Here is a 66191-nt window from a genome sequence, read left to right on the forward strand (position 1 = left end):
AAATTTAAAATGGACTCTGAAACAAAAACGAAACAGAGATGATGGAGATCTATACAATGTATGACAACAAATATCCACAATGAAAAGAATAAAATCATACTGATTTCAGACATCAGTAGTAAAGCAAATGAACATTTTAACATATGCATTTCCGTTACAAAGCTGGAGCTATCCCCATAGTCACAGAGTGCCTTTCCCCCATTCACGTCAGTGTGCTATTCTTAGCCTCTGTCTCTGACACCGAACCCTCCACTCTTGCCATGAAAACAGGAATGCCAGATGCAGCACAGTTCTACACTTTATTTGATTAAATTAACAGAATACATGTGGCTAGAAAGCGTGGCCAAGGCCTTCTAATTAAGCTATGGCAACTACCAAGACAACAGTTTAGCAGTACAACAATGCACAGATGGAGGAAACCATGTTTTCAGGACCAAGTACTTTTTTGAGCAATTTGTTGGCCTGCAAGTAAAACAGTATTTATGCTTGACATTAGTTTGTCTGATTATATTTTCCCTCAGCACTACTGAAATCACTAAACTCAGAAAACGCAGCCCTAAATACTGAACCAAAGTCATATAATCATCAACTATATTTAGCACGAAAATGCAAATCATGTGAGACTAGCGAAATATGTATGACTCTTTTTTTTTTCTAATGAACCTAAAGAAGGACAGCCATAAACACACAAATAAATTCACGTGCCCAAAATTCATGTATCCACAAACACACACAGAAGTCCCTCCGAGTAAACATGAAAAACATCGCGCAGATCCAAGACCTACGCTGGAGGCGTTCAATCCAGGCTCCACTTATTCCAGACAACACTGGACAGCCTGTAGGGAAAATTCACTTACATGGCCCAAAGTGAATAACCATATTTTTGAGATATTTCCTCCGGACATTCAAGGTCAAAAGGGGCCTCTCAGGAAGGTCTTGTGAGTCTCATTGAAGAGAGGGTCTGTTGTGCGCCGTGCTGATGAACAAACAGAGTCTCCGCAGAGATGAATAATGGGACAGGTGAGAGGGTACTGGACAGGACCACACGCAAACAGTCCCACTTGGGGAAAAAAAACCCATTTATGAGACCAATTTACTCAACATTTTTTATACAGTATGTACATTGCATTTAATACATTTACCATGCATCACACAGCTGGAATTATCACTATATTCATTTAGATATTAATTCATATATATACTGCAAGCAATGCAGGTTAAGTACCTAGCGCTCAAGGGTACAACGGCAGCTTGCGGGAATCAAACCAGTGACCTTTAGGTTACAAAACCAGTTCCTTACCCGTTATACTACACTGCCGCTCTACTCAAACAGCGCACTCTGCAAAAAGGAACAGATCAGTAATGACCGACAGCATCAAGACATGTCATTAGCCCCACTCATGCATTAAATAGACTAACGATAGGAGAAACATGAAACTTTGTTTCTTTTAAATTAAGTATTTAAAATCCCTGGGTGTGTGGCCAGGAAACAGATTGACTTTTTACAAAGGGCTCCAGTACACAACAGTATTGTGTATATGTTTAAGTGCTTTTATTTCTGTGGAGACAAGCCGAAATAATTTTTTTTTTTTTTTTTTAAATCCTTGATCTTGTATCATCATAGCTCTTAAAGGGATAGTTTATTATTTGAGGGGAATATTTTATGTAATATTTCAGTTTTCATGCATGTGTTCCATTCTACAGACATCCGATATCCTACATCATTTTATGTCCAATTAAGGATATTTTAGATACTTCCAGAAGGTTCTTTACAATGTAAATGAGCTTTCTGGGATTCATGGTCTACATCAAGAAAATACACTTCAAGTAACATAAATGCACATACGAACAGATTCATTTAGCATTGTTTATGCATGATTATAAATGTAAACTTAAGTTTTTATATGATGCCTGTACGTCTTTCATTGAATGCAACCGCCTCAGACTGCATGTGTCAAAGGAAATAGTTCCAACTGAAAATAAGATTAAATGCATTAAATGCTATTTGTCTGAAGAATAATTTGGTAATATGCACAGATAAAACTGGAGGTATAATATTTCTGCACAAGCAGCTTTCAGAGCACACAAAAACTGAGCGGATCAAAAAATATACTGAAACAATATTAAAATCACCAAAAAGTGACATAGACCTTTGAGTAATTAATTTATGCCCCTGGTTGTTTCCTTTGTCATCCAGGAGATGAAGATGACCCTGGACTTTGGATCTTAAAACTCATGATTGGCCACAACCTTTCCACAAACTGGAAAACACTAAAAATATGGAGATGGATTTATAAATAACTTTAAAAACTGATACGATTCATTAGAGTGGTGTTTTCTGGGCCATGCAGAGTTCCATTTTTATTTGAACCAAACATGTTAATATGATGAAAGCGTACATCCTCACTCTTGTACCTCACTAGTCACAGCCAGGCTTTGTTATTGCCCCGCCTGAACAAATTGGGTAAGAAACAAGAAGGATCCTCCCATGCTCCCTTTAAGCGAAGGAAACTCGTATTAAATCCCCCGTGAAGGCCTTCAAAACAAAAACTGTTTGTTCATATCAAAGGCTTCGGTTGTTCTATTAATTCCAGGGACACGATCCTCCAAAAATATGTTTTCCTGCCCCGGGGGGCGGGCGGGGGGGGGCGGGGGGGGGTTTCGAGAGGCCACGTGAACGAGCGGGCAGCGCTTCCAGCGCTGATGGTGTGAGGTTGGGAGAGGATGGGTTCACATGGCTGACTGGCAACGCTTCCCATGCACTTGCACCGGGAACAGGGAAATGGGGCAGAGCGTCTTTTACACTGAAAAGATCATTACATTACAGGCATTTAGCTGACGCTCTTATCCAGAGCGACTTACACAACTTTTGTACATTGTATCCATTTATACAGCTGGGTATATACTGAAGCAATTCAAGTTCAGTACCTTGCTCAAGGGTACAGTGGCAGTGTCCTACCTAGGCATCGAACTTATGACCTATCGGTTACAAGCATAGTTCCATACCCACTGTGCTACACTGCCGCATTACACATCACACACTACTGTGCACCTCTTGGCCCGGTCACCATACGAAAGTGCACATGAATACATAACACACACGCAAAATATATATTTTTGGGCATTTCTTCAAATGACGCATTCAAAGGAGCTTTATGCTGCAAATGAGCAGGCAGACTTGAGACGGGAAATTAATTTGGCTGAGCAGAGCTCCCAAATAGCCAAATCTGCCAAAAACTTGGGTCACTACATTCAATACTGAAGATATCTTGTTAGCACATTTAACTGTAAAGGAGGGGTTTGTGGGGGAGGCAAAATAATTTTGTTTGACAAAAATAACTTGTCTAATTGGTCATTATTTGTTTTTAATCACCAACTTCTGTTGGGGGAGCACGAGGCATTTGAATTTTTGAAGACTTAAGATGTTTCTTGATCATTACACTGTGTTAATGTGTTTACTGTTAGTTGCATAACCCAAAAGCACGTGGCTCTTGAGCGAAGCAGTCATCCTGAATGACCTGAAAAAATAATTTGATAAAGTACTTTCTCTCCATAATCAGGCTTAAATTTGTGTCCCTTTTTTCTCTCTTTTTTCAAATTTATAGAATCATATCAATGTACAACATAGCACATGTATGAAACACAAACACAACTCAAAGACAACTCAAAACCTTGGGCAAAAAAGTCTGTCATATCAAGCTTTGATTTAAATATAAGAATCCAAGATAGAGACACTTTGCAATAAGGTTCCATTAATTAACATGAGTTTATGCATTAACTAATCTGAACAAAGAATGAACTAATCTATTAACATTTATTCATGTTAAATAACCCATTAGCAAAAATGGAATAGGAGCAACAGGTTGAGAAAGTACGTTTCTTAAGTGTAAATAAGGTGGTATTCAGGCACGTGTTATATTAGCAAACAATTTGTTCTAGTCAGGAAATGGGGGAGAGTAGGGAAATTTTGTAATTGGCTCAATTCTGAAAATATCACTAGAGATAGACTAATCATTTTTTAAATACAAAAAACCTACATCCATTGGCTATGATTACACACCACAATTAAATTTCTGGGACATATCATTCAACAGTAACCTGACCGAAAGTACTGGGTGTGAAATATTACATTTAACCCCCTGGTTGTGGTAAAAACTAATGTGACAAGGGGTACACCCAGCAGCCTTAACAGCTGTAAAAGTTAACACAAAGTAAGATAATTCAATGCAATTACATGCTACATCTATTTTTTGATTACATCTGTATGTTTTTCATGGCCTACCTATATTGATGAGAATATATCACAAGACTGACCATTATTCCTCGATTCCTGTGTAATGTTTCCTTTTTTTTAAAAATCCAAACAGCTGTATCAGTCAATGTCACATGTCACCACGTAGCCTAAAGTTAAAATTGAGTTAAATATATTTACGAAAATCAGGTCTGAGTTGAACAAATCCAATCAATTGGTTAATCAATAGTCTACTGACAACAGGCTGTTAATTACAATTTTTTTATTTCCAACATATCAGAAACCTCCCTGGGGATCCCTGTGAGTGGTTCCCTTTTTATTTTTCATTTTCTGCAAACAAATACAGACGACTGTTTGAGCTATCTATTCTGTTTGTGTGTCTCGTCTTTACATTTTGTTATTGTAGGCTATTTTGTGCATTGCATTGTATGTAGACGCTTGTGAAATGTCACGATGGAGTCCATTAAATCTTAGGCCTACTATGTCCTGTCATATATTTCTCCCACATAGTTCATGTTAGAATATTCTAACCAGTAGTAAATGTAAAGTTATGATATAATAAAGATATAAATAAATACATTTTAATGTCCACAAATGTTTTCTAAAATTAGGTCACCAATGATTAAAGTCAAGTTGTGCCAATCAGCCCGAACATGGGGTTGGTTGGCACACATTATGGGGTTGGTTGGTAAAATATTAAAATGCTACAGTTACAAAGAATGAAGCAACCAATAGAAACGATGCTTCAAATATTCAAATAAGAATGATAAAATATGATTTTTCAATGGAATACATATAAATATAATAAATACATAAAATGGATAATAAATATAACATAGAATAAAGTTGAAACCCGAGTTGATTTGCACAATTATTTTGGGGTTGCGCAAGCCACCCAATAGGCATGCAGTTAAAAATGTGATAACGCATGCAGGATACATATGTTCAATACATGTTACCACATTAACTACATGCCTATACAAGGATTGGTAGGCAAAACCCCCAAATCACTGTTCCAAACACCCCCGCTCCAGGAGGGCTCTCAATAGAGACTGCCTTAGTCATCATAGGTTATAACTGGTGGCCGAGGATAGAAGTATAGAAGCTGGATGAATCTGCTTTCCAAGCATTTATTCTCGGCACAGAGGCGACATTTACTCTGTATGTTGACAAACTTTATAGTGCCTAATTTCATCTTCTCGGTTTCTTTTTTCCTTGGGGCTTCTTTGGTCTTCTACTACTCCGGTTAGTTTATTACATCAACTGTAACTGGCTCAACCCATTTTATTTGCCGTGATAGATCCCTTATTACATTTCTGTTACATCCATTCTACCATTGGTTTACATCAGGCCGGCCAGTGGAGGATAGGATTCCCCTCTATAGCTGGATTCCTCCCAAGATTTCTAGGAAGAGTCTAGGAATTACATACATTTGGATTCTTTGACATACACACACAAGACAGTAGATAAAAAACATTTTCGGTTAAAAAATGTAGTTTTATATAGCCAAAACATTATTTTGGCAATATCTCCAGAAATATTTATTTAAATCTCCCGCCGTTCGTTGGAGACAAAGAAAGTGTAATCCTGCGTGTTTAACCTGAAATATTTCCCCTTAGAAAGAATCTCCTTACACCTGTGTTTAATATACGCAGATAGATTGACTATAATTTCATAATTTTGCTGTAATCAGCTATTTTGTATCAAAGATGAATCATTTTCAGATTTGACTGAATACGACAATAATTGCCTCCATTTAATCAGATAATTGCTTTTTCCAGAAAAAGGGACGCAAATGGTATGCAAATCAGTAGAGATTGTACTAGAGGCATGTATTAACTATTTTAATCCTACAAAGTAATTCTGGATATGGGGATTAATTAGCAAAGGTTATAGGCCTACATTTCCTTGTTGCGATGGTTAATTTGTTTATACGATGCAATAAGGTTATCGCTTTTGTTCATATGGACACTTCTGCAGGAATAAAATATATACAGCCCGGACTAGTTCAAGAACCCAACGTTCTATATATTGGTTGAAGAAACACATTTATTATACAGCAATAACATTCACATACATTGTAAATATCAAATCGAACTCAGCAAAAACAAAACTGCTAAATGAGCAATATATGGAAAATAACACAATTAATAGGATTTCATAACGTACTCTTTTGACCAGTTTTTTTGTTCATAAATTCTAAGTTATGGTGACTTCCTCGCAGAAACATTTTTTTCACCAAAGTTTATCTTGTGTACCAGTCTCCAAATTACCATTTAATCTGTCGTTCAATTTTGCCAGTAAGCGTATTCCAGTTTACGTTAGCCTTCTGGTAAAGGCAAAAATAATTGCTGGAACAGCATAATGCACCCTGCTGCAGCCAGGCGATATAGCTATAAAAATGTTTATCTTCGGATTGCCTTGCGTTAGAAGCACCAGGAACAGAGCACGAGCTCCTTCAATGTCTTGCGCAGCTCCTGACTCCTGTACGCGTAAATCAGAGGGTCTATGAGCGAGTTGCAGATGATCAAAATTAAAAACAAGTTGAAATGGCTAAAAAAGCAGGTGCAGTACGGACTTTTGGGACAGGTGAGGATGAGGATGAGATGGAGGAAGAAGGGACCCCAGCAGATGATGAAAACGCCGAGTAGGATGGTCAGAGTGATCGCTCCTTTCATGCTGGTGGCCTGGCGGCGGCTCTTGTTGAATGCGATTATGCGCCTGGAGTGGACGTGGGCAAGAACGAACATGTGCAGATAAAGGACTGCAGTGAAAACCAAAGTGATGCAGAAGAACGTCACGAGACATACGATAACGGCATTGTCCGTGTAGTAGACAATGAAAAGAGTGCTGGAGATGGTACTGGCCAACCAAATAATCACAATGACGGTCACCGCTCGCTGGGTTGTCATGATGCTGTGGTAGCGTAATGCGTAAAAAATGGTGATGTAGCGATCAGCGGCGATGGTGCTAAGGAAGGACAGGGAAGACACCACCGAACTGCAGATCATGATGTCAATGACATTATCCAGGTGCTTCATCATATGCGGCGTGACAACCAGCAATCCGTGCTCTGTCAGCAACATGAACATCGTTTCCACCACGTTGCTGACGCTCACTAACATGTCAGAGACTGCCAGGCAACATATGAAATAGTACATTGGGGAATGCAGATTCCGGTTTTTGATGATTGCAAGCACAACTAAAATGTTCTCAACCAGGCTTATTAAACCCAACGTCAGAAAGACCTCGTGCGGGATCATAACTTGGGCGCATTCCGTAATGTTCTGGTCACCCAGGGAGACGTTGGTGATGTTATCCAAGCTATACATCAAAGGATTGTGCTCCAGGTGTTTCATCATGAGATTATGATACGAGGTGTCATTCATGTCCTTATCTTCCAGCATGGAAAAGTGCGTTTTGACTATTTGGACCCTTCTTCACTTGATTTCCCGGCAATAGTTGTGCGCTGTAAAAACAATGAATCATAAATTAGTTTCGTATTTGCGCATCAAGAAAGGACACTGTAAAGCAAAAACTTCAACGGGGATTCTGAAGCAATAGTGAATGTAATGTAAAATAGTAAAATTCAAATTAAATATTTATCAAATACAATATTTGCCATTGCTAATGTACTTCTATATGATTCATTATCCGCACCACGTTTATCATTTTACACGCATTTTAAGAATAATAGGTGATAGTGCCGACTGAATCAAATGTAAACAGGATAAAGTTATCATTTTAATGTATGACTTCAATATAATGTTTTTGTTTTTTTTTTACCTGCAAGGCGCAATTTTCAACTGGCACACGGGCACACGAGACAGTGGGATCAGTAGTTCTTTTTCAAAAATATTCAAGACTTGACATAACGAGTCCTCCACGACTCTGCTGTCTCCTTTCAGATTATTTTCCTCAACCACTGACAAATTCTCCTGTGGCGTTTCAGTGCATTTGCTATAGACCCTTAGCGAATTCATGAACATACTTCAAATCAAAATCCGACCGCAGTGTCGCCTTCGGTTTTTCTGTGAGCCTCGAATAAAGTTGGTTTAGCTTCCATTAATCATTCGAGTACCGGTTTTTTGTTCATGAAGTTCAGATAACAATGTAATATTAAAATATTTCATTACGCAGAATCCAAATATGCAAATCGTAGCATCTTCAATTGAAACACACACGGTGACACTCGTTGTTCTATAAAGGGTCGAAACCCGTAACTCCTCCCATTAGCCATGCAAACGAAAAGACAGACACGTGATTTGGACACTAGAATTTGCGCATCCCTTTGCCGCTACATTTGAAAAGAAAATTTTAGAAAATATTCTAAAAATATTTTATCTAAAAAATTCCTAAACAAGCCCTGTTATTCCAGTAGTAAGGGGAAGTAAGTAATACATTTGATTACCATTAATCGATAGTTACTTCAGTTGCATGAGTATTTAGACTGTGCTCAGTAAAAAATAAAAATTACGCCTCATTCCGTCATTGCTTTCATCTATTAAGTCTCGTTTTGAGAATGCCAAAAGTGGTCTTATTTTTATTACTTCATATCTTAGTTTCGCAAAACAACAATTGTGTAAGCATAAACATGTATTTTGTCCTCCGTTATACTGTATAGGCGCTTTGTGTAATTGCAACTCAAAGTGCGGGTGGGTCAGTGTGTTCAATAGACCCCACAAGACTTCAGCTTCCAGAAATGAGTACAAAAGCAGCAACTGTTTAGACTGAAAAACAAGCCACCAAATTAGCCTCAGATCAGGCCATTTATAGCAAGTGCAAGCAGGGAAGATAAGAGCTTACTAAGATCCCCTATGATCTGACTGTTCCTGAGAAACATCCAATATTATTGACCACCTTCAGAGCAGGCTAATATCTAATACACACACACACACACACACACACATATATATATATATATATATATATATATATATATAAAGCTGTTGCATGGCGACTTGGGAATTTTAATATACTTATTAACCATGTTGCAAACCAGGAGAACTCTAAAGCTGCTTGAAATATTAGATTTACAGCACAATATAGTTATCTATGCCCGTGTGAGCAGTCATCCATCCGGGATGAAATCCATGATCCACGCTTGATTAGCAACAATCACAGAAAAGTTACATTGTTCATTCTACACAAAGTCATCTGAAAGGTAACAAAATTTGTATACAATTCTAGATTCACCCTGAAGCTGAATCAGTGGACAGCACCTGGGACTGTATCTCTGAATCAGTGGGTTTTCATAAACTGACCTGCAAATTTGATCAATTTAATGAAGCAATTTTAAGTTTATTTATCAAGTTTATTTGCATAATTCAGATTTTGGTTGTTAGTATTAATTGGGAGTATTAATACTGTTGATCCATCATTAATTCTGTGCTTTATACTTTGCTGAAAAGTCTGTACTTTCCTCTACTAATGATCTGTATGTCACCGTAGATAAAGGCATTTTTCAAATAAATACTAATGACAGCTATAAAAATAGTAATAATAAATAATAATAAACTTTATTTGTACAGCACTTTCCATACATGAAATGCTGCCTAAAGTGCTTCACATTGTAGCAGATCGAAATTAAAAACATAGATAAATTAAGATAGTAATAAATGCAGAGATAGAGGCATTTAAGGTACATGAAAAGAGAACACATGTACTGTAGTGAGACATACTACAAATTATTCAAGATTAATTCAACTCTGATGCTAGTACAAAAATATATCTTTTTTACGAAGCTCAGAGGACACCAATGTAAATGTGTGTGTGCTATTGACCTAGTGTAAACTTATACTGTGTAATCTGAAAATTTCACCCAGCCCAGTCTACAGCAGATATCGTGTAAGGGACGATAAAGAGAACTCTGTGCTTAGAGATGGGTGTTCTGTCACAGCCTGGAACTTAATGTACCCTAAAGATATAATGCAAGACAGCAGTGATAAGGAAGCCAAACAGCACCTTATATGAGTAGAGCTGAATGAAGCATTCCATGTGCGAAGCTACACTATACGAGAGCACACACCTGCCCCAGATTATCAGAGAATGGCATCAGAGGACCCAGTCCTCAGGCGACAATCATTTAATTTATATTTTATTTATAAACCTAACTTTGTTTAGGTCTGTCCTATAGCGGCGAACGAACCTTATTTACCCACCAATTAGGCCACGATCTCTGTATAGTCCCATTTACAGTGTGCACAGTCTACAGCAACAGCAGTAACGTACAGAGCACCCTGTTCAGCCCTTCTGAAAACTGGTCACATACAGCCTTTTATTCACTCACAAGACAGCAAAAGACTAATAATATAGATTTTTATTCGTTAATAATGTAAATTATAGGTTTACCTTATTTTTGCCTTTATTTTAAAATGATTTTGTACTGAACGGAAGAAGGGCATCTATGGAGACCTCAATCACTCGCCTTAAATATTATTTGTTGGATGATCACATTTCTCCAGTCACATGGTGTCCTAGCAGCGCTTAGCTTCATGGGATGACTAGTGGCAGGAAATGGAAGTGCTTCTACAAACTGCACCTCATCAGTAGTAGCACCGTTCCCAGAAACGTCCAGATTATAAGCGATCACCGTAAACAAAAGAATACATCCCAATATGCCCCTCTAATAATATTACTTCCCTAAATGTAATCCCCCCTCTAGAGAACAGACCAGTTGCTGGGCTCAAGAGTTGAAATTTGCTACGTCGAGACACAGAATTTGGAGTCTGTGCACATCCCTAATCAAACTCGTCTCAACCATCTTGTCCACTTGTAGACACGGCACTGAAACTGAAGCAACACAGAGCCGTGATGCAATACACATCCCTCTCTTCCAAACAGCTCATTGCGTAAAACACACTGTTTTCAGAGAAAGCGGAGTGACCCCACGCTGTCTTACAAAACATCCCGCGACAGAGAGGACTTCTAAGATTCGTTATGGTCTCCTCTATCGGGCCCATCGAGGCGACGCCCCACATGAAAGCCCGCCGTGACGCAGTCTGTAGCTTTAGGTGAACTACGGAACAAGGCCTGTGTTTCAGCACCACGTATGACCGTGTCTGCCTCACTATTATGCTCATCATGTGGTTGTTCTGAAAGAAAACAGAAGGCTCTGCAGTGAAGACCATGAATTATTCAACTTTTCTTGCAGCTCCCAAAGTTATTACAGGAGTGAGCAGGGGCCCAGTGCACAACAATACACATTACACTTCAGAGGTTTAAATAGTTAAAAATAGCTATCAGAAGGATGGTAATTTTATGGGTTTAAATGTTTAATGGTCATAGTTTAAGCCCACTATGACCACATTAGAGGGTTTTCCCAATACAAGTTTAGAAGAGGGTGTAATAGGCCATTTTAACAAGGTCGGCAGTTCAGCCACCATAAAGAAAGCCATTACATTCGTTTTCATTCCCTGAAAGCTCCATTTCATTTTTGCTTAGGTATATCGGGTCAATTTACACACTTCCATCCTGCAGATGAGTCATGGCATTCCCTTTCACACTGCCAGGGTTAAGTGTGTCAACTTCCCATTAGTTCTTCTTTCTAAAATGGGAGATATACTTACAGTGCTGTGAAGGGTGTGTGTGCACGTGTTATCCCTTACCTGGAGCATCACTTCCTATCCAAAGAAATGAAATCCTGACATACAGGCTGGTCTGCAGGGAGGTGGGGGGGGGGCATGCTAGAGAAAATGCACACGATAGTGTTACCAAATTGTTTTTGCACCAAACATGAACAACATCCATGTTCTTTTTCAACAAACATTTGTGCCCTGTAGTTACCTTCCAATTTGGCCCGTTTGTGTGGTACGTGCATCCCAGGGCTGCAAGTTCCTCGGCCTGTTGGCGAGTGCGCAGATGACCATGTGACCTCCAGGGTGCCTCCTGCCAGTCGCCAACGCCTTTTACCTGCGCAGTCACTGCACTTGTTGCGCAGCTGGTGCAGGCAGACTGTACGTGCCAACAGAGCCCGCAGCCCTGCACAATGAGATGGGGAGAACCCCTGCCAACTGCTTGGCCAAACCGTGCTGTAACCACGAGGCACTGCTGGCCAGTTGGAACAGAAATGGTCCAGATTAGATTAGAGACCATGTGACACATCACCAGTGAGAGCCAGTGCCTTAGGAGACCCTGCTGCCCAACAGCCTGTTATTCTTGTGAAAAACATTTCAAAGGGGCAGACCCCTGACCAGACCAGGCTGGTGATACAGTAGCCAATCAGAGCCCAACTAACATGTACCATCATCTCACAGGACAGTAAGCAAGCCATATATAAAAGCCATGAAATATAAATAAGACATAAAAATATTTCTATAACAATTCAATACCATTCATAAGTGGAAAATATCTGCATTCCAATTCCAGAAAGTTACTCTTTTTCAAAATATTTCAATACACATTCCTGAAAAGAAGTCACATGCAAGTACCATGAAATAAAAATGGACTGTCTGTACTTTTGTCTCATATTCATCTCTTGATCTCAAATCAAAATGCCTTAAGTAAAAAACAAATTTCACTCTACTTTCCCCTGCATGTGAAAGCAAATATCTAAATATTTATACAATAGAACCATTGGACTACTATGAACTGCATTTTTAGACAGCTTCTTAAATTATTATCCTGAATCCAAATTTCCAACTTTCCTGCTTCTCATTTGGAACCACCACCAACCATCATGTAGTAATTGCGCTGACTGTTTAGGAACAACTGAATCGATGTAAATCTGTTCAAATACATTTTTACATTTCTGCGCATCCATGATCACTTTGCAATACAATTTTCAAAGTTTAGGAGGGATTTTTGCAATACTTACAAATAACATTTGTTTTGTAGGATCAATCCCAGAATATTAAAACAAATGGGGCAACCTATTTTGCTCACCAATTTCATGTTATGTTTTTTTTAAACTTTCATTTGTAAACATTTCACATACATGATTAAGAAATATTACAAAATATGTTTGGGAATTCAGGACTGGGCTTAATAGGTACCTTCTATCTATATGAACAAATCAGACACACAACTGGGATGTACAATGTCCTTTCCATTTTTGCAGTTTTATAGAGAACAAACTTGCAGATCCAACGTTCATTTACATTTCATTTAAGCAGATTCAGATTATTCACACAGAAAATTATTAGGGATTCGGCTGGATCTTGTTATTTAACCAAGAGATAAGTTTCCGGTCATAAAATCGCAAGACTTAAAGGAATAGTTCATGGGCTGGTGCATGACTTTGATTGGCTCAGAGAGTTCCTGTGTGCCATTAAGGATATTTTAGAAATCTGTAGACGTTTCTGATGACCAGACAGCTTTACAGTGGCATATATTTAGGATACAGGGGTTTGTGGTGTGAAGCAAGAAAATACTCTTCAAGCAACTTCCATGTAGCAGATACAGTGATTTCATGCCTCCAGAAGTTGTGCGTGTATACACTCAACTATTATTTTAAAAAATGATATACCCAACTATTATTCAAAAAACTATTATTCAAAAAATGTTTAATATTTTTTTTTGTTTGAACCATTTCCTATGCTGCATCAACCTGAGACCACTGTGTTCAAGGTAAGATGTTCTGGCAAAAAAATACGGAGAATTCAGGATTTATGATCATAATAAACGCAATAGAATGAATACATTCATGTACAGCCTCTCGAAACATAACACTGTTGTACAAGCTGCTGTGGAGGTCCTTAGAGCACACGCCCTTGCCTGAGACCACAGACCCCTAAATGCCCGATACCTGCCCCCGCACATCCAGCAAGCCATCAGAAACATCTCTCAAATACAGGAAATATCCTTCAACACACACACAAACTGGGCCAATGGAAAACATGCATGAAACCTGAATAATATCAACCAATCAAAACCCAGAATGCAAACCATCTCTTCAACAGTTTCACATCAGTACACAGAATTGGATTTGGGCAGCATGTACCAGCAATCTCACCTTATTACGCCCCTTTTCACACACTGCAATAAAAAAAGCCTCTTTGAAAGTCAAGCTCTACAAAAAAAAAGTACTAATTATCATGATGTTTTCTTCAGATAAAATAGTCAAATAAAACTACACAATTTAGTTTTGGATTTAAAACTTCACAGCAAATATACTTTTAGAACTACAACAGATTTGTGGCTGAGGAAGATGTTTCTATCAGCAATATGATTTAATATCCAGAATAATTTTTGGCTTTTTATTCAACAAAAATAACTTAATCATCAAAGGGTCTGCAAGATCGCAGGTGAAATACTCTGGATTTTATAACAGGCTGTTAATTATGAACTGTAAAGATTTGGGAATCTGAATTTGGGAATTCAATACTTTCCTTCAGCAAGGCGGGAGTTTCATTCGCAAGTTTGCCTTGTAGTGTAGCGACCGTTTGTTGGGGAGACGAGAACGTTTTCTTTTTCTTTATTTTTTACACACAACGCTCCCCTTCGATACTTTAAACAAGCTATCGGGAGGAAAAGGGCTTTGCTGCTCCCTCTGGACACAAAGTGGCTGATCAGGGACTGAGCGTGGCCAACCAGAGGACTCCACAGCACGCGAGACTGCTGCAAGCCTGAGCAGCTGCTTAATGAGGACCTGGTGCAAAGCAACCGGTAATAAACGCATCGGGTTCAAAGCACAGGGTTTTCCCATGACCGTGCTTGTGTTGCCCCAAGTCATCAGCCAAGCATTCCCCCCCTCCTCCTCCTCCTCCCCCTCCTTCTTCCTCTCCTCCTCCCATCACTCAGTCCCACTCCTCTTCATCCCTCTTCCTCCTCCTCCCATCGGTCAGTCCCAATCCTCTTCATCCCTCTTCCTCCTCCTCCTCCCATCGGTCAGTCCCACTCCCCTTTGTCCCTCCTCCTCCCCCTCTGCCTCCTCCTCCTCCCATCACCCAGTCCCACACTCCTCTTTGCTCCTCCTCCTCCCCCTCCCCCTCCCTCTCCTCCCATCGCTCAGTCCCACTCCTCCTCGTCCCTCTCCGGGTTGTCCTCTCTGGGCGGCTCCTGGAACTGAATGTTGGCCAGCATGTCCCTCATGGCCACCATTAGCCGGTTGACCTCCTGGTTGAGCTCTCGCCCGGCCCGGGCCACCTCGCGGTCCTCCTCCGGCCGTGGGCCAGCCTATGGGATCAGGCGACCAGAACAAATCAGCCAATCCAGACCCAGAACATCAACAGAGTCCCCTCAGTCCACATCCTCCACTTATTCACTGCACTTCTTACATCATTTATCACTCACATAAGCACACAGCACTATTCTTCCCTGAAGAAGGTCAATACTGCACACTTTATAAGAAAGGACATTACTCTTAACCAAGCACATAACGAATACTTCCATACTACTGATAATCAGCCAAAGAAAACAAAGAAGGAGACTTTAGGCTGAGATTTTTAATATAGTATTAATGAAGAAATAGGTTCGAAAAAAATCTAGGGCAAAAAAAGCATCATAAAGCACAGGTCATTTTCATAAATTTCTTCTTTCATCTACAATTTTGACAGTTACACAATTACATAAGCTACGGTAGTAATAAATAGAAATGATACAAGATCTGGCCTCTTGATTTCTAAATAATAGTGCTATTCTTACTGAAATGTTAAGCCCAACAATCACTCTAAAAACAGCGCTATTCACTTAGATATAGTCAGACAAGCCAGGATCTGTTCTTATGCGGAGAGCAGCAACCGTGATCATTTCGAAAATCTCCTGAGCGCACGCATAATGCTTTCCTTTTTTACCCTGAGAGGATTATCTGATGGAATGATTGCATAAAGGAAAGATGAGGGATTCATTATCGGTGCTCATCGTCCTGATTTCATTCTCCTCCTCTAATCTGTTTAGAGGAAAAATCCTGTCAGATAAGTATATATTTAGATATATCTTGCCAGTCATAAATGCTGATTTTAGTTTTTCTGTTGTTGTTCTATTTTTGGATTCTTTTTTTTTTTAAACCAAGCCAAGGCTTGGAACACATTAACTCCAGACTGGTCCTTTCTTTATCACGAAAATGCAGAGCATGAAAACTGGAGCGGTCCTCTGCTTCAAGATTTGATTTCATTACCAGTTAGTGGGGGTTCCTTCAGAGATTATACGGCTTTATTTTTAAAACCTGGCCTCAGAGCTTCTTTCAGGAAACACACGGTGTTTTGCCAAACAGTGCTACTCAGTCCCCTAGCGTCTCGATACCTCACACGCAACAAGGCTGCGCACCAAGGACCGAGCAGAACAATCAGTCCTACTCCTGTGAAAACATTCAAACTGGCCAGCGAAAAAAAAAAAAACTGACACTTGCCAAAGTTAATACAGCTACAACGGAATTTAATTAGATTTTCTATAACCGCGTAAAATGTTTGAAGGACATCTGCCCCGAACAATCGCTGCCGAGCTCAGAACTGAAAACACGCGGAGACGGTAAGCAGAGAAGTGGACGAGACGCTGGGCTGTTGGTGGCGTCATCGGTACTGAGCGGCCATGTTCCAGCACAGATGAGAACATGTTGTGTAACGGTAGGGCAGTCAGAGACTCAGCCCAGAGACAGGCGCACTCTCCACCCTTCGGCCTGCGAACCCATCTCACCCCGCCAGTACCCACCACCCATACAGTCCCATCTCACCCCCCCCCCCCCCCCCCAGCACACACCAGCCATACGCATAGAGCTTGCAAGAGGCTGCCGATGAAGACACATAGTCCTCCTCGTTGCAGGTTGCCAAGACGACCTCAGTTGATTGTTCACAGCGTTCAGCGCACGCAGATGGCACAAAAACGCTTTACTGCACTTACACTGGCACTAACGGTTTCATTAGAGTATGGAGCGATTTCCACTCTGCACATCTACACACTGTTAGGAAGCATAGTAGCAGAATTACAGTATGTATCCCAGATGAAATAAAATCAAGGTTCTTACAAAGACAATGCTCACTATTCATTTAAGGCAGTAGTTACACAAATATCTATTGAGATACTATATGTGTGATGTTGGGAAGTCCATAAAAGGTAATAGTTTCTTGCGTCTGACACATGGGACTTTTTCAAAATGGGGATGAATGCATTCATCCAGAAGATTGTGCTTGTGTCCTTACAAGAAACAGCCTCATGTGCCCTGGGGCCCGACTGCTCTATATATAAAATAACAAAATACTGAAATAATAAAAAGCATTAAGCACTAAATAAGTACCGATATCTGCCGGAAACAAACTTTACCCCCCGAGCATCTGAACTTTCCCACTGCGCGTTTTTTTTTGCTTCCCCCAGATCATAACAGAAATCTCTGCTGCAAACCCTCCTTATCTGAACTTTCCATGGCAATGAAACAAGGGTGCCAACAGCCCACAGTGCATATGCTTGTGGTGGGTGGGGGTGGTGGTGGTGGGTGGCGGTGGGGGGTGGTGGATGGTGGTGATGTCGGGTGGTGGTTGGTGGTAGGTGTTGGGTGGAGGTGGGTGGTGGCAGGTGGTGGGTGGCGGTGGGGGGTTGTGGTGGTGGGTGGCGGTGGGGGGTGATGGTGGGTTGGGTGTGTGGTGTGGCGGTGGCATGTGGTGGGTGGTGGATGGTGGTGAGGTCGGGTGGTGGTTGATGGTAGGTGTTGGGTGGAGGTGGGTGGTGGCAGGTGATGGTGGGGGGGGGGGGGGGTTAGTTCTGGGGGCACTCACCTGCAGGTTGAAGTTTGGCAGCAGGGACCGGAAGAAGAGAGACAAGGTGCTCTCATTTGAGGCTGCCCCATTCTGCCTAAAAAACACGACACAGGGGAGTGAACAGACTGAGCTCCCTATCATTACACTCTATTCCAGCCCATTCACTCTGTATTACAGGACACAGGAGAGTGAACAGACTGTGCTCCCTATCATTACACCCTATTCCAGCCCATTCACTCTGTATTACAGGACACAGGAGAGTGAACAGACTGTGCTCCCTATCATTGCACCCTATTCCAGCCCATTCACTCTGTATTACAGGACACAGGAGAGTGAACAGACTGTGCTCCCTATCATTGCACCCTATTCCAGCCCATTCACTCTGTATTACAGGCACAACAAAAACAACCCAGTGAGATCAATTCAGTGTCAGTGTCACTGACAGGATAAGAAAAAACAAGTTAATTCAAGTCAAACACAATAAACTAAGTTGCTTAACAAAAAAGAACTTACTATAAAGAATTACTTCCAAAAGTGCCCATTTAAAACCCTTTTTTTTTTTTTAGGAAATCAGAAGGAAATGAGAAACAGACGGGATGCTGATCACAGTGCCGCCAGCGCTTCTGATTGCAGTAAGACTCGGGGAGGCAGGGATCCTCAGCCAGCCGTACGTCTGTGTCTGATTAAAAACCACCTGATATTGCCTCCTACTGAGGCATACCCACCAACATGCGCAACCACGTAAGGACCAGATACACTATAAACCCCTCTGAGAGAGAGGGAGACGACATATTGAAAGCCTTGTTTTTTAAACCAGGTCCTCCTGCAGAAGTTCACTCTCGCTGTCGTCAACTTCCAGATCCACTTTCCGCTCTGGTTCGGTTTAACAGCAATCACAAGACCGGAGGAAAAAGGACTCGAAGTGCCAAGATACTCTTGTCACACCCGCGTGACTCATATTTCGGGGCGAATGAAGCGGAAAGCACGTACTGCATTCAATAAAGGAGAGGGTGCCCTCGCTCGCTCCCTGCGTGCCCACCCGCCTGAAGGGACGGGCGAGTGGCGGGAGAGATCAGCGTCTGAGGGCAGCTTCGCCCCGAGCCCACGCCAGGGCTGCCCGACCCTGCTCCTGGAGATCTATACCAACCATCCACTAGGTTTTCATTCCAACCCTAATTTGCGCCCGATTCCACTCGTTAGCAGGTCAACGAGATCTCTGGCTGTCGAATGAGGTGGGCTTTGTTAGGGTTGGAGTGAAAACCTTCAGGACGGTAGATCTCCAGGAACAGGGTTGGCCAGCCCTGGATCACGCTCACGGTCAAATACCCCAACGCCACCCCACAACCATTACAGTTCCTCAAAATCAACGATGGACACAAATACCAACTACTACTGCCTTATGGTGTTCTCGCATTCTACCATCACTGCTCGACTACTTCCAGACTTCTCTAGCCTTTCAACTGTGCAGGCCAAGCCCATGGAGGAAGCACTACTGTTTAAGCGTGTGCAGCACACAGCATCCCTACTGAGCACTGCCTTCTCTCACTTGCTAACCTGGTGAGTCGCTACAGGCACAGATGCAATGCAAGAAACCCCGGGCAACCCCAGCCAATCTGCTATTTTAAACTCTTGGTCAGGGTACTCACAGAAGCAGTGCCCAGTCCTTAGGGCACAGCCTGGCCTGGGTTGCGAGAGCATTTACCAATTAAGCCGCCATTTTGAATTCAGACAAATGACTGGATGAGAAGAGGCGAAAAAGCAACGGCACTGCTTTAGAGCCAAGCCCGCAGAGCACAGGGTGGAATTTCACGGGCTGCGTTTACCTTTCAGGCCTGGTGTATGACGTCACAGAGTCCAGAGGGGGCAGAGGGTCAAATCCCATTAATGGCTGAGTGGTCACGTCCTGAACAGAAACCAGATGGCAGGTTACCTCTCAAATGCACATACAGTACTAAATAATGTAATGATCTGAATGTCCTTAAATATACGTATACAATGTAAGTGTTTATTGCTATGCTTCCTACCAATGATGGGCTTCCACTAATTAATAAAATGAATCTGGCTTCAGACCAAGGAACGGTAACGTGTTAAAAAAATTAAAAGATGGGGTACTGTCTGTAATCCTGACAGACAAGGACAGCCTTGTCATGGTACACATGAAGGCTGATACAACACAAACACTTTGTAAAGTACAATGTTCAGTTGAGCACACAGACACTACAGACACTGAAAAATTAAGAGTCTGTCAACCATGCTAAAGAAAGCTCAAGATTATAACTGCTAGTCACCCATCTGAACCTAATCTGCAATTTCCTCTTCAAACTCACAAAATGCAAAGTGGTACATGGCAAAGCTAAAGCCCGAACACATCACTCAAACAGAGAAAGCTATAAGGGGGACTGGCGGAGGCTGCAATAACACAGTCACTGTAAATATGAACTTCAGCGTTCTATAACTGCGTTCTATAACGTGTCACAGGGTTCCATGTGCCCTTGTTGACAGGCATGTGTGTGAATCGGCCTCTTTCATCAAAGGGCTCCACCTTCCGCGGTGTATATTCAACGGGAAAGCACAGCACCAAACACAACAAGGCGATCCAGGATTTTAACAGCGTGAATACCCCCCTTCAGAACCACCACAACAGGACGCCCCCCTCCCCCTCCCCCTCCCTCACCAGAGGCAGGGTAGCGGTGGCTTCCTTTATTTCGGAAAGGATGACGTGACGATGGATGTTCCTCGGCGCACTCTGATACCTCTGCTTTCTCCTAATGGTCAGCAGGAAACAAAATGGAGTCATTACTGCGCCATTTTACAAACGAGGCTCAAGTCACAGAAAAAAGCAGATGAATGCAGCTTAACACAGTTTCACCAAACACTGGCCTGAGTGAACATTAATCACAAACAAGGGGAATTCCCCATCGTACAACGACTTCTGAAGACCACAAAACCATTAAGACAAATAAAATTCCGGCTCCTCGGTTCCTCATTCCCCGCATAAGGACGGCAGTTATTTCATTAAAATGGCTGCTGACTCCATTTCTAAGAAAAGTCACCTTCCAGCTTGAGACCAGCAGTCAGGGCTGCACTCAAGACATAAAGAAAACGTTTACTGTATCCTGAAGAAAGGGGGGGTTGGGGGGTGATTTTTATTGTTTTTTCTCTTCCATACTTTGTGTGACCATGTGGCCAAAGAGGCGCACAGAGAGCACACTATGCAGGGCTGTCAGAGACCCACGCTCGATGGGGTCAGCTGCCTCTCATTTACTCTCGTTAACTGTGTGAGAGAGCATGTCGCTTTCCATCAGCCGCTGCAGGGATGGGCAGGGGGGGGTGGGGGGGGGGGGGGGGGTGGGGGTGGGGGTGGGGATGGTGGTGGGGGTGAGGCAGCCGGTCCTCACTTGTTCGCGCAGTCTTCCACGGCAGGGTCGCTGGAGTCCACCCTGCGCAGGACCTCCCGCACGTTGCCTTCCAGCCACACCATGACCCCGCCCTCCTTCCAGAGCGGGAAGCTGCGGCCCACGTACAGGGAGAGCAGCTCACTGAGAGCGGGAGGCTGCCTGCAGGGGAGAGGGGGGAGAGGGGGGGGGGGGCGCACATGGGAACAGTAAGGTATGCACAAGTAAAGTTTTGGGTATTGGGTACGGTAAGTTTTTATAGTAAGAGTTTTACCCCAGTTGGCTTTTGGGTCCGAAGAACACATGCGAGGACACGGCGGCATCAGGCTGCACTGTGCACAGCTCCAGCAGGGGCAGCAGCACTGCAGACACACACAGGAACACACACATGAACATACACACACACACACACACACGTATAAACACACATGGACATGAACATACACACATACACACACACACACACACACACACACACACACACACACACACACACACACACACACACACGTATAAACACACATGGACATGAACATACACACACACACACACACACACATGCATAAATACACATGGACATGAACATACACACACACACACGCATATATATATACATATACAAACACATGCATGTATGAACATGCATGTATGAACATGCATGTACATGAACACACACACACACACAAAACTGTGTGCCCTTCCCTGGCTAACACAGTCAGACATTAATAGTTAAGCCTGGAACATGGATGACCAATACCCCTCTTTCTCTATGATGTGACCAGTAAGAATGCCCTTTAGATACCGATGAACATGGTCTGCAAGTCTCTCAGAAAAAGCCATGTCATCTCCCTCTCTAAGTACACAGGAAGTGAGTCACGCTGCTCTAAATACAGAAGCAGAGTGTTAGCAGTTCTTTTCAGACCGAGTCACACTCTTGACGGCCTGTGTCTAAGAGAAAATCGAGGTTGCGCATTCACTCTCCGATGTTCCGGACCTGAAATTTAACGGATCACAAAGCGCTATTTCAGTCTCTCGGTACAGAGCGCCAATTTCCAGCCAGCGCCAGTGAAGCTTATGCTTCACCGGTGGGTAATGATGCTGATCTCATTAGCAGTCATCCTCATCCAGATCAGGGATTTCTCTGAAGTAACCAACATAAAGTACCTGATACAAGGTTACATCAGCAATTTAAACACCTGACCCTCGCTTAATAATAATAATAATAATAATAATAATAATAATAATAATAACACATTTATAGATTGCTCGGGGTCAGACCCAAGGTTGCTTTAGATTTCAGAGCTCTGATGAAAATACAGCACACTGCACCATAAAACTCATTCAATAGTTAGATCCAATTTCACAGAGATTTCCCCAACAACTGAAGCGAAAGGAAAATAACAAATGGCTGACAAACAAAGCAACGCTGTGTGTCTCCCGCCTCAGTTCATCAGTGCCACAGTTCACACTACAACAGGAGAGCAGCCCATGGACCAGCAGGGAGCCACAGAGGGGCTCTGCTCACAGAGCGCAGCCCCCCCCCCGCTTTAGGGAAGGGGGCGTCTGGATCGGCCGGGCTGCGTGGGCCGGACTCACCCCCGGGGAACATGAGCAGGGCGTTCTGCAGCAGCCGGTCGGACCGCTGCTTGGTGAGCGCGCTCTCCGACTCGGGCAGCTCCTCCTGCAGGCTCAGGTGGTAGTGCGCCAGCGCCACCGAGAAGGCGAAGTTGGGCAGCTGGGACAGGTTCCGATGCACCTGGAGCGGGACGGCGAGGGAGATTTCAGCACGTGGCATCGGGGTGGACGATTAGTGAAAACGTGTGGTAGTCCCCCTGGGCTATTAAGCAGAAAAGTCTGGTAGGCCTGCGCAGGTATACTGCTATATAATATAAACACGCGTGTATGTTCATATATTCATAACTTGTCTTGTCTTTGAAGCATTACCTAAAACATTTAAGTAAGTAAGTAAGCAAGCAAGCAAGCAAGCAAGCAAGCAAGCAAGCAAGCAAGCAAGCAAGCAAGCAAGCAAGCAAGTAAATAAATAAATAAATAAATAAATAAATTTTTTAAAAAGAAACGTGCAGATGTTCATTCTCAAATGGTAAAAATGTTAAATACGCCAGGCAGCTAGACCCTGTGAGAAACAAATGATGTAAGTTTTCAGTTATCTGGCCACTGTTGAAAAGAGAGAGGCCTGATGACAGCAGCAGAATGGATCTCGCTGCACTGCTCTCCCTGCCCCAACGGGGCCTCCTCTCGCAGACAGAAACCAGCAGCATGGCTTGAGTTCAGTCAGTGCATGTCAGTGACTCGGTCGGGTACTCAAAGGTGAGCGGGCGGGGTAGAAGACGAAGGAGGAGACTTCTTTGATTGTAAAAACAGGACCACTGAAATGCTAAAAAAAAATCCTGCATAGTATGTCTTTAAATGCAGCTGGTTGTAGTTATGAAACACTCCGTGCGGTTTAAAATTCAGTTTAGGTGTCAAGAATACTGAGGTAGCAAAGACACGCCCTCAGCCACGCTCCCTCTCACCTCCCACTCTTCATAGAGCCGTATGAGGGACGTGTACTCTCGTGACCTCAGACACAGGAAGTCCACCATCAGCAGCATGCACAGTGGGTCATTGTCGGGATCCAGGCTGGGAGGGACGAGGAGAAAAACAAAGAGCGGAGAAAAACACTTAAGGAATCCATAAAAGCACGATTTTCTTTCTTGTGAACTAATTTCTTTTATACTGAGCTAACTGGCTACAAGTTCATTTTGCCATCTATGATTCATCCCACAGAATTACGGCATTAGTGGGGTTTTGCTGAACAACCATCCACTGCAATACGTCAACACTGAGACTGTGTGAAGTGTACCAGTAGTGTAGCATATCACAGTGGAGTATCATCATAATTTGGCCATATGAGGGAGTTTTCTTAATCAATTAATGTGGGTGAGAAAGGGAGATGATTTTTCTCAATGTAAAATGGCTGCCATCCCCCACTGTTTCTCTAAGCCCCTCCCACACTTCCCAGCATACCTCAGGATAAGCTTGCAGAACTCGAGGGCAGTCCGCGGGCATCCTCTCTTCTCCAGAAACATCATGTGCTTGTACAGAGCCAGATAAAATGCCCTGCAAAGCCACAAACAGGATACAAGGAAAATTTTGAAAAGCCACAGCAATCAGACAGAGATTTATCTCTTCCAAAAATAGGGTCAAAAAATAAATAAATACATTTTTTTTTTAAAACTCCAACAAAGATGTACCATTACACAGCTATGTCACACACCACCACTGTGGGGAGAGGGGCAAAAAACAGAGGCAATCAGAGCATCAAACTACTGTGTGAGCTGCAGCATAGCAAAATGGTTAGGGAACTGGGAATGAAGTTCTGAGGTTGATAGTTCAAATTTCTAATTTCGTATTTAACTGCACAACCAAAAATGTTACATTTACAATGGCCGTCTGTTATTCTGAAAATAGTTTTAGTATAGATGATAAAACAGTTGTGTAAAAGTTGTGGAAGACGTTCTGCAAGTGAATGCAGTGTCAAACACAAATGATGAAAGATCTGACCAAATCATCTGAAAAACAGATAAAACCCGAGAAAACTTTCGAGTTTGCTTACTGCAGTGTAGATAAATACAAACAACTACAATTACTTTCCAGTTAAGATGACCAATGTGTCAACTTTCTACCAATTAGCAATGCCCAATCCAACCTGCAGGACTGTCACGCTGGCCTGTGACTGCAGACTAGCCAGCAGCCGAACAACCATAAGCCCACCCTGCATGGGGTATGGCTTACGGTTACCAGGACAGTGACAGGATGGAAAACCTGCTCAAAGTGCTGTTAATAGGTCAGGAGGCAGCAGTCCTCCCAATGGGCCAATTAAAACACAAAGGCTGAGTGCAGGGATAGGCCCAAAGATGCCATCACACTGTGCAGAGAGCGGGGGGGGGGGGGTCCCTAGCGCTTTTAACGCACAACCAGGGCGGAGCCAAAACTAATATCCTCAGTAAATAATATATAGATATTCAGGGTTTTCCTCCTATACTCCACCCTTTTCTAGCCAAAACTGACCACAGGAAGATAATGAAACATGGAGACATAAGACATGTGTTACTTTTAAGATTCAACATTCACAGTCGACATTTTAACAAACTGAAACAGGGGCACCCCTAAGAGACAGGGGGTTAGGAGTCCATTGCGGTGTACCCCATTCTGGGGGCAGACAGAGAAACGTGGTGAAATAAGACACTGGGGCAGAAAGCGGAGCTGACCTGTTCTCTGCCCGCTGATAGGCCAGTCGGCTGGTGCCGGACGTCAGGCTGAAGACCGGGTGGAACGCACACTCAAAGCCATACAAGGCTCTCTCTGAAATACACACAGGGTGCTGTCAGTCGCGGCTTTAACGGGCACATTTCAACAGAGCAACAGCAAGGCATCAACAAAACTTAGCATCTCGTGTACAGTATTATCAGCTGCATAACAGACAAACAGAAACAAACACACTGCAGTTATGGTTAAAATAGATAAGCGATTCATGGCATACAGACATCTCCCTCTGCTGGACAAAAGAATAATGACAATTTGTGTAGAAGAATAGAAAGGAGGCAAGGAAACAAGAATACAAAATCACAATCATGTCATTTTATGATCTCATACTTCTCAGTGCTTCATGAATAATGAAACCAACAGCTGCATGTGAACGTGTTCTCTAACGAACAAAGAATCATGGCTCAATATACTCTGAAAGGGATAATTTGTGGGGGAAAAACAATTGAATTAATTAAATTGAATGCATTAAGGCCTTAGGAATTAGTGGAAAAGACAATCTACATACACACCAGCTCCCCACAAAAACATCTGCCTGCCACTGCCCTGCACGGTGCCACTCACCGACCAGGTCTCTGGCCATTTCCTGGTCCTCCTGGATGCGGCAGACATCGGAGAGCTGCAGGAGGGAGTCTATGTGGTAGGGGTTTATCTGCAGGAGAGCCTTGCAGGGGGAACACATTCACCTGTCAACACCAGGCCTGGAAGGCAACGTGTAGCCAGCTTCCAACTGCCAGCTAAACTGAAGCATGTTTATGACAATAGCTCAACACCCAACCCCTCCGACTCCACCAACACCCATCAACCCCAACCTTACCCCTTACCCTACACACAACCCTCTACCCCTTTCACCTAAACCTACCCTCTAGCCCCTTACCCTACACTGAACCCTCTACCCTACCCCATCATACATCCTCTACACCCTACCCTACCCCCCCACCCTATCCCGGACCCAATACCTACCCTATATCCTATGCTACACCCTTCCCAAACAACCCCTACACACTATCCTACCCTCCACCCCTTACGCTACACTATACCCATTATTCTACCCCCTACCCTCTACCACCTACCTGACCCCCCCACGCTACCCCGTGCCCTACACCCTATACACAGTACCTACCACAATGTTGCTGGGATCCATGGACTCCACTGCATCCAGGAACTTAAACTGGACTTGCTGGTAGTCTCGGTTGTGCTCGAAGGTGAAATGCTGCAAGCCTTCTCTGGACTCCAGCAGGCTCATCGTGATCCCTGAGGGGAGAGGCAGAGTGACCCAGAATGGAGGTGCAACAGAGGAATACGTAATAACGGTCAAAATTGAAAATAGAGAAAACATTTGCATTTATAGTGCACTCTTAAATGCATGTGGATACTAGCCAAAAAGCAACTCTGCCCCAAAACTTCCATTATTTTCTATAATTGAGCTTGGCGCATAATTTCAAAAGCACTTTACTGCAATTTATTTACATTTCCTGAGCCGTGTGATCTAGTGTCTTCCAGGACACTATAGTGCTCCCATTATTGAAGCATTTGTTCCTGAAAATCTGTGTGTACTAACTGGAGAAATAATTTCGGAGCACATCTACTAATTGGGATGCATTAGTGTGCTCCTAAACTTTTTAAACTCAGGAGCACATGTGCTCCTTGGAAAAAAGTGAATAACCATCCATTGAAAATATGCAGATTTCCTTTAAAATCATTTCAGGAAAAAAGAAAAGGTGAATAGTGCACTCCTACAGGGGACTTTTACATTACATCACATTACATTACAGGCATTTGGCAGACGCTCTTACTCAGAGCGACGTACAACAAAGCGTAGACTTCAGGTCCAAGAGAGTACAGATTTAAACTGGGCAGAAGTGGAAAGTCCAGGGGTCAGACAATAAGTCGCTGACGCTCACCTGGTCTGCTGTATCGTGGCCAGGTGTCCTTGGCGATGGTCATCCATGCCCCGGAGCTGCGGTGGAACTGCCTCTGCCTCTGCCTGGGCCTGAGGGGGACAGAGCAAACAGAGGGCAAAGTCCACGAGGCCTGACTGGAAAGCCTCAGCTAACCACCGCAAAATGAAGTCTGTGCAGCTAGAAGAGCTTTGCTGAACCCACCTTTGGTCCCCCAGAACTGCACGAGCTCCAAAATATCTTTTCAGCTCCGTCTCAGAGTTCAGGTTCCTGTTGAGGGGAGGGAGGAGGTCAAACTTCCATCAGAAAAAAGTGAAAGTGAGGTAAACGGCACATTTCATCACCATCCCCATCATCTCAACAGGTCAGCCTCGCTACGCGCAGCAAGCAAGAACGCTGGGTGAAGATGTGCGATCGGTTTTCACCGCTAACTCGCAATTATAAAACCAAAATATTTCTGAGGCACTATGTAGCGATTCACTGAAACTAGTTCTGTTGTATTGTTATATATTTGGATTGACTGGCTATATTTCATGAGTTCATTCAGCCCATGCTTTGCCATTTATTACCTGACTGACTGACACTCACCTGTGCTCCACATAGAGAACATATCTGCTGCCTGTGCTGTTACAGCTCTCCTTCTGATAGGAAAGGCCATTGGTCTTCTCAATGGTTTCAAGCAAAGCATCAATATCATCTCCCGTTGCCTCTTCCTGCTGTAAAGAAAACAGTCCACTGGGATCACAAATACACTTGCATTAATGCCTAAAGCAGCCTTTCCTCCAGGCCTTTCTACACCTGCAATGGCTTACAGACACACACACAACTGCGCCTGCAGCATGGAGTGGAGAAAGCACTCCAATTAACTTCCTCCACTGCAAAAGTTGTGGCTGGCATTTACAACAACAGAAAAAACAGATTTACCTGTGTTTCTCCTGTCGAGGCCTTTTTCTTCTTCTTTTTCTTCTTTTTGTTTGCTTTATTCCCCACAGTACACTGACCAAAAAAAAGTCAAAGAACAAACCAGACATAACTAAAAGACACAACACAGAGGCGTCTTATCTTGTCTTATCAAGGGACAATTGTGTTCATGTTTAAAGCAAATTACTGAATAGCTATTAACGGGTTCCGAAACTGAGAGTACTCCACAATGGAAATCCGAGGTACAATATTTCCATGGCAAAAACATAAATCTATATATTACGTGTTTTTGCAGGAACCGATGACCGCATCTCTACTCACCGTTCCTTTCTCCGTCTCAGGTAGCTTTTCTTCTGTCACTGCGTCCTTACTTTCGCTCTTCTCTTTGCTTTCCCCGCTGCTCAGGTGTCCTAGGCTGGCGGACGCCTCTTCGTCCGTTGGTTGTTTCTCTGCATCATTTTCCGCATCACATATCTGCGGAGGCAGGTGACCATATGGCCATGACGAACAAACATTGAGAAGATCAAATTTGGCTACCCCTCGGAGAGGAGTAACAACTTTTATAAATCAAAACTAAGAGAAGCCTCTTGACGTTGGCTACACGCAACCAAAGTGCATTAGTTAAGTGTTTGGAAAAACCCAAAAAGGCTAGATGACCAGTTGGCTAACGTTTGCTAAACAAACAAGCACCGAAAAACAATTACGTAGCTCATTAGCTAACTACCGATACACGTTATCAAACCAAGCTGACTGAGAACAAAATGAACAGCCTTAGTTCTTAACGTTAGTTGAAAATCTAAGCGATGTCATACGATCTGTACAACCCCCCAGCCAACTAATTAACCAGATACTTTACCAGCTCGTATATATTGCTGAGGTTTTTCTGCGACTTATTTTTCTTTGCTTTCCGGCTGCTGTTCTTCTTAGCTGGCTCTAAAAGACCGTCGTCCTGTTTTTCTTCTTCCAAGTCCGGCGCCTGTTCTCCCTCGTCTGTCTGTAAATAGCCAAGGTCTAGGGCCTCCTGTCCCCGCTGTCTCCCCTTCAGTCTACGCAGAGCACGACTCGACATCGTCCCGGGACAGGATAACGAGCTAGCTCCACTCTTCACACAGCGAGAAACCTCAACCACTTCTGCCACAAAACAACATCATGATGTTACGAACTTTCTCATTGGATGTTGGTGAGGAAACGGGATCACGATACCTGGAAGTGACATCATAAAAATACGGATCGCGATTAAGGACTATTTCTTTTCGCAATGTTTCTGTTGAGTTATTCAAAGCTGGTTGTGGTCGTATGTCTATGGTTGAGGTTGATAAAGCCTTTGTCTACCCCAATAAACTGTAAAGCCGCGTTTCCACCAAAATTACCCGGAACTTTCAGTCCCAGGAACTACTTTACCAGGAACTAAAAGGTTCCTTCAGCCAATGGTTGTCTGCGTTTCCACCGGGGTCTAAAGTACCGCGAAGATTAGGCAAATTAGCCCACTGACGTTGTCGTCGGTCCATCTGTCATATGATTTCTTCTGTATCCCCATACTACCACCGAAGTAGCCTACATTATTTTCTAATAACCGGGACAGCCCGGAGGGGTTTATTCCACTTATATACAACGGGTTACCAACAATGACTATATATGGTTACTTTTGTATTTATTGATTTTCATATATCCTCTCAAACACATTCATTAACAGCAGAAAACATGCACACGTTGTAAACAATTTGCTGTTTTATTACTTTCTCGTCGTCAATTCCATATAGGCTAATCGCAAAATGACAAGAATAGAACGAAAACTCGGACTTGCGTGAAAATGTAAATTAGTTGTGGTACAGCCACCGTTTGCTTTCCTTCGAAGTTACTGCTAGCCGAGCAGCGAAGTGTGCCCTCAGATGCGAACCATGCACCATATGAGTCCATAGTCTTCCTGGTCTTTTCGTGGAATTGAAAAATGGCAGTAAAATTACGGCTGAAAAAGCTAAAGCGAAGATTACTAGAATTAACCTGTTATTTTACCCGGATAAAAAGTGCGGAAGGTGATTTCCAGTTTGCGTGTACTGTATCACCAATGTTAATTATGCAGAACTACCGCATACCTCACATAACTGTATCAAACGTTTTGAGTCAATTACAACGGGCTAACAAAGAAAATCCGGAAGAAAATATTCAGCAACCGAATTAATCCGTTTGAATGTTTTGGTAGCCTACGTAATATGCTGTCCCAGCACGAATGCTTAGCATTTTATAAAACAAATACTAAAGCATGAAAAGAACAGAAGAGCACACGTTATAATTCCAAGACGTTGACAGGTTATAACCAAAAGTAGGCTACTGCGCCGCATAACATACAAGTTTGATTTGAAGTTATTATGAAAATAAATTGGTTTGCCGCTGCATATTTTCAAACATGGCGGGTAATGGCGGAAAATAAATACAACACAAATGCTACGAGTACTCGACCAATCAGAAATGTTCAGCGCTGCAAGCTCCACCCAAAAGGTTCCTGTACTTTCGGAAAGTACTACCCCCCGAGCAGGAACGTTTTGGGGGGTAATACAAAGCCCCCAGAACTAAATTTAGACCCTAGTTCCTGCGGTGGAAACGCACTGAGTTCCTCAAAAGGTTCCTAGTTCCGGGGTATAGTTCCTGCGGTGGAAACGCGGCTTAAGGTCTACCCTGATGTCTGGGTAGGGGTGGCCTCATGAACGCGGTTGGGGGACAATTGGACATTCCAAATTAGGGTAGATCCCAGGAGATCAGCAGTTTCTGAAATACTCAAACCAGCCCGTCTGGCACCAACAACCATGCCACATTCAAAGTCACTTAAATCACATTTTTCCCCATTCTGATGCTTGGTTTGAACTTCAGCAGATCATCTTGACCATGTCTACATGCCTAAATGCATTGAGTTGCTGCCACGTGATTGGCTGATTAGATATTTGCGTTAACGGGTGCAGTTTGCAGTAGAATAGTTGTACCTAATGAAGTGGCCAGTGAGTGTGTGTATATATATATATATATATATATATCACAGCAAGAAGGTCCTGGATTCGAATCCCAGCCTGGGCCTTCCTGTGTGGAGTTTGCCTGTCCTCCCCACGTGCACATGGGTTTCCTCTGGTTTCCTCCTACAGTCCAAAGACATGCAGGTAGGCTAACTACAGACTAAATTGCCCATAGGTATGAGTGTGTGACCAGATGGTGTGCGCCCAGCAATAGATTGTCGACCTGTCCAGGGTGTATCCCTGCCTGTCGCCCAATGCACACTGGGATAGGCTCCAGAATTTAGTCTAGGACAAAGTTTAATCTGTGTCTGCAAAACTGACCCAATATGAACAATAAATTAATAACTTGGGAAAACAGAGGTGTCATGTCTGTATGTAAACAAGTGAAGAACAAATGATTGTGATTTCAGTAAAGCAGTAAAAAGGGACATTAAGTAAATACTCAGTTTGTATAATCGGAAACCACCGTCATTTATTTCATTTTTAAGTACATTGCAATTGAGTTTAGCGTGGGGTCAGGTCGCAACACAGAGCTTGCAGCACAGAACATGACACGAAATAGTGACAATATAATTAAATGTACTTAATGTGGTTATGTTACAGGGACAATGCACAACGATAAAGATTTCCAGGCTTGGCTTGGCTTGGCTTGGACTGGACAGGGCCCAGCAGGAGGAGCACAGCAGAACTCTGGGACCATGGCCCAGGCTCGGCTTGGCTTGGCTCGGCTTGCAGCACATAGCATCACATATCATAGTGGCAACTTAAGATAACAGCACGCAGTGTAACAGTTATATACATTACCTCACTCATCTATTTCTTACGTCATTATAATTGTGCATTGTTATTGGGATCAGCTCTTGGCTGATTATTGCACTTCACAGTACCCATGTTTGGTACAGATGCATTCCACGTTTATTATTATTATTATTTCGGTCATTCTGCATTCACTTGTGAGTGCACAGAGAGTTGATAACTCTGTTTAATACCTCATCTAAACGGCAGCACCTTCTACAAAACACTGCCCAGTCGCTAGCATTGGATTTACATGGTCCAAGATAAGAGTGCCCCCTGCTGGCTCTTCAACACCTTTCAAATAACAGCATTGGCCTATGTTCATAAAAGTCCTGAGAAAAAAAATCTCTTTTCTGTGGAATGCAACAGAACCAGTCAAAAATATGTAAACTTTTCAGTGTGCTGTTCCTGAGTCCTTAACGCATTTGGATAGCAGTCAGCTTTATGGTGAATCAGTTGCCAATATGTGTTCAAAACAAGGTTGAATGCTTTCACTGCAGTATATTTATATTTTCATAAACAATAGTTGTATTGTTTATCACCAGAAAAGAAGGCTTCTGAAGGTTTATGTTAAATATTACAATACTTCATTATACAAAAAATACACCACAGAGCAGCACTCTACTACAGGTAACTTGCAATGAAAGCAGCACAGAAAATGTAGTAACCAATTTTTTCACCATCAATCTGCATCATGCAGAACTTTAACCCCTTTTCAGGGACAGAAATCTTGGTGGAATGACTGAAATAAGTATTTTATACCTCTGAAAAAGTAACGAAGAAAAGCATCTGTTTGTTCCTGCTTTCATGGACATTGTGAAGAAGCATATTCTCCTTGCCAAGCCCATGATACCAGGAAATAGATAAGATGACTCCAGGAAATAATGCACTGAGCTCTAAGGAGGAAATGTCTGTGTGCAATCTTTGGTCATATGAACTCAGCATATGACACTGAAACATGATCTCTTCATTTCTCAGTAGGTGTCCCTGTCCCTTTTGGTTCCTCTCTAACACAATGGCGAAAAGCAAAGTAAAAAAATGCATATCTGCTATCCATATCTGCCTGGATTACTTTCAGATGATGTCAAAAACATAAAAAAGAATGCACACAATAAGTCAAAACATGGTAAAAAATGATCTCCTATCACTAGTGTCTCTGAAACACAAATATTATCTCTGAAACTATTTCACTTATGTCATTGTCCTTTTCTTCCTTGTTTTTTTTGTATCCTTTCCTTCCTGATGTATACTTTACAATGCGCATGCAATATAAACAATCCAGAGTATAGTCTAGAAATTTTCTAAATGTTTCTTTGAATGTATGTGAAAGATCTAACATTATATAATATTTAATGGACATATTGAGATTGCACATCATGTCCAAAACACAAAACCAAATTCCACTTTTCACAGACTTTTTCATCTTGAAATAATGTTCTACCAAATAGAGAACTGGAAGCAAAGCATGAAATGTCCCAGGAAAAAAACAATTTTGTCTTGTTTAAATGGATGAAAGTAAAACTTCTGTTGATTACCAACTTTCCTATCTTGCGGAAAGTTTTGTAGGAAATTCAAAGAAAAGGGAATATTGGAAACAAGCTCCCGTAAGACTTTACATACAGTATTCACAATTATTAACCATTAAAAGCCTAAATGGTTTGCTGCACATACAGTAACTTCACTACCTTCTCGTTTCCACAGCACTTTGTCCGTTATCGGCCATATAAACAACGTCCGGTTACGATGTGTTTGCACTCCACACTGAGCTGCCATAAGCCTGGGAGAGCTGAGCCCTGTAAAGCTAGCAGCGTCAAGTTACATTTCATTGGCAGTGACAGGGATGGGGTTGACGTACGCAGCCCCCTCCAGATCCTCCAGCCGCTTCCTGCGCACCTCCGCTGGGGGGCGGGGAGGCGGGTTCTGGGGGGGCTCCTCAATGCCTGCCCCCGATGGCTTCCCCGTCTCTTTCGTGGGCAGAATTGGCACCCAGCGTTCTCCTCGGATAGCCGCCTGGTACAGAACAGAACAGCTTTCAGAAACTGTGACAAACCATGTTTGTCATCACTGTAAAGCACTTTGAGTGTTTGGAAAAGTGCTGTATAAATGCAATGATTCATTAATTAATTATGTTATGATTGTTTACGATGGATACTTCCTCCATAAAAAAAATGCACAACAGGATCAACCGTTACTCAACCTCAGTTTTTTATTGTGGTATCATCACTGACAAATCCATAATTTATTTTTAAGCTCAACTATATAAATTAGCAACACAAACAACAGGATGTGCGGCATGATTTCACAGCTTAATTAGCAACAGATCGCAGCTACTCACTATTAAGTAGATGATGCTGGCTATGGCCAGACAGACACAGCCAAGCACAGTGGGCAGGATAAAAGCCCCTGGAACACAGATGCTGTAGGGAAAAATCACACACACGCACACACACACACACGCACACACACACACACACACACACACACACGCACACACACACACACGCACACACACACACACGCACACACACACACACGCACACACACACACACGCACACACACGCACACACACACACGCACACACACACACACACGCACACGCACACACACACACACACGCACACACACACACATACACACACATACACACACGTACGCATGCACACAAACACACTGTAAATCATTGGAAAGGATCCCATCAATGCATCAATTGTGATTCAGCATAAAGGGAAATAGAAGTTGATTGGTATTTGCCATTTCATGTCTGCTCTATATTAACCATCGCTAACTAGCTGAAATATCTTTGTATTAATTAGCTAATAGGTATTATGCCAAATGTGCCTGCGTATACCATATTCCCATATGTCATTAACCATTTTAAATGTTTTTTTTTTCTAGCTTTACTAGAAATTATTTTAGATAGATGGAAAGTGATTTAGTCTTGGATGTATAAAATTTGCATTCAAAATGGAAGGAAATTTGTTGACTATTTTTTACTTCTATAGGCTTAAAGCACTCCACACTTGCAAAGACATTTGCTAAATGAATTGAATTTTCAGAAATGCTAACGTTATGCAAGATTAAGAAGAGTTTGTGAAATACAAAAGGCCATGTTAACAAGGGCGTGGAGGAAGTTCACAAGTATACTGGAAGTGAACAAGGAAGTTTTCACAAGCACATGAATGAGGAAGTTGAAGAAAGTTTGAGTCAGAATGAGATACACAAGGAACTGGTCCATCACTTAAAATTAAATTTTAGAGAGCAGATCGAAGCAAACGAGTAAAGTGACTGCATAAAATATCTGTCAAAGACTTACACAGCATGGAGTAATGCTCTGATGTAGTAGTTGCTGGTGAGCGGACCGAAGACCTTCACACAAACAGTCAGGCAGTACTGGCCCCTGGAAATCAATTTTGCACAGCTGTGAGCATGCATTCCATCACTCTCCACAATCTATGGCACGCAAATGTGAAGATTCTAAATAAACCAAAATCTTTGCCATGCATTCAGGTGCATTCATTCCAGAAATGAAATGCTGTAAAATGTCAGTTCATTAAAAGGACACTGGGGGAATGAACATGTTGTCAGTAAGCTGTACTTGTACACTGTTCATCACCAGCTACGGCATCATCATGCAGGGAAATGCCCTGGTGCTGTTCAGCGCTCTGTTGGTCTGGTACTCACGTTCTCGCCATGCTAGTGCCCTTGTTCCTCTTCCCCCGGGGGTACTCCAGAAGACAGACAAAAATCCCCGCAGCTCTATGGACTGGTCAAGGAACACGTGGGACCTCAAAGCTCCGACATTTATAAGAAAACCTTTTGCACAGCAGAACTAAGATCGTAGTTTTGGAACATCAAGTATTTCAGGTGATGGATCTGGACCTTGCCTCGTTATTTTTGTGATCAGTTTCACATTTAGGGCACACCTTGTTTAAAACTTGACCAATGCACCGCAATGGATTTATAGCTATTTGGTCAATATTAAGACTGGGTTATCTTTCAGGGCAACTGTGATTTGCTATGTAGAATGGCCTGAATTCGACAGGAATCCAATTACGTTTAGTATAGGTTAGCTTGAGGTTAGTGAAGACAACACACACATAAGCATTTCTTGTGAACAGCTCACAAAACTGGTTCACAAGGTATTTTTTTTGGTTTTTTTTTTACATAACTTCCTGCAATGATGTTCACTGGAAATAGCAGATCAAATAGCACAATCACTACAACTAATAGAACAAAAAATTATACATATACACGAGGCTATTCATAAATTATGTGGTTATGCATGTACTTAATTTCTAATCTCACCTGTCATTTTAATAATGTATTTGTTAAAAGATGTAATATACCTGATATGTAGGCTAAAAGTAGCCTATGCTATGTAGTCTATAGAAAAAAAGTCTAAAACAGAAAATATAGCCGGCATTTTTGTCTGTATGTTTATCATTTATTTTCAGCAAGGATGATTTAGAACCCATAGTTCTAGTGTGCTCTGGGTTTGAAACTTTCGATCAATCAAGTAAGCAGCAAAGGATACACTCCATACGCAGCAAACTCCCAGTCCCTGAACTGGCCAGCTACCCCCACAATGCCACCAGTGAGGAGAACTGAAAAAGAGAAGTGAGTCAAAGAGCGATCACCGTAGTTCCTGAAACCCACACTGTGTGATATTTTTAAATAGTGAAAATATTAACGTATATCGTTTAAAACTTAAATGTAAGTATAAGTCACGGTATTTCCTGAACATCCCAAAAGGTACTATGTAGATCGGTAGCTGACTTAATTTCTGTACTTTGTAAAACTCGTTTTAAATCTAAGCTCTTGAGCGATGTCCACGGAAAACGGACAAAACAAGAGAGCAGATAGTATATCAATAGGCGCTACAATGTAACAACTTTGCACAGGATAAAATTGAACAAAACCAGTAAAATGTCTGATCTTCACGTCTCAATCAAAGTTTTTAATCTGGATCGGTTTAACTATTTATAACACAGTAAATCATATGTTCAACAACAACAACAAAACATGTTTCCACTCACTCAGTCCAGCCGCTAGAGCTTGTTCATTTGCCCACATAGCCCACTCAATTTTCCCCATTGTAACCACTCGTCCGACGCTGGAACAAGAATATTATTTATGTTTGAGGTACAGCAGGTTCAGTGCCTTGTCTCAACTGATCAGTCTGCACGTCTGCGATACATTCATTTGAAAGACAAGACAGTCAAACAATAATAGAAACTCCGCCTTCAGTCTTGCGCCACTTCCGGAAGTTTTGCACATTTTCAGAAATTCCCAGCCAAGGTTGGGCCACATAACCTACTACAATAGTACATTGACTGTAACCACTTACTATAATCTCTTATCGCTACATGTACATTACACTGCAAAAGCCAGTAAAGGCATGTTGCTCAGGAGATATGGAACTGCAGAAAAAATAATTGCAACTATAACTGTTGACAGGGGTATGTAAATACATGTGGTTTCATTTTCTGATTTTAGTAGAAGCATGTCGTATTTATTAGAAGAATCTTTCTCAGTGCAATGGAATAAGACACAAAATAATTATGTTTCACAAGCAGGTTCAGATCTATTAGTCCCTTTGGTAATACACCTGAAAAAATGCAACTAGTGTGTAAGAATCAAAATTGCACCTTTCATAGTGCATCTTGGTAGTTTACTTCATTAGGCAGTCATGTGGAGTCTGCTTGTACCATCCTGCATTTAAAGTGCAGCATGGAGCTCCTGCCCTGATTCAACCAACTGCCAATAATACTTAAATCAGTGAGTACCAAACATTAATCTCTGAGTTTATTCTCAAACGGACAAGTGACAACAAAATAAATGTGCAATTATTAAACTTTATACAATGGAATAAATGTACTAATTATTAACTGTACATTTTATACATTATTACATATTAAACCTGGCCTACTTTTAGTAAAATATTTGTGAAAATAGAACAAGTAGATAATTCCAAAATAATTTTATTACAAGATTTCTACAGTCATTCTTTATACGCACTAGAAGGAATACAAACAGCAATAATGAATTACAGCAGCACCTGCAATAAATGAATATAGACAAAAGGTATTTTTTTTTGCTCAGTTGTTGTAATCATAAAAAATGCTTTTCATTTGTATGCTTTTACCCTTCACTTAGAAGTGTGTTTTTCCCGTTCAGAAGGGGCCATATTCCAAAAAATGTATTATTTCACAGAGACAATTTTTGCTCAGGCACTCTTCTTGGGCAGCCCATCAGAACCGAGCAGGTGAAGGCTGGGGTCTTCCACCATCTGAGGGCCTGGGCCAGCCTATGGATCATACAAGTGTAGTATAGTGGGTAAGGCGCTGGTCTTGTAACCTAAAGGTCACAGGTTTGATTCCCGGGTAGGACACTGCTGTTGTACCCTTGGAGCAAGGTACGTAACCTGCAATGCTTCAGTATATATTCAGCTGTATAAATGGATGCAGTGGATGTAAAAAGTTGTCTAAGTCGCTCTGGATAGCGTCTGCTAAATGCCTGTAATGTAATGTAATACAAGTAGCACTGGTTCAGAGTCATAGTTGTAGTTGGCGCTACATCCAGCCTTTTTCCATTACAAGACAGAACAGAATACAGTGTCCCTCAACAACATAACAGTGACATCCAATACATTTTTATAAACTAAATTTATGACTAGACACAAAACCCATATCCTCACACTGTCTCACCTTGGTGCTGATGATGTAGCTGATTCCCTTGGAAAGGGGATTCATCCCAATTGAACTTTTCAGTTCCTTAGACAAGGACACTGGGCTCACAGACAGACCTCTTAAGAACCTGTGGTGAAAACAGCAATGGTCAGCATCGGTACAACAGGACAGACACTGGTTCGGTGTACATAAAATAGTTACACTTTTGAAAACACAAATGGCTTTCATTTGAATCAAAGGCTGGCATTGCTGTATCTGATTATATATAATTATATATTGATGTTAGATTTGACTGACCGCAAACCTGACCCTGCACATCATAATAATAGCATGTTGATATCAAATCACTGGGACACCAAATTATATATATTATATATTATACTACACCAGGGCTGTGCAACCCTGTTCCTGTGCCATATTAGGGTTGAAATGAAAACCTACAGGATGGCAGATCTCCAGGAACAGGGTTGGTCAGCCCTGTGCTACACTGGAGACCATGTATTAGCAGGATTATTTCTAACTGAGAGACAATATTTTAATCAGACAGACCACATTTACAGCTGATTTAGACGAGTGAGGACTCACTGTCCGCCGTTGGTTTCTGGAGGAAAGAAGTGCTTGACCACCTGCACAAACTCAGCCACGTGCTGCTCCAGGGTGTAAATGACCGCGTTGGGACCTGCGTCGAAGGTATATGCCACCTGGGGAAAACAGCCAGGATGCTTCAGATAAACAAGGACACGGGTACAGGATCATGCGTCTGCTGCAGAGCAGACCCTAAAAACAGCCCCAATCCATGTCTGTCCATGGGAGTGCTGAGCAGTAAGTATTTTGGTATAATTTTGCTGGTGAGTAAATAAATTCTTAGGTCTGACACTCAAATTACAAGGCCAGAAATAAAACATGTAAAAACTGCAACTTTATAAATTTATTTAATTGGTTTGTTTGCTAACATTTGCAAACAAACTTCCCAAGATTTCTTGCAAACCACGCAATATGTGGAATTAAAAACATTTTTTAATTGCTTTTCCATTAGGAAAACATAATTAGATGCATGTGGCTAAAGAAAGATAGAATATGTGCTATCACATCCCTTCTGTCTGCTTCGTCTCCTCCCCAGACGTGGCCCTCACCCGCGTCTCCCCGTAATGCTGATTGTAGCGGTGAACAAGGTTGATGACGCTCCGCGACACGTCACTGAGGTAGAAGATGGGCGGGTAGGTGTCCATGCAGGTGGCGTGGAACTGGTTGCTGTCCTTCATGGTCAGCTCCCCGAACGCCGCGAAGTCCCGCCGCCGGACAGCAGCGACCATCTCCTCCATCCTCCCCGGGACCAGGGAGTCCGCTCGGTGCTAGCGGGGCAGAGGGGACACAAATGGCTTCAGGGTCCTTACCTACAACAAACACTCTGTGTCCGTTACTGGTGCAAACAGCTGCCGCTATCGTTCCCTCGTTTATCACACGACTGCACGACGGCAGCACGACCCTACCTTCAGCAGAGGACTGGTCTCCACGCTGGTCTGCATACCCGCGGTGCTTCCCACAGGCTTACGCTCTGCACTCACCTGAAAGAAAGCAAGAGTGCACACACAGCAGCACCTGTGACTGTACAGAAGGCAATACCACACACAGAACAGTTATGCAGCCAGGAATGGCTGCTGCTTTTGATCTATTGTTTTGTCTATTCACTATTCCCTGTACCTGAGGGCTTATTTTTTCTATGGTGACACTGCATGCAGACTTAGTCACAGGACATAAAATGTATAGCTTTCTGCCTTCTCCAGAGCTCAGTGGCTAACACCCCACAACAGGAGAAACCCCAATATACCCCAATGTCACCAGCCGACACACCAGCTGTCACTGTTAATTTAATGCCTGTTGATTCAGAATGAGCACAATGCTGAATTGTGTCTGTTGATTCAGAATGAGCACAATGCTGAATTGTGTCTGTTGATTCAGAATGAGCACAATGCTGAATTGTGTCTGTTGATTCAGAATGTGCACAATGCCGATGCATGGTGCATGGGGATTCCATTATGAAAAATGACTGACTCTGCACCTGGGAGATGCAGGAACAGACGCACGGAGGTAAACGTGCCAGGGGTGTAGCACAAAATTCTGGGCCCTATACATAAGCACTCTCTGTGGGCCGCCTTCCTCTCTTGATCCATGTCTCTCACGCATCATTCCAGGCTTTTCGAAGGCCCTCCCCCCATTCGGGCCCTGGGTAGTCAGTCCCACTCCCCCCCCCCCCCACTACGATGCCCCTGAACGGCGCTCACCACCAGGATGAGGACTCGGAGCTCTGGCCAGTGCGACTCCGGCTCCACCTGCTCTGCCACGCTGTCCTTCCCGTCCTCCTGCTCCCCCATACACCACTGCACGAAGCCCCCGTACATGCTGCGGCAGGCGCTGCCCGACCCCTGCCGCGCCACCTCCGACAGCTCGCCCTCCACGCCCAGCAGTCGCGACAGCGTGTACACTGTGGGGGAGGGGTTAGGGGGGGGGGCAAACAGAAAAACAGAGGTGCATAGACTGTGCTGTAATACAGTTCCACAAAGATCGAGTTTTTTTGTATAGAACTAATAGAATTCAATGGCCATTTGGCCTACCCTCAGTCTGACCATTAGGCTAACCAGAGAAACAGCGGAAGCTGTTGGGTGAGACCACAGTCGTATAACTTCTACTCACCCAGGCAGGCGTACCCAGCAGCCGAGGACGCCAGTCCCGCCGCGGTGGGGAAGTTGTTGACTGAGCAGATGTGGACCCTGTGGGAGCAGGCAAGCGCATCTGCGCCGGCATCCCCATCACAGCGTCTCTTCCGGGCAAGCCGTCGGACTGAGGGGACAATAATACAAACGGCGATTTGTGGCCGCGGTTCTGATCACAGACCAGCCTAATGTAATTCCAAATTTCAGCCAGAACTACTACTTCAACATCTGCCAAAAGGTACAGTCAATCATCGCAAAGCTATGGTGAAGGAAATGCATTTAATGCAATAACTACAAACTACAAAAGACAATTTGGACTTCTGTTGATTTAATGTAGGAGTCTGGTGTTCACACACGTTCTCTGAGACAGGACTGTAATCTGGGCTGGTTGATATCGTCTTCCTTCCCATTGAGCCATATTCGATCCTCCTTAAAACTGCTGCTGCACGCAACTGTTGTGGTTGTTTTCAGCTGAAACATAAAGGAAGAGGTCCGATTTAAGGCATAAGAAGCACTGCATAGCTAACGTTACCCGTCTTTGAGCACCATATGATTAAAATGATGTGCATGTGCAACCTTTCATTAAAGTCGACCGTAATTCAGGCTGGGTATTTTTAACATTTGTTTACCTGGTCTTGATGCAGCGTGACACTAAGAGACGAATTGATTGGCAGAATCAAATCTTCATCCCTCTTCCCCCCTAAGAATACAACAGACAATTTAGTTCAGCTATTCTCACAGATGCAACTCAGTCGACGTGTTCAGCTGTTTCGTGCTAGTTATACACTATTTGAAATGTTCTGCTATCATTTGTTGCGCAGAAGATTAAAACGAATGTTTACATTACGTATCTTGCGATTCTCATACATGAATATACCTCCATAGCTATAGTTCTAAGTTCGTCAAAGAAAAAAGCCAGCAAATTGCGCACGTACTCGTACTCACAGTATTTAATGACAGCGATGTTCACAGGCGCAGTGCATGTCACCAATGTAATTTTGTGGACTTTATCTTCGGGCATGCTTCTTCTGGCTAAATTCCTCTTTTTCCAAACCAAAAGAAATAAGCACTTTTCTAATAGTTTTTACGAATTTAGATATAACGACGCACTCGTGTAAATTCCCTAACCCCAACTTCAAAACACATTCTACTAGTGCTGCTTTTAGCACACGTCCTTAGTAATTGGCCCGTGCACAAGCGGACGGAAGCTTTTCCACCAATGGCACTTGTTTCTACGCCCTCTCACTAGCTTGTATCCAATGGGAGTGATCAGACCATGATCACACGAAATAAGGTCAGGTTCATGCGCACGCTCACTCAGCCACTTGCAAAGCAAACCTTTTCGAGCAGACGTCCGCGACCCTGGTTACGATCACGTCACAGGGGTAGATGGAGCGATCGGCACCGAACGGACTGTTTTATTTATCAGGCACTGCGTGTCCTGAATGAATTATTTTTTCACACGAATAATTTCACAAAAATCGGTCAACATGATGAGAATATCGCAATATTAAAAACCAGATCAGTGGATCCACCCAGCATTTCCTTGTGACAAACAGATTTCAAACGTATGGATTCTTAACAATGTATTCAAAAGTACGTCCTCAATGTCTGATTTGTACAACGATATTTCAAAAACCACAAAAAGTCCCTTTTTAGTGACTTTACACCTGTCTTCGATCACTTTCAGAATAAGTGGCCTTTTCTATTTAAGCAGCGCGTGAAGAAACATTTCAATCATATTATTCTTGTAAATATATGTTAAACGCAAGCTGCCATTGACAGTGCACTTGTAATTTACATACTCTTTGGGGTGATTGTTCAGATGATCTCAAGCTTCAAACATGAAAAACTAAACTGAAACATTAGGGCAGTTTGGGTCCTTCTATACTTCCACACGATTTTATCCCTCACCAACCACAGCTTAAAATCTGTACACATTGTTTTAGTAGCCTTTTATTTCAGCACCTCAAATATGTAGCACCCACCTGGGTGACGTACAGCAGTGCTTTTGCACGAGTGAACTCGCTAATCTTCAGCTGTCATGCACAGGAATTGATTAAAACACTTTAAAAGGCGGTTAATTTATACCCTGGTGTGATGATCATCACTTCATTCTAAATGTAAAGAAAACATCTGGTCCCAAATTTGGAGGGTGACAACTCACCTGTGGTTAGCTAAAGGTTGGTTTCTACAAATATTGGTTGTAACGTGCTGGAGTACCCAGTTAGACATATGATCAGATGAACTGCATTTATATAGTGCTTTTATCCCAAGCGCTTTACAATTGATGCCTCTCATTCACCCATTCACACACACACACTCACACACCAATGGTGAAAGGCTGCCATGTAAGGTACCAATCAACTCATTGGGAGTAATTAGGGGTTAGGTGTCTTGCTCAGGGACACTTCGACACGCCTCGGGTGGGGGATCGAACCGGCAACTCTCTGACTGCTAGTCAACCGCTCTTACCTTCTGAGCTATGTCGCCCCTGTATAAAATAAATTACAGGAATAATTAGATTATAAAGGGGAGAGGTTGGTATGAAAGCCTGAATTAGCTTTCCAAGAACAGGGCTCCGCACTGGTGAAATTGGGTTTTGATAGATGACGTTCTTAATACAGCTCTCAACAGGGTATCATACAAATGAATCACAAAGACTAATGGATGCTGACACAGTCAAAAGACAGCCTGTAATAGACTAGTAATAGAATAGACTGGATCAGGATTAAACAAAAAATACATACCTTTCTGATATCTTAATCAGGTATATTCTAGTTTTAAGTTTCACAACAGCAATCAAGTTTTATTTAAGTATAATTTAAAAATAGCATGCTGCTTACAAATCTAAAAAATACTATAATATAAATATCTTCCAGCAACGCAATATCTTCCAAAAAAAAGCCCTATACAGAAATGCAACCTGCGGCAATTAAAGTAAACTAGGGAATCTCTTGGTATTTTAAGGCATTTTATTATGTAAACTGTTGAGGGTACAATTCAGCAGATGGAAAGAAACAAAAGGGAAGATGAATAAACACAGATCTGCAAGTACGGAGAGTAGAGGAGAGTGCCGGGGCCAGGTTAAATACAATATGCCAATCAATGCATTGGTTACAACGGCCCTGACGCAGTCCCAACTATAAAATACAGCTGCACTCTTATAAGGGGGCGGAGGGGTAGTCAGTTAACCGTTAAGAAAGCTCAAAAAAAAAAAAAAGGGAAAGAAGGAAAAAATAAACATGAATCGGTGAAGAGTTCCCTTATTCCTTTACAGCAGAGTTCTGACTTCTCCGTACGCCGTTCCGGGAAAGAAAGGGCCTCTGACCAAAACGTGAAGACGGCTAACGGCAGGCAGCCCGCTCCCCCGTGAGCCTTCACACGGTCCCCTAGTCTTCATCACTCGCGTCAGTCATCATCTTCATCGTCTGAGTCCATCACCTTTCGCCTGTTAAACTGAGCACAGGCACAGACATGGCCCCATCTGGCGTTATTCACGCAAGAGGACAGATAAATGCTGTTCTCAAAGGTAACGTAACAAGTACTAGGAGAGGGTGGCAAACAACACGTATCCAGGTGCTGATTAATGGTGCACACACAGTATAGGTGTAGTTACTGTTGATTATTTTGAAAAATCCACAGTGAACTTGAGAAAAGGATAAAGTTTGCCTTTGCATTCCTACAAAACACCTTTTTGCTTATGCACTCATTTGCAAGCAACTGAACACTAATAAAGAAACATTAAATCATACGGCAAAAACTAAGCGTGTGGCTGGCACTCCTACCTCTAATGTTGCAAACACAGAAGTCCTGCATTTGTACCACTTACCTTAACGGTCGTCTTCTTTTCCGTCTGCTGACTAACTTTTTCAAGGATCTCTATTAATCCCGATTCTGAAATCTGAATAAATATAATTTGCATCAGCCTTCCCTTCCACCAGCATGATTTTAGAGGTTTCACAATTTTTAACAAGAGGTCGTCTGATAAATCACACCAGCCTTCATCTCACACGAGTAATACAACATGATAAAATATGCCCACAGTCTCAAATATAAAAGATGACAAAAGATATTTTGGTTATGCAGAAATTAAACGGTACTCAAAGTGAGCCCATGTCTCTCACCTTTCCACCAAGCTGACCGAAGCGGGCCATCTGAATGAGGTAATTCTCCACAGCTTTGGCCTTTTCTGGCTTCACCAACGCTAAATTACTCACTGTCACGAAATACAAACTTTTAAAGCAACAGCACCATCTAGTGATAAAAAAACAGCACAGCACCAATTCATAACATATAAATGAAATTAAGTCTTTTTTTTTTTTTTTACTACTTACATCTGGCACGAGCAGACTGATCTAAAACTTGCGCTAGAATAGTGTTTCTCATTTCAGCTTCTCTGTAAGGAGAAAGGATTACAGAAAGCACACACATTTACAGAACTGAAACATTAACAAATATTTTATCAAAAGCATGTTTTTCATATGTATGTTCAAGCAAAATTCTACATATCATTGGTTCCATAAGTGCTATGTCTAACAGTAATCAGAAAGTAAAACATGGGACAATCGAAATCTGTGAGCTTGGTACCATATATCTCAGATTTTTCTTAAATTTCATTGAGTGGTACAGGGCATACCAATTTAAAAAATGATAGTGAATTATTTATTTTTCCCAGAATACGTCTGCAGTTGCACGATTGGCCCTAAAACAGTGCTTGCATTTAAGGATCCATGTCTTCCTGAAGGGTGGGGAAAGTTGGAATAAAACTGGTCAATACACCTTTCATCCTTAACCTCACAAAAGTCCGTTTGGGGCGCCGCAAATCCACAAAAACACATTTTTCCTCTCAAAAACCACAAATGAACTCAAGTAAAAGTGACACAGTTTAGTAGAGATAAAACGGCTTGGAGCTTAAATGGAGGCCAGTGTGATTTCACTCATCACGGTCAGTATTTCTCTATGGACTGATTTTCACAAGGTCACATTTCAAAGATGAAATTAACTCTGAAACTAAACTAATAACTACTTTGCATGAAATGACCCACTAAAAAATAAAACAATCAGTTGATGAAAGTGAGAATAAATCAGTCTGACCTCTGCTTTGCTTCCTGCTGTCCTTGTTGGTCATTTCCAGGCTCCTGAGTAAAGAGGAAGATTCAGCCATTAGCTCTGTCCTCCTGATAGCCATAATCAGAGTTCAGGACAGGGACGTTTACACGTATTTAGACTTCAGAGTGGAACCCACATTCATTAAGCCTGTCAGAGTAGGAGTGCTGAACTAGGATCAGCTTTCCCTGTCTGTAGCCTAGTCTTAATCATTATGAGCCAAACTGAAAAAACTGATCCGAGATCAGCACTCCTCTGAGACACTGTACCTGTACAGGCCCAGGAGGTCAAAACTCAGGCAGAGCACCAAGCAAACGCAGCCGTTAGCACTATGGGTCTCTGGTTATCACCATCCCATGCGGGGACACGCAGAACACCAGCACCGCAGGCCGGTCCCAGACCCTCTTCTATGCACTTAGAAACAGGCCGTGTGTGACAATTTGGTTTATATTTTCAAAATGCGAAATGTGGCGAAATGGCAAAATATCATAACTTTATGAACTTATGAATCACACAACCCATAACAATAGTTTCCGTTTTGTTATATGGGGGGAAATGGTCGCACAAAAGTGGGTAATAGTCAAGCATGACAGAAACAGCAATCAAATCATAATGCATATTAATACCAGTAAAAATAATAATAAAATAAAAATCATTAAACAGTAATCAAAATGTTACATCAAAAATCTGACCGGCAGCAGTGGGCAAAATAGAAAGAATTTTACGGTTTGACTATAATATTGTTTCAAACTACATCAGAAGCTTTGGGCTAGCGCTTCGTCAGCATCACGGTCGGGTGTAGAACCACCACAGCACAGCAATGGCTCACACTGCCAGGTGTACCTTACCTCGTCCATCGGGCCCCACACAGCCTAAAAAGGACATCGGTCGCTCGTTCAGTGCATCGTTTAACAAATACATTTGTGTCGTGAGGACTAGCTATATGTTGTCACTCATTTGAACTTGGCCTTATGTTGGGTGCATCATACGGTTGGGTCGTGGGTGTGGTAATTTATGATGTATAGTCTAAGTAGCCAAGTCCTTATCTAAAGGCGCTCACTTAATCTAACCACAAATTAAAGACAATCAGCCATGAATTGCCGTCCACACGTTGGCGAGCAAGACCCTTTGTGCAAAGAGTCAATGCACAGATATCCTTCAGCTAACAGCCAACATTTTCTGGCACTGAGGCAAGCCCTGCCTAGATTAAAAATGTATCACTACATAAAGACGCCAGATAAGTACAAGACAATCTCATATTGTCTTTTCGCTTGCAAGTAATCAAAAACGAATTTACTCATCAAAAACCTGGTCAGCGCCTGCTAATTAAAAATACTATGAAGCTTGGCAGATGAACAAGCTAGATGATTTGCACTTCGTTGCTTAACCAACGGTAGTTACGCTATCCACAACACTGCCTGTAACGTTGGCACGAACGTGTGTTCGATTTTCAGTTTAGATTAGATATCCTTGCTTTTCGCTAACAACAGAACATAGCTTGATAGTTACATGCCTATGGGCTTCTCCATCAGCATGCCTATATATAGACAACATTGGCTATATGAACGGCGCCTTTCCATAGAACGAACAGGTAGCGAACCCTGGCAAGACAGCTAACGTTAGCTTTGTTAAATCTGCGTCCACTTGTCCTAATCTCGTGTTGTCGCCTTACCCCATGTTTTGCCTGAAGTTCGGCCATACGTTGTCGTCTAATAGCCTCGAGCTCGTCGTCTGCCATTTTTCTGCAAGTGGTTGGTTAGGTAGCTACGTCTTAGGAGAAAATCTAATTTCAATAGCAAAAAGTAACGCATGGAAGGGAAGGCCCCACTCCAGGACGAGTTAATCACTTTCAGAATAATCAGACCCACATACAGGAAAAGCAATCGATGCATTACAGGATAGCCGATAAAATAGATGCTAGATTTTTTTTTTAATTATTGAAAATAGGAGTAGTCTGATTGAAACAAACAAAAAACTGATTTGGATTTTCTCAAAATGAATATATTAACGACAGAATACTTCATCTTACATCTAATCATGAGGAAACATGCAAAAATATTCTTTTTGACAAACAACTTCAATACTTAATTGTATAGTCTTAATATAGACTTTTATATATTTGAGGAATCAATTTAATTGAAAATACAATATTAATTTGAAAATAAAATATTTTCAAATTCATATTGTTAAATATTAATTTAAACACAATGTCAAATGTTAACCATGTATTTTACTCCACTGAAGAGAGTATAGTCCTAAACTCCGTACCATTTTCTTTCCTATTATATCAGCTGCACTAATATACATTAGTGAGCTATAATTGCATTCAGACAACATATACAAAAGATTTTTTAAAAAGATCAGTCCAGTTGCCCAGCAGGGAATGCCTGTTATCACAGTTGTAATTTTAGTGGTGTGCAGGGGGGGGGGGGGGTGGGGGGGGGGAATCACAGATAAATCTTTAATAGGAAGATTTATCTGTGATTCCAGTCTGATAGAAGAAAGGGGAATACATTTTTTGAGACTAACTGTTTGCCCCCAATTTTTTCCCATTTTCCTCCAAATTCCCAGGAAGGGGAGGGAGTTCATTTCTTTCATTAAATGGAATGCGAGAGCACCTTCAAAAAAATACTTTTCTCTTTCGGTTTGTCATTTTATTTATCCCTTGAAGTAGTGACCTTGTCTCAGGTCAACGGATTCCATGATTCTGTCACAATGCAAGCATGTTTAATTTCCTTTGTGACAATGTTGTGTGTTTCAAGCAGGTGGAGGAGTAATGGATTTCAATCCTTAGACTAAATTTCCAAGTTAATTTAGCAGACGGCAGTTAGTTCACCAGTACTGTATAGGCTGTCACAAGTGACGTCCCTCCCCAAGACTTGGAAAACCATCATTGGCAGTAAGTCATTGGACGCTGCACACGTAACAACACTACAGCAAAGAAAACATGAAAAAATGCCTGTGCCTGCCACTGAGAGACAGTCTTGCTTAAGGTGTGTGCGCGTGTGCATGTGACCTAATGCATGCTCACCTCCCCAACCCAGGTGGGGCCCCACATTGGTGCACTCAGAGGTGGCGCCCTTTTTTCATTTTTCACCCCAGCCACATAGAGTCTGTGCACACCACTTCCTTGTTTCAATGACTGTCAGTTACATTTGTTTTCCCACAAAGGTATAACTAATGTATATACATTTCAAAATGATTGTTTTTCAATATTAAATCAAGTTTGCACATCTGACGCTCAAAATGTCCATTGCGACGACAGCAAATACAAATCTGAATTTTATTTTAGCTGTAATAATCAGAGCAAGCTGCTGAGATAGAGGTCTAAACGAGCAGCTAGTATGGTTTCCAGATTAAAACTCACCAACGATAATTTGAGGCCTTTTCCACTCATTTGTGAATTCAAAATGTGGAGGAAAACAAACATCCTTTTTTATGTGCGCCTTTATGCAGCACCATTATTTAAATATTTATCAATTTGCCCTTCGTTTCAACTCACAAGTCTTCTACACAGAGTGCTAGAATGCACTTTCAATTAGAAACTAAATATGGACTGAAAATAAACAGTATTTTCACTACTTTATGGTGGCAACTATGGTTATATTTCCCCATGAATTGCACTGAAGCCTCTTGATTTCATGAGCACTTTAATTTAATTTGGTTTCCATAATTAGCGTCATCAGCGTTTTGAGGAGTAGGCGATACTAGGAATGCAGAGCAAGTGGAATCGTAGTACCAGTATTTGAGATCACTCATGGGCAGGTGCTCAACCTGAGAAAACGTACATATTCCAATACGTGCAAAGGAAGCACCTCCCAATATCATAGATACCCACATGAATATGTGCTAAGAAATCAAGCGTAACTTCAATTTAGCAAAATAATAATTTTAAAAATGCTGGTGTGAAAATCTTCTGAGTCTGAACTGGACCCAGAGTAGATTAGCACTACATTAAGAAGTGGAGAGGTGGCAAATAGTGAGTGGCACATGTAAAATGAAGATCAGAGACTCCAAAGTCCAGTTCATGGGTTCACGGGGTGCAGCTGTGAAAGACGTCTGCTTCTAGCTCCCCCTGTACGTACTGTAGGAGAACCGGCTGAGGAGCAGGGGAAGATGAAACTTCTGAGTCGGATCGGTTATGGTGAAGACAATCTGCAAACAAACAGTCATACATAGCAGGTGTGGTTAGGATAAAATCTAAGGTATGTAAGGTCTAAAGCAGGGCAAAACACTAAGGTGAAACTAAACTACAGCTAAAATGACATCATCTTATAAACAGCTGTACAACAACTGCTGTATTTTATCATAATAAATCCTCGATCCCATATTAGGTTCCATTCTATTCTTAAAAGCTGTGTGTGAACTGAGAAACACATTCCTATCCTTCTATCCTATCGCTGATTGAACAGTAGCCGTCCGCCTGTTGTGCAAGCTGTGCATTCGGTGTACTCCTCTGATGCAATGAGAAGATGCCTCCCCCAGACCCCTGCATACTCATTACATAAGTACAGGTGCACAGGTGTAATTACTGAAAAGGTTACATTAATATGTAAATATACATCTTTAAGGGTTGCAAAAAAATATCATTTAGTTAAAATTTGGGTCATTTATGGAAAAATGTTTGGAAGGACAACTCCAACCTCACCCTAACCTCACTCCTCACTCACCTCCACATATGGGTAGAAGCACGACTGACCCAGGCCTTCAAAATACTGCCCAGTTTCAAATCGCATCTTGTACATCCCGGGAGTGAAAGCTTCTCTGGTGATAAGGTCTGGACAGCGGCCGTCATCATTAGTGGTCCTACACAGACCATTTTAGTGTTACTTCACAAAAACGAGACACATTCCAGTACAAATACAAAAACTGGCTCACGTTTGCACTTTCTCACTCTCCAACACAGAATTGGACACAACAGTGTGAAATACATCAGTAGGGTTTCCCTTTTTCAGGTCTGCTGTCCTACCCTGTGGTGAGTAGGTTCCAGACTGCCAGGTGTGAATCCAGTCGGTGTAAGCTGAGGGCCATTCGGGCCCCTGGGACCCCTTCACCTGTATTCAACACATGAGTGGTGAGGGGGCTCCCCTGAGGTGTGGCCATGTCTGAACACTGCACAGGAAGAAGCAAAACAGAAATTCAATAAGAACAGCTACTATCTTCGCCAGGTTCATATAACTGGTTAATTAGGTAATGGGAGTGTAAGAATATGAGATGTTGTGCGAGTGTGGAGAGTATGCATTAAAAGTAATATTCCAAATAATAATAATAATAATAATAAGTTAATAAATGAAAAGTTATAAAGATATACGAAGAAGGGAGAAAAAAGTAAAGTTAGTGTGTGGAGGGTTTTATATGTGCCAGTACGCTTATTGCTCATACATAATGGGAGGAATTATTTGAATGCTTTTGGTAATATCAAAACAAACTTGAAATGTACAATAAAAAAGTTTCCCCCCTCGTTTTCAAAATTCAAAACGCACATTTACGCAACAATTAATAGTTCAGCGGATCCCTGGTTCAAGACCCATATACTCTAAATTCAAAATCCATGGTATAGACAGATTTTTGGGTACGTGACCGCGCACATGTCTGTATACGGAAGTGCTCACAAAACAAACTGGGTACGGCGGGGAGGGGAGATGGAGTGGGAACTGGCTCAAAACTACGAAAAATGTCGTGCTGTTGGTGGTTAAGTAGGGTCTTAATTTTTACGTATACAACCAGAAAATAATTATTTTAAGCCAACCACAGACTCTTGTGGCTGCAAGCATTACGTACTGGACAGAAACACCATTCGAATTCCCCACGTTTGGAGTGCTCTACTGCACTACTATTTCTGAAAAATATATACTGATCTGCATGCAACACACAAAGCTAGAACTATATAAGCCAAGTAAGTGAAGTACCCCAGAACGGAAACGCCAGACGTCAATGCTAAGGGGCTTATGAGTTAACCAAATACAAGTTAGCTGCGCAGAAAAAGTTTATACGTATAAATACAAGTTAGGCTATAAGAAATCAGTGTTCTAAAGAAATTATGAGATAAATTAAACACAAAAGGGATGACTGGGGAGAACTTCGTTGCGTTCAACTGCGCTTACTGGGTCCAGAAAATTCGTTAAATAAATGTTGGTGTGCTGCAAATAGCCTAAGTAATGCATGATGCTATGCACCATATGACGCTATGAATCCAATATGTAAGCAAGCATTCTGTAATACTCGCCCAAATAGCAAGCGTCTCCGGACCGGATCCCATAGGGTACCCTACGCTATTAATGTATTTATAAGGGAAATGGCATTGTGGGAAGTGTGGACCCTTTAGTGAATCTGAGGTTAATGTGAGCCGCATTTCATTTAGGAGTTATAAAAAGTGATAACTACCTGGTTTTCTGCCAGAAGATGGTCTTTTATGCGTTGAAGTCGCTTTGTATTCATGTGCGAAGCCTGGCTGGCTGTCTAGAGCCTGCCTCACAGCGTGTCCACTCCCAAATAAAGCATTGGTCAATTTTGCTCGCTGTTGTTGTCAAAAAAAAAAAAAAACGTCATAAATCATTACGGGACAGCTGACAGCAAGGCACGCGTGCACACTAACCTATCGACTCACTGATGCCAGTCGTATCGGACCCTTTCAGAAATGGGACAGTCATCCATGCGTTGAAACCCAAAAGTCTTCTAAGAGGTGTTATGCTTTTAAAATTTTGAAAATAGGCTTGCTGTATACATCCATCTTGCATTAGGCCTACATCATAAGATGCACGTTTTTAAAAATACGTTGGGTAAAGTAACTGGACACTCATTCCCTGATCCTTCATAACGAAAGTCGTTTGTAATGCGTGTTTTTTATTTCCATTTCATCAGGGACATTTTAACTAGTGTTAGTAACAATTAGTCGTATGCTCAATTAACATATAGTGCCCTGATTTCGAGAAGCAGCACCTTCCACAACTAGGTTACACTTAATGATGAAAGTTTGACAGTACATACATACAAGTTAAATAAATGGTAGTACGAAAGTTACCAAAAGTTTCCAAAATTTCCCCTGTTCATGTTTTGACCTCACAGAAATATGATTATAATTCCACAACACTGACACTGGATTTTTAAAAAAAGATTCCTTTATAAAAACACAGCGTTGCACTTCAGAGATCATTTGTGTTCCAATGGACTTCGTACTTCTCAGATTGTACATGTTTGCGAATTTTAGCAGGAGGTCAACCCAAAAACAGCAGTCCAAAATACACCTGAGGAAAGATACACAACACACTTAATTGCTAACTATATCAGTAACCTGGGGTTTCAAATTTTGTCTGAGTATTGGTGAAAAATCCAATGCTGGCTCTCCCCTTTTCTCCCGAGTTTTGTCAGGTCAACAGCAATATATTCCTGAGCACTGGATGGTTACTTTTTCAAGCACAGAAGAATGAAATGTAGCAGTTTCTGTTACACCGTTTACCTTCCCACACCTCTATAATTAACTATGCACCTTAGCATATCCATAAACTTTAATGAACAGGCTTCATGGAGACCATTCTATATTAATATTTAATATTACCACTATTCTTGCATATTGGCACCTGTAATCATGGGTGGAAAATGTATGATTTATGTTCTCACATTTGAATTTCCTTGCAAACTGAAAAATACAAAATGTGTAACCTATACATTACCGATTTGGTATGTGCCAAAGTGTGGTATATACCCTCCAAAATAGGTATTTGCCCACCAAAAGTATGGGAACGGTAGAGTGAAATGTGTTATTTTTGCTGTACACTCAAGGCATTTGGATTTCAGATCAAAAGATGAATATGAGACAGAAGTGAAACGATATAACATACACACGTAAATACCATGAAATAAAAGCTGGTTGTCTGTACTTTTGTCTCATATTCATCTTTCAATCTCAAATCCAAATGCCTTAAGTATACAAAGTATACAGCAAAAATAATTCCACTCTACCGTTCCCAAACTTTTGGAGAGCACAGTATTTAAAATATATTTCAATGTTTAGAATGGGGACTGTCAGATAAAATACATTTTCATTTTTTTTCCATAGGTCCAAGATAGATAGATAGGATATTTTCACGGTTATGTTGTGAGAAAAATATTAAAACTGCCTAGATTTGTCTACCATTGTTATCTTCAGACAGTACTGACACGCTCATTTTATTTGGCAAGAACCCCACATCACACTAGTGATGTCATAATACAAACGTAAACTCTGCTGCCCTCTCGTGGATTAGTTAGAGATGACAAGTAAAACGTACCTGGGGAAACCATCATCACAACCTGATGAAAGGAAACTCAACTGACGAAAAAGAAACCTTAGATCAAAATGCAGAGAATAGTAAAAAAAAAAAAAAAAAAATAGGCATCTGTCTTGTTTGGCTAATTGTCCAAAATTCTGGGTTTTTTTTTTACTTGTGTTTAACAGGCTACCCGTTCAGCAAAACACAATAGAGCAATCAATGCACTTTGAGATTGTTCTAATCTCTGGCGTTATTAGCCTCCCATTTTTAAGGGACGTTGGCTCTTCTCTGCATGTAGAGCTGAGGTTGTTCATGGGTTTTTTTTCTTTTATATCTCGGGGCGTGTCTTGGTAGTGTCACGCACTTCGGGAGCGGCATCAAACTGAAGTTCTGGAGAGCTTCAGTGTCTGTTGTGTGGTTTCTTTTCAGCAGCCAATGTAACCCTTGGAAACAAAGGGTATATTCAAGAGGACCAAAAATGTAATGTGAACATTTTAAAACAGAAAAGGTATTTGCAGAATGCTGCAGGTGTAACAGATGAGCAGGGAAATATCAAACTAACTATGCTCTTTATACTGTGGCGAATTACATACTTTAAGTCGTTGCAGTGTTATCCCACCATCTAGTGAAATGAACACTTCTACCCCGTGATATGCCACAAAATATCTCTCAAGGAGTGTTGCAAAACAGGAAGCCATTCAGGGTGAACTTCCTGGTCAATAGAAAAACATTCAGTATATAACAGTCTGCCTATTGAATATAAGCACAATCAAGGACCAGGGATCATTTTTATTTTTAGATTTTTATCATTATTTGTCTCATATTTTGAAAAAGTGTGTGTGTGTGTCTGTGTGTGTGTTGCACACCTGACATATTTCTTAACCTTGTCTGCACACTTACAAACAGATTATGCCATTTTATCCATAATTATACCAATATTTGATTAAGTTATAGTCCAGTTAACTCATTCAATGCAACAGTAGGGCAGCCAGTTTGGCAAAGGATCACAATAAGGGTTCTGGGTTAAATATGTGATGACCCCATTGCTAAAAATCTTGTCTTATCCTCGATTGACCTGTGTGAGAAATTTGGCGCTTGTGTGGACATAATTATACACAATATTTTGTATAGACTCCTCAGTCAACAAGAGTTTGCGAGTGTACCAATGCCATTATCTTATAATTCCTCAAGATGATCGGAATTGGTGGAATGCATTTTCTCTCTACGAACATTTTTGCCACAATGTGAGAGTTAGACCAACATTTTATAAGTGATGGGACGGGTAACTCATACTTGCAGGGCGGCCATTTTTGGTATTCTGTGTATAATCTGCGATTTCCTTAAAACAACCAATCTCCCCTGTGACTTGTTCTACCCGTTTGTGAAATCTGCCACCTGTGTCATAAAACGCACAATTCCAGTCGAAATGGCAAGTACTATGAACCCAAAAAGGGCACTTTGCATCCTGACTTGCCTTATTTTCATACGCACATAACAGAAGCAAAGCAGTTAGGGAACGGAGCCAAACGAGAGATATTCGAGAGATAATCAACGTCCTCTGCAGTTGAAGACCCCCCTGTGAGGTTCCCTGCCCCGGCCGAAATGCCGTTTTGGTTAAATTTATTTGATTTAAGAATGGCGATCCTCAGTTGTTTCGATTGGGGACTCGCGTTGAGCGGGTAAAAATGAAAGTCGCATTTTAACTACTCAACACAATAATCTACACAATAACGAATCAATGCGCGTCACTGTAACTTTAAACAATTTCAAGCAGCCCAATCTTACCTTTGATTTAATCTGAGGTAAACATCTCCACGTGCAGATCTTCCGTTTGCCTCAAGTTGTAAGTGAGAGGCCGAAGAGCCAAGTTTCCTCCCAACACGTGACACGTTTCTCGACACAAAGCGTGAAACGTGAAAATATGCGATTCTCGATGAAGTCCTCTTTATCAGCAAGCTGGTGTGGCTTTTCAGCACTCTTTGTTAGGTACCACAAGGTAATTCGCTTCGATATTGGTAAGGCCAAGTAAACATAAGTAGATTTTTTTTAAAAGCAAAAAATATGTTTCTTCCCAGATGAGATTATGATCAAATAATACACCCAGGATCCGTTATAATCAATATGAAAATACCTTTACTACTGTTACTGTTTATGCGTTTCCACTCAGCTTTTTATGAATGCAAACAAAGAAGTTAATAATTATACAAATAAAAAAAACCTACCAAAACAGCACTGGAAGTAGAGGATAACAAAATAGTTTTCAAATAATGAAACAAAAAAAAACAAATACAGGATTAAAATCAGACTGAGCTGACCAAATACAAGAAAGTTTACAATATTACACAATATTACACATCAACCCAGTCAGATCACTCAGTCCACAGCACCTTATACATGGAAGGAGAGATGGGCTTATATCATCTATTACACATTACACAAGGACAGACATGGACGTGATGATCTTCCTTACAGGCCGGAAGGAGACGGTCCCATTCCCTTTATTTCAACAACAGCAGTTTTGCTAGCAGAGCCATGCTTTGATATTTTAATTACACACTGATAATAATTTACAAAACACCTCTCTAATGACAAAGCAGTAACCATTTTTTTGCGGAATGGACACGGTTCGTGTTCGTTTATGTTGATAACCTTTGTTCATGTATCCACAATGCGTGTGAAGCGATGTATGTTTCTAAAGACGTGGTAAAGGCTCAGTTTCTCCTCCGAAACCTCCCCCAGGTAAGGCTTTTGAGCTCCGCGGTGAGGAGAATGGCGTACTGGAACACACCCCTTTTTTTTTTACGGCCCCACGTCTCCACAGTTCAGCTACCGGCCTCAGAGAACTCTCAACGCGCAACAGGATTTTCTCATAAAGGTTCAAAACTCACCTGGGATGTTGCCAGACATCACCAAGTGGGACCACAAATTTATATGGTTTTATTTATTTATTTATTTGTTGATTTATTTTGCAGCTTATAATTGTCTCCTTGTTTTAGTTGAAAGTGCCAGCTCTAGTCAAATGTAGTCTCGACTATACTGGCTTGAGAGCAAACTTTGCTAACTCTGGGAACAAGTGCACTTAGTTAAAGTGGGTCTGTTTAAAAGGTTTAATGGTGGTGTTAATGTCGGTTTAAAAGAGTGTTTGAATGCTCAGAGCTCCAGTGAAGGGAAAACCGTTTTGGCACTGAGCCATTGCAGACTTGGACAATGGGCCAAATCGCAGATTATAGACTCCCGATTGAACTCAGTAAAAGCGCTTCTCCAACGGCATTAAAAGGACAGAGCTTTGGAGAGAACGGCTGTATTCAAGGTCTTTCCACTCTCGACACATGCACCATGTGACGTGGCACGCGAACAGCAAGCATCACTGCAGCATTCCCATCCAACACTTCTTCCCCCTAACTGTGAATTTCCGATCAGTCAGACCTGGCCCCAGGGTTTTGGTGGCACCAAAACAAGAATGTCAATGTGGCATGTGGCAAAAAAAAAAAAGAAACTTGGAATTGTGTGGCGCAGAGGTGGGTTGTGTCCCTAAACGAATGCATATAGTGTTTATGCCAGTGGCCAACTCTGGGATCAGTTCATCCTGTCACAAGCACAGAGGATCAAAGCATGTCACCACATTAAAGCAAGAGCACTGGTTCCCAAATTTGGTCTTTGGGACCCATTGTGTTATACTAGTTTTCATTTCAAACTGTTAATACAGCCGTGATTATGCCAAGCCGCTAATTGTCCTTAATGGCTAAAGCCATACTATGTCAGAAAAAGCTATGCCCACTATGAATGGAAAAAAAATGTGCCTTGTTCACAGCCTAGGGCATTTATTCAGCTGGATCAAGTAATATTTTCATTTTATGTGGAAATCTGGTCACTAAAACAACAATTAGTGGAAAATGAAATGTTCAAAGACAATGCAAACAACAACAAGCCATACTTGAACTGCGTTCAAATTATGTTTAAGAGAAAATTATAGTAGACCTTAAACACATGTTTTCAGCAACCTTGATTTTTCCAGGTAAAAGATTAGCTGGAAGAAAAAAAACCAGCATAGCGAGTTTGGGAACTACTGCGCTAGAAGACTCCTGTTCACGAAAAAACAAATTAAAATCTGACGGAAGTCCTATTTAAAGTTTTGAGGCCGTATCAGCAAAAAGGGTTTTGTTGGATGCCAGGCAGCCATTTTCACCACGAGCCCCGCAGTCCTGTGTCGGCGGAGATGTGTGATTAATAATTGGCTGATAACAGCGTGTTGACAGCTGTTGTCATGCTGACAGGGTTTTAGCTGACAGCATTAAACGGGGCTCCTGGTACAGATAAAATAAAAGTAGCACTGAGACCTCTGGGAGGCTCAGGGCAGCATCGCAGTTAAATTATGCACATTTGCAGGCAGTCGTTTTAATGCCTTGTCACAAAGTTCAAAGCCTGAGCCTTTCAGTTCGCAAAAAAAAAAAAAAACATAATGTATATATATGTACATTCTTCAGGGCACAAATCAACTTGAACCGAGAAGATTATCGTATTGATTTATTCTGTATTCTGCATATGTGGTGACCTTTGCAAAGAGGGATTATAATCTTTCAAATAATTTCACTTTCCTATTCTGCTTTATAATTGCTTTTAAACAGATAAAATCGGTGTGCGTGTGTGTATGTGCGTGCGCGTGTGTGCGCATGTGTGTGTTTGTGTGTGTGTGCGTTTGTTTGTGTGTGTGTGTGTGTGCATGCGTGTATATGTGTGTGTGTGTGTGTGCGTGCGCGTGTGTGTGTGTGCGTGTGTGTTTGTGTGTGTGTGTGCGTGCGCGTGTGTGTGTGCGCGTGTGTGCGTGTGTGTTTGTGTGTGTGTGTGCGTGCGTGCGTGCGTGTGTTTGTGTGTTTGTGTGTGTGTGTGTGTGTGTGTTTGTGTGTGTGTGTGTGCATGCGTGTGTGTGCGTGCATGTATATGTGTGTGTGTGTGTGTGTGAGTGTTCAGTGCTAATCTCAGGAGAGAACATCTGTAGGAGATATGAACCTCATTTCTCCAAATAAGCTGTAATTACCATGCCCGCACATTCCTCACAGATGGCAGATTTTTTTTTCAGGAGTGCAGCCACAACTCTTCTAAAGAGGGGGAGGAGTAGGAGTGCCAACCGTGGAGATGTATTCAAACAGGTAGTGATGGATATGTGGTGGCCCAATGCATTTTGGGAGAAAATATGAACAAGGTGGAGGATGAGTGCGGGAGGCCAGGGGGGACCAGTAGACATTTTTTGTTTTTGTTTTGTTTTTGTTTTTTTACAAATGTACAACAGATAACTAGAGTCCTGTGACAACGAAAGTGGGTGAGGCTGGAGACAGGTGTTTCCATGGCAACTGCTGGACTGGCGATGGTCACCCCCCTCCCTCCCCCCTCCATGTATAGTGCTCCCCACTTCAGCTCTGTCACCGGGCTCCTGCTTAGTCTGAAAAAAGACACACCATTTTAATGAGAGGTCTGTGTCTGGCAGGTAGATGACCAAGAACGGTCCAGTCACAACAAAAAGAGCAATTACTATGCATTTGTGACTAAAGAGAGGACAAGAAAGGTCGGTGCATTGATTGTGTTTTGTACATACCTGAGCTGCAGATTCTCACATGTCATCCTCCAGGTCCGAGCTGTGATGATTCATCTGCGAGAGAGAACGGATGCAATCAATCGACAACAAAACACCGCGTTTAAAATCACAAGCATACACAGTAGCCTATGCTACCAAAGGCCAAAATGGAATTTGATGACACCAAAAATGAAGAAGAGAGCTCTTTTGGCTTCCATAGGCACGATGGCCGCACTGTCCCTCAAAACCCACAGTGAGTGGAGAGAGCGGGGCCAGTTTCTGTGTTTGCGACAGTTCAAAGCGAGCGCCAGCTCCTTGTTTACTGCCTGTTTGCTGATTGGAAAATCAAGAACGACAGTCAATTTCACAGCCGCGGCTTTCAGGAGGGAAAAACAAGCGGCCGGGAATGAGGGACAGAAGCCGCCGCACTCACACATCGCTCTAATGAACCGACATGTGGTCCCGTCCCGGGGGGGGAGGGGGGGGGGGGCGGGGGCAGCTCTCCTCCATCATTTTAGGAAAAATCAGAAATCTGACGTGTGAATTTACATTTAGTGCAGAGAGAGAAAGGTATGGAGAGAGAGAGAGACACAGGGGGAGACAGAAAGAGAGAGAGAGACAGGGAGAGAGAAAGGGGGGAGACAGGGAGAAACAGGGAGAGAGATAGAGAGACAGGGAGAGAGGGGGAGACACAGAGAAAGAAGGGGAGAGAGACATAGAGAGACAGAGACTGGGAGAGAGAGGGGGGAGATAGAGAGAAAGAGAAAGAAAGAGTGAGACAGGGAGAGAGACACAAACAGAGAGATAGAGAAATAGAGAGACAGACAGAGAGAGAGATCCAGTAAAACAGGAAGGAGGTAAGATGAAGCACTGTATTGGGGAATATTTCCAGGTTAATGTGTGTTTAGGCACCATTAAAATGTGTATTAAGATGGATCGTTTGTTGGTTTTGGCACACAGGCACACATACGCACACGCACGCATGCTCACACACACACACACACACACACAAACAAATGCACGCAAACACACACACACACGAACACGTTCGCATATGGGAAGAGAGAAAGAAAAAGTAAGAGAGGCAAAAAGATAAATCATTTCAGTGCCGTAAGTCTTTAGGCATGTGTGTTCTCTTCCCATCCTCGGTGCAAGTTGTGTCAGGGAAACAAAGGTGCCCCAAATTAGCCAGGGCGTGACTGGAGTCCCACAGTCAGGTGGGTCTTGCAGCGCAGCCAGTTAATTTATGCCTCGCTACTAAACGCAGATATGGAAAGTGATAGAAAGTGCTTAATGTGTCATGCAGGTAGGGACACACTTGAGAGTAATTACAGATAATTATACTCCTTTTTTCAGAGGATAATAACACTCTGTATACAAGTCCTCCTAATTTGACAGGAGGAAAAAATGCAGAATAATCTTTCTCTTTCATCCCCTCTTCCTCTTCCAGCCTCTTGCTTTCGTGTATTTTTAGAACAAGAGGTTCCAAATGCTGGTACCTACACCACACCATCTCTCGGAAGTACTGCAAAGAAAATTTCTGTGTGTGTGTGTGTGTGTGTGTGAGTGTGAGTGTGTATGTGTGTGTGTGAGTGTTTCCATGTGCACGAGTTGATGTTTGTACATTAGACTGTGTGTGCATGCATTTGTGCGTTTGTGTGCGTACCAATGTTTATATATGTGCACAACAGTAAATCTGAGGAGGCATTCTAAGTGCTTGTGCATCTTTGCATGACACAATTCTTGTCTGCGCGAGATGTGAATAGTTTTGCATTTCCAAACTCTTGAACGTGATTTATCAGTTGTCAGGGCAATTTACTACACTGCTGTTCTCTTTATTACGCTTATCTCTCTTTCCCCACACATCAGCACCAATCCTCAAACCATTTAAATCCTCAGTGCCATTAGCCCAGTCTGTCTGCAGTGTGAGGAGAGGGGGGAAATCACTCACTAAAATGGCTCAGCCTCACAAAAACATCTGTGGGATAATTCTGTTTTTCATTACGCTTCAAGTGAAAAAACACCGTCCCCCCCCCCCCCCCCCCCCCCCAGTCCATTGTGCTCATTACATCTTAAAGTTCGGTAAATTCATGCTTGTGTGACTATTTAGAGAGCTTGAGTTACTGGGGAAAGACAGAGAGAGAGTGTGTGTGTGAGAGAGTGTGTTGGGGGTTAGGCTGTAAATCTGGGTAGAACTGTGCGTGAAAGGATGATCCGTGCTTGTGGTACTGACGTCCAGTACCGCACGGTTTTCTCCAGCAGGGGGAGCTAAAGCGTCGGCGTGTTCACCGTGTGGCGGTCATCATCGCTCGCCTCCCCGAGCTCCGGACTCTCCCCGCCATCTCGGTCCCGTCGGACGCGGCGGTGGGGGCTGTGGCTGCTGGGGGAGCCGTCGGGACTGCTGGCCAGGCCGTGGTAGGGCGACCCCGTCAAACTGCCCTCCCGAGTCGGGGGGGACCCTGAGACACACACAATCAATATGGTCAGTGGATGGGTGGAGGGGGAGGGGTCTCTCTCTCTCCTCAACACCCTTTAATGTTAAACCAAACGGGGGGGGGGGGGTGTCTCTCTCTCTCCTCAACACCCGTTAATATTAAACGTGACAGTCTCACCACACGTTTGTGCCATCTTGCTGTCCCATTCCTCAAGGATATGCACCCCTGTTATATAATGCTGGGTAATTTCTAACTGTTTGCCAATGGCCTTGTACAGGACGAGCCACAGAGACCGGGCTGGCCGCCCTCCACACAACAAAACCTGTCGATACCTCCTCTCTGTTCCCCTCCTGAAGTTCACGGGAGTCAGCCGCCGCAGGTAGCGGGAGGGAGAATGAATAATGGCCCGTCTAATCTAATTCCACTAAAAATATAACAAATATCAAACGGAGAGGTTTAAAAAAACTCACAATTCATCTATCATCCAGACGTTCACTAAGCAAACCATTAGTCCCCCGAGACCCACGCTACAACGTTTATCATACGGAGGTAACTAACAGCCTGAATAATATCCAAAAAACTGTAAAATAGTTCAGAGCCTGGAGAAGCTCAGGTGGGGGTTCTTCATGAGTTTGCACTCAGGCCAGACACCCCCAGCTCCAGATTCAGAGGCATCGATTGGCTGTCAATGACACGAAGGCAGAATCGATGGTGAGAACATTAAGGGGGGTGGGTGTCATTAAAGAGAATGGTGACCCTAGAGAGATGAAAAGGACTCATTGTGCAAATGCATCACTGTTGTCCGTCACCCGAGGGTAAGCATCGGAGATTACAGTGACTGTGTCCACAACAACGGTGCCCTTTACATTCAGCACACACAAAGGCACAAAACAAAACGCGTGCACACACACACTCTCAAACAAACACACACACGCACACACACACACACACCCATACACACATAGATGCACAAACACACAGGCACGCACATGCACGCACACACGCACACAAGTCAGTGCAGCTGAACAAGAGCCTGCAGACATCAGAGGTCATACCATTTTGTGGCTAACCTCCTGGGGCTTTTGTTTCCTCTAAGCTCAGTGCCGCACTGAACACACATCCCTGTGCCAGGGAGGACAGCGAACTTGCGCATTCCGAACACAGGGGGGCGCCCTCTCACACGCTCACCAGTGCGATCCCTCCTCTGTCTGTCCATCCTGTCCAGGCTCTCCAGCAGTCCATCGATCTGCACCTTAATCAGAGTCAGCTCCCTCTTTATTGTCTGCAGCTCTTCCATCTTCACTGCAGAGAGAGAGAGAGGGAGAGAGAGAGAGAGAAGAGAAGAGGGAGAGAGAGAAAGAGCAATAAAAGAAGGAACAGACCCGGAGAAAGAAATGAAGGGAGAGAGCAGAGAGGTGGTAAAAGAGGACAAGGGCAGGGGGGTGAGGAAAAGAGAAAAGAGAGTGAGAGGGTGACATTATTGAGCTGTAGGTTCGTCCTCTGCTATCTCTCCACCTTTGTTCCCTTGGTGATCGCTAAAAAAGCCCATTCTCAGCCGGCCTGTCGCCGCTTTAATGTCTCAACATCCCCTGCCCTCGCTCTGTGCTGTGATTTTGGAGAACACGCGGCAGACCCGAATAAACCCGCTCCCCTGAAACGCACACTGAGTCACTGTCGCCCCCATGCAAGAAGCTTTTTGACCTCCGAGATACAAAGGCAAACTAATTTGACTCTGAAGCGAAGGCAGTAAAAACTATTAAGGCTCGTAATAAACCAGTATAAACAATTCTTATTTGTTATGCACTATTAATTTGGTATAATTGCACGCCCTGATAGGCTCGGCGCGATTAAAGGAAAAAGGGCCTGCAGCAGAGAGGCTTTTAATGGAGGGACCATCTGGTGCCTCTTGCTGTGCCCTGGAGCTCTCAGCACTGCCGCCCCCATAAAGACAAGCCATTACTGAGGGAGGGCGGCGATGTACGCACGCACACTTACACGCTCACATACACATACACGCTCTCATACGCGCTCACATACACATACACGCTCTCATACGCGCTCACATACACATACATGCACCCATACACGCTAGCATACACACACATGCACCCATACACGCTCACATACACATACACGCTCTCATACGCGCTCACATACACATACACGCTCTCATACGCGCTCACATACACATACACGCTCTCATACGCGCTCACATACACATACATGCACCCATACACGCTAACATACACATACATGCACCCATACACGCTAACATACACATACATACACCCATACATGCTCACATACACATACATGCACCCATACACGCTAACATACACATACATACACCCATACATGCTCACATACACATACATGCACCCATACACGCTCACATACACATGCATGCACCCATACACGCTAACATACACATACATGCACCCATACATGCTCACATACACATACACGCTCTCATACGCGCTCACATACACATACATGCACTCATACACGCTAACATACACAAACATGCACCCATACACGCTAACATACACATACATGCACCCATACACGCTAACATACACATACATTCACACTTACACACTCACATACACATACATGCACCCACACACACTAACATACACATACATGCACACTTACACGCTCACATACATAAACATGCACCCATACACGTTCACATACACATACATGCACCCATACACGTTAACATACACATACATGCACCCATACACGCTCACATACACATACATGCACCTATACACGCTCACATACACATACATGCACCCATACACGCTAACATACACATACATGCACCCATACACGCTCACATACACATACATGCACCTATACACGCTCACATACACATACATGCACCCATACACGCTCACATACACATACATGCACCTATACACGCTCACATACACATACATGCACCCATACACGTTAACATACACGCTCACATACATGCACCCATACACGCTCACATACACATACAGGCACTCATACACACGCACATGCACATACAGGCACTCATATACGCTCACATTCACATACAGGTACTTATACACACATACATATTCAGACACACATGCGAACACAGATACAACAGTACCCACGCACACACATCCACATATTCACGCATACACTCAGAAACACCACACTCACCTCTGTGCCCACACATTCCCTGTACACACAT

General features: G+C 42.5%; 7 protein-coding genes and 1 long non-coding RNA gene across 13 annotated transcripts in view; all 8 read right to left on the minus strand.

The window, feature by feature from the left end:
• Positions 1–6281: 6281 nt before the first annotated feature.
• Positions 6282–11927, minus strand: mc1r (melanocortin 1 receptor). 3 transcript variants are annotated; one of them, XM_035396709.1, is made up of 2 exons: positions 11860–11927; positions 6282–7721 (listed from the first exon to the last, which is right to left on the minus strand). In XM_035396709.1, exon 2 carries the CDS (start codon positions 7657–7659, stop codon positions 6679–6681), a length of 981 nt encoding a protein of 326 aa, XP_035252600.1. In that variant the 5' UTR covers positions 7660–7721; positions 11860–11927; the 3' UTR covers positions 6282–6678. The 3 variants fall into 3 exon arrangements, with proteins under 3 accessions (XP_035252600.1, XP_035252601.1, XP_035252599.1); XM_035396710.1 differs by lacking the exon at positions 11860–11927 and adding an exon at positions 8244–9151; XM_035396708.1 differs by lacking the exon at positions 11860–11927 and adding an exon at positions 8039–9151.
• Positions 11928–12976: 1049 nt separating this feature from the next.
• LOC118214738 lies at positions 12977–15008 on the minus strand. Its single transcript, XR_004762676.1, has 2 exons — positions 13163–15008; positions 12977–13122 (listed from the first exon to the last, which is right to left on the minus strand). It is a non-coding gene; the product is annotated as an uncharacterized LOC118214738 (long non-coding RNA).
• A 163-nt stretch (positions 15009–15171) lies between these two features.
• Positions 15172–29598, minus strand: tcf25 (transcription factor 25 (basic helix-loop-helix)). 2 transcript variants are annotated; one of them, XM_035394840.1, is made up of 18 exons: positions 29277–29598; positions 28742–28894; positions 28424–28495; positions 28088–28212; positions 27704–27769; positions 27503–27591; positions 26722–26852; positions 26163–26262; positions 25544–25637; positions 24300–24392; positions 23807–23912; positions 22869–23028; positions 21547–21634; positions 21276–21434; positions 20552–20642; positions 19701–19780; positions 17896–17971; positions 15172–15367 (listed from the first exon to the last, which is right to left on the minus strand). In XM_035394840.1, exons 1-18 carry the CDS (start codon positions 29487–29489, stop codon positions 15200–15202), a joined length of 2064 nt encoding a protein of 687 aa, XP_035250731.1. In that variant the 5' UTR covers positions 29490–29598; the 3' UTR covers positions 15172–15199. The 2 variants fall into 2 exon arrangements, with proteins under 2 accessions (XP_035250731.1, XP_035250730.1); XM_035394839.1 differs by having other exon boundaries at positions 28088–28215.
• A 3095-nt stretch (positions 29599–32693) lies between these two features.
• Positions 32694–37429, minus strand: LOC118215395 (cytochrome b-245 light chain). The gene is made up of 6 exons (XM_035396139.1): positions 37255–37429; positions 36753–36822; positions 35900–35974; positions 35532–35615; positions 34553–34634; positions 32694–34227 (listed from the first exon to the last, which is right to left on the minus strand). The coding sequence occupies exons 1-6, from the start codon at positions 37310–37312 to the stop codon at positions 34033–34035; spliced, it is 564 nt and encodes a 187-aa protein (XP_035252030.1). The 5' UTR covers positions 37313–37429; the 3' UTR covers positions 32694–34032.
• Positions 37430–38001: 572 nt separating this feature from the next.
• mvda (mevalonate (diphospho) decarboxylase a) lies at positions 38002–42794 on the minus strand. Its single transcript, XM_035396138.1, has 10 exons — positions 42564–42794; positions 42248–42318; positions 41975–42089; positions 41599–41745; positions 41190–41389; positions 40398–40472; positions 40041–40259; positions 39493–39608; positions 38926–39034; positions 38002–38525 (listed from the first exon to the last, which is right to left on the minus strand). Exons 1-10 carry the CDS (start codon positions 42637–42639, stop codon positions 38445–38447), a joined length of 1209 nt encoding a protein of 402 aa, XP_035252029.1. The 5' UTR covers positions 42640–42794; the 3' UTR covers positions 38002–38444.
• Positions 42795–44575: 1781 nt separating this feature from the next.
• On the minus strand, positions 44576–48599 carry pdcd5 (programmed cell death 5). Of its 2 annotated transcripts, none has more exons than XM_035395016.1 (6): positions 48400–48599; positions 46716–46759; positions 45956–46017; positions 45746–45837; positions 45451–45522; positions 44576–45077 (listed from the first exon to the last, which is right to left on the minus strand). In XM_035395016.1, the coding sequence occupies exons 1-6, from the start codon at positions 48463–48465 to the stop codon at positions 45030–45032; spliced, it is 384 nt and encodes a 127-aa protein (XP_035250907.1). In that variant the 5' UTR covers positions 48466–48599; the 3' UTR covers positions 44576–45029. The 2 variants fall into 2 exon arrangements, with proteins under 2 accessions (XP_035250907.1, XP_035250908.1); XM_035395017.1 differs by lacking the exon at positions 48400–48599 and adding an exon at positions 47576–47888.
• A 1397-nt stretch (positions 48600–49996) lies between these two features.
• LOC118215783 (5-hydroxyisourate hydrolase-like) lies at positions 49997–56896 on the minus strand. Of its 2 annotated transcripts, XM_035396780.1 has the most exons (5): positions 56762–56896; positions 53112–53244; positions 51697–51839; positions 51398–51533; positions 49997–50882 (listed from the first exon to the last, which is right to left on the minus strand). In XM_035396780.1, the coding sequence occupies exons 2-5, from the start codon at positions 53163–53165 to the stop codon at positions 50793–50795; spliced, it is 423 nt and encodes a 140-aa protein (XP_035252671.1). In that variant the 5' UTR covers positions 53166–53244; positions 56762–56896; the 3' UTR covers positions 49997–50792. The 2 variants fall into 2 exon arrangements, with proteins under 2 accessions (XP_035252671.1, XP_035252672.1); XM_035396781.1 differs by lacking the exon at positions 56762–56896 and having other exon boundaries at positions 53112–53247.
• Positions 56897–60058: 3162 nt separating this feature from the next.
• Positions 60059–66191, minus strand: part of LOC118214816 (RNA-binding Raly-like protein) — a 64108-nt gene continuing 57975 nt past the window's right edge. The window contains exons 5-8 of the mRNA XM_035395064.1: positions 64169–64282; positions 62835–63004; positions 60567–60620; positions 60059–60413 (exon numbers count right to left, since the gene is read on the minus strand). Coding sequence (XP_035250955.1) covers positions 60582–60620; positions 62835–63004; positions 64169–64282 — 323 coding nt within the window. The 3' untranslated portion in view covers positions 60059–60413; positions 60567–60581. The remainder of the gene's footprint in view (positions 60414–60566; positions 60621–62834; positions 63005–64168; positions 64283–66191) is intronic.

This window comes from Anguilla anguilla, chromosome 16 (assembly GCF_013347855.1).
Source record: "Anguilla anguilla isolate fAngAng1 chromosome 16, fAngAng1.pri, whole genome shotgun sequence".
NCBI lineage: Eukaryota > Metazoa > Chordata > Actinopteri > Anguilliformes > Anguillidae > Anguilla > Anguilla anguilla.

What these genes read in the sequence shown, in the direction of transcription:
- mc1r (XM_035396709.1), bottom strand. Translation starts at nt 7,659, where the DNA reads ATGCTGGAAGATAAGGACATGAATGACACCTCGTATCATAATCTCATG.
- tcf25 (XM_035394839.1), bottom strand. Translation starts at nt 29,489, where the DNA reads ATGTCGAGTCGTGCTCTGCGTAGACTGAAGGGGAGACAGCGGGGACAG. An exon ending in TGGATCCCAGCAACATTGTG is followed by an intron (nt 26,263 to 26,721) that starts GTAGGTACTGTG and finishes TCCCCCTGCAAG; the next exon opens with GCTCTCCTGCAGATAAACCC. An exon ending in TCATACACCAGGCCTGAAAG is followed by an intron (nt 17,972 to 19,700) that starts GTAAACGCAGCC and finishes CGTGTTTTTTAG; the next exon opens with GCAGAATGGGGCAGCCTCAA.
- LOC118215395 (XM_035396139.1), bottom strand. Translation starts at nt 37,312, where the DNA reads ATGGGGAAAATTGAGTGGGCTATGTGGGCAAATGAACAAGCTCTAGCG. An exon ending in GAGTTTGCTGCGTATGGAGT is followed by an intron (nt 35,975 to 36,752) that starts GTATCCTTTGCT and finishes ACCAGTCCATAG; the next exon opens with AGCTGCGGGGATTTTTGTCT. An exon ending in AGAGCATTACTCCATGCTGT is followed by an intron (nt 34,635 to 35,531) that starts GTAAGTCTTTGA and finishes TTTTCCCTACAG; the next exon opens with CATCTGTGTTCCAGGGGCTT.
- mvda (XM_035396138.1), bottom strand. Translation starts at nt 42,639, where the DNA reads ATGCCCGAAGATAAAGTCCACAAAATTACATTGGTGACATGCACTGCG. An exon ending in TCACGCTGCATCAAGACCAG is followed by an intron (nt 42,090 to 42,247) that starts GTAAACAAATGT and finishes TTTATGTTTCAG; the next exon opens with CTGAAAACAACCACAACAGT. An exon ending in TGCTGGGTACGCCTGCCTGG is followed by an intron (nt 41,390 to 41,598) that starts GTGAGTAGAAGT and finishes CCTCCCCCACAG; the next exon opens with TGTACACGCTGTCGCGACTG.
- pdcd5 (XM_035395016.1), bottom strand. Translation starts at nt 48,465, where the DNA reads ATGGCAGACGACGAGCTCGAGGCTATTAGACGACAACGTATGGCCGAA. An exon ending in AACTTCAGGCAAAACATGGG is followed by an intron (nt 46,760 to 48,399) that starts GTAAGGCGACAA and finishes CTCTTTACTCAG; the next exon opens with GAGCCTGGAAATGACCAACA. An exon ending in TCGGTCAGCTTGGTGGAAAG is followed by an intron (nt 45,523 to 45,745) that starts GTGAGAGACATG and finishes ATATTTATTCAG; the next exon opens with ATTTCAGAATCGGGATTAAT.
- LOC118215783 (XM_035396780.1), bottom strand. Translation starts at nt 53,165, where the DNA reads ATGAATACAAAGCGACTTCAACGCATAAAAGACCATCTTCTGGCAGAA. An exon ending in TGGAACCTACTCACCACAGG is followed by an intron (nt 51,534 to 51,696) that starts GTAGGACAGCAG and finishes TGGTCTGTGTAG; the next exon opens with GACCACTAATGATGACGGCC. An exon ending in GCTTCTACCCATATGTGGAG is followed by an intron (nt 50,883 to 51,397) that starts GTGAGTGAGGAG and finishes GTTTGTTTGCAG; the next exon opens with ATTGTCTTCACCATAACCGA.